Source organism: Pipra filicauda, unplaced genomic scaffold (assembly GCF_003945595.2).
Source record: "Pipra filicauda isolate LSUMZ 115617 unplaced genomic scaffold, ASM394559v2 scaffold209_size2725305_pilon, whole genome shotgun sequence".
In the NCBI taxonomy this organism is placed as follows: domain Eukaryota; kingdom Metazoa; phylum Chordata; class Aves; order Passeriformes; family Pipridae; genus Pipra; species Pipra filicauda.
The window spans coordinates 2,000,344-2,072,432 of NW_024104320.1; the positions used below are offsets into that span (position 1 = coordinate 2,000,344).

General features: G+C 39.1%; 3 long non-coding RNA genes across 3 annotated transcripts; 2 read left to right on the plus strand and 1 right to left on the minus strand.

The window, feature by feature from the left end:
* Positions 1 to 17,094: 17,094 nt before the first annotated feature.
* On the minus strand, positions 17,095 to 26,251 carry LOC114002890. The gene is made up of 3 exons (XR_003546039.2): positions 26,084 to 26,251; positions 21,756 to 21,910; positions 17,095 to 17,437 (listed from the first exon to the last, which is right to left on the minus strand). It is a non-coding gene; the product is annotated as an uncharacterized LOC114002890 (long non-coding RNA).
* On the plus strand, positions 21,314 to 23,690 carry LOC114002891. Its single transcript, XR_005563424.1, has 3 exons — positions 21,314 to 21,440; positions 22,415 to 22,598; positions 23,534 to 23,690. It is a non-coding gene; the product is annotated as an uncharacterized LOC114002891 (long non-coding RNA).
* Positions 26,252 to 29,155: 2,904 nt separating the features above from the next.
* On the plus strand, positions 29,156 to 39,974 carry LOC120323193. The gene is made up of 3 exons (XR_005563428.1): positions 29,156 to 29,468; positions 39,216 to 39,289; positions 39,574 to 39,974. It is a non-coding gene; the product is annotated as an uncharacterized LOC120323193 (long non-coding RNA).
* Positions 39,975 to 72,089: the final 32,115 nt, after the last annotated feature.

A 72,089-nucleotide genomic window follows, 5' to 3' on the forward strand; every position in this document is an offset into this window, starting at 1 on the left:
TTCTTGCTCATACTAACCCCAAGACATGCCAGGGTTTTTTTGGGTAAGTGCTCAGTGAGGGGAGGCACAACCAGGATGCTGGAGGTCAGTCTGAGCTGCAGACTTTGCATGGTCCTCTCTTGGAGGTCCTCTGCAAGTGCCACCAGCTCTGTGGAGAGGTGCATTTGCAATGGGAGAGAGCTGGGCCAAGGGGTGCAGAAATACAATGGAGCTCACCAAGCAAGACAGATCTGTTGATCTGTGATGGACGAGGGCAGGTAATTCCTACTGATTTTGCAGCCAGGCTGGGAACACATTTTTGTAAGAGCTGGAAGGATACAGTGAACTATGGAACACTCAGTAGTCAATTTTTTCTGCTTCTGGTGGAGACCGATTTAGGGTAAAATTCCAAGTTAATTGGATCAGCCTCTTAAAGTCACTAATAAGGGAAGAACAGGGCCCAGCCTCTTATTGGATTATATATTAGGCACAATGAGTGTCATGCAGCAAGTAAATTCCCATTTTTATCATAAAACATTCAGCGAGGACTCCCATTTTTTTCTCTTCGGGGAATTTTTCAATGCCAGCTTTGTAAACTTCATTCAGAGCCAAAGAATAGTTTAAAAATCTAGTAATGGTAAAGAAAGAATTTTCAAAGAGAAATTCCCTTCAAGTTCAGTGCCATTGTTGTGCTACATTTTCTTTTGAAGTGCCAGCAAGAAACAATTAAGGAGCAGCACTTGTAATGTATAATTGATGGTTTGCAGGTATCTAGAAACTTAGAGCAATTAGGCCCAGGGTGCAACATTACTTATTCATCACCATCTGGAACTTATAACTTCATAAGCCCTGCTATAGTTTATGTTTGTCTGGCAGAAATGGCAAGTTTAGCGTTTAAGTGCTGCATTATGCTGCAGAAGGTAAATATTTAATGGTGTCTCGACATAATGCAGCTGAGTGGGATAAGAGGAACATATTGTGTGGTCAGAACATAGCAGCATGTGGATATTGCAAAATATAAGGAAGAGAATGTTCTTTTGAGAGCAAGAGGACAGAGAATACTTCCAAATAAATCCAGAGCATTTCTATCGCATCAATAGAAAGATGTGGCATTGATCCTTGGTCACAGAATACATTAACTAGTAACAGCTGGAATTCAACTTTAGATATGATTCAGATGGTGAAAGAGTCTCACACTTTCTTCTTTGATGTTAGAGTAGAAGTAGACTAAACATGGATAGGAAATTTTGGAGAAAATGTTTTCTTTTTTAAAAAAATGTGATTTCATCAAGTGCCAAACCTGTCCTAGTTACTGTTTTGAAAATTTTCCTGCTGGAAAACAAAACAAAATCAAATCAAGTCAAACCCCAACCAAAAACAGAAACACAAAGAAAAACAAAAGAAAACTAAAAATCCAGAAATATTGTCCTCAAAGTTTTCTAAAGGGTGTAGTTCCTTCTTGGGAAGAGAATTAATTTTTTCTTTGTGTAACCCTCACCAAAGAGCAAAAACTGGGTGAAACCTTCTGCCTGGATCATTTCCAGCATTCTCAAGATCCTGAGTTCAAAGTCACGTTCAAGAGATTGACTTAATTTGTGACCGAAAAAATTTTTACAGCATTGAAATTCCTGTGGTTCTGGAAGATCAATTTCTGCTCTGCTCTGGTCTGGCAACCAACCCCGACTCAGCTGAGATGACTGGCAGTGGATTGATCTGCTTCACCTCCAACCAGCACACAGAGAGGAATCTGCAGTTAACAACTACTTTTTAAAGAAGTTTGGCAAGATTAATTGGTTTCTCTGCGCTGTCACCTGTCTCACAGATCCTGATGAGTACACTCAAACAGCTTAAAGTATTCTGTACATACATGGAAAATGATAATGTTATACCTTAATGGCTGGTCTACATTCATTCAATGTCCAGTGGTGTAAAGCATCTATAGTAGTAAGATAAAGGTCTAGTTTTAACCATTCACATTGAACAGGTCAACGTAGGATATAACTGCAAAGAATGGCATCATGCAGGGGATTTTATTTACTGGATTAATGTTGTCTTATCTAAAATATCAAACTGAATGAAACAAATATTCACTTTCCTATCTTCATTTATTATTCCTGATTGACTTAGTTACCATCTTCTTATTTATCCTTTTCATTGATTTACTTGATTTACATTAATTTACTTGATTTGTTTCAAATTGCATCATCCACTTAGTTTTGCAAACTAACTGGACTTTCCTCTGCAACTAAATTCATACATCAGCACTTTCATTCATTCTAATAGTTCTGACTTTTGAGTCAGTCTACACAGGGATAGAATTATAGAATGGTTTGGGTTGAAAGGGACCTTGAGGATCATTTTTTCCCAATCCCCCTCCATAAGCAGGGATGCCATTTGCCAGATCAGGTTGCTCAAACACTTGTCTTGAACACTTTCAGGGATGGGACATCCACGACCTCTCTGGGCAACCTGTTCCAGGGATTCACCACCCTCTGTGTACAGAATTTCTTTCTAGCAACTAATCTAAACTGCCTTCTTTCGGTTTAAAACTACTGTACCTTGAATAAAACATGATGTTGCCAGCATGAGTTTCAAAATATTGCCTGTCTTGGTTATAGCTTCAGTTCCTGGAATCCAGTGATGACAAAAAAATGCTTCAATTTTCATGGTTACATAAAAAAACTAAAAAATATGACCTATAAATGCTCAAAGACTGGAAGTGAGTGAAAGCAACACTTTTACTTGGATTATTATTGCTATAATCTCCTAATTTATTGGGGAGCTCAGCACATGATGTGTAACTATTTGAAGATAATAATTAGACTCTTGCCTGTTCAACAGTTTATCTAACAATATTACAATCCTAACTGAAACCCTAAGCAAAGAGAAACTTGTCTTTGCTTTCTCATGTGCTGCTGTAGAAGAGATTAAAAGTATGCATTATTAGTATAACAGTGCAGATTGTTATTCTCTCCAAAGTGCCTTAAGCATCTTTTGTTAGCACCACTAAAACGTTTACCAGTATTATTTAAAATTTGAAGGAAAGGAAAATCAGTTTTATTTCAAGTGCAATTTTCACCTGGTAGATTGTCCTGTTAGTGTGCAGTGGCTGAGCACAGAGACATACATCAGGTGAAGCTGGAGAGTAGCAGTGTTTATCACAGCAGGCTCAGGGGTTGATTAAGGTCTCTCCAGCCCTGACACTGCCAAGGTCTCTATTATCCCACATGACCTTTTCTTTTTCTTTTTTTTTTTTTTGGTTTGTTTTTAAAGTCAGTATGCCCAGTGTTTGTGCAGGAGGATTCACTGCCATAAATCAGATGCAGTGCTGCAGTGATGTCCAGACTGAGTCTACTGAGAGAGTCAAACAGCCTGTTCTGGACTGACACCAAAACCATCCCGGAAAAAAAACCACCTTTGTGGAGGAGGAAAAGCACAGAAGACCACTTCACTGCTCAAACACAGTGGCTCCCTCTTCATTTTCAGAGGAGCCAGAGGCTGTGGTCCTTCCCAACCTTACCCATTCTGTGATCTACTTTGGAGGTAACCATCCTTCAGGGAAGAGAAAATAGAGCTTTTCTTCTGTCATTCCAGTTTGAGAAAAGCAGGGTCATGAAGCACAGCAGAGCCCTGTGTCCCCAGCATCCAACACTGTGTCACAGCTGTGCTGCATAGGATACTGTGTGTATGCTTGAATCCAACGGGATCTTTAGTCTTCAGGGTAAGTTTAACACTTTCCAGAGCTTCAGAAATCAAGGGATGAGTATGGACGGACAGATTACCACAGAGGATTCATCCTGCTCCTGCCCTCACTCTGGATTTCTATAGGATCAAGTGCATCTGAGGGGAAGGTACCTATTTCTGATTACCTCCCACCACTCTTAAACAGGGAAATCTCTCTGAGAACTACACAGTCCATTGCTGACCAGCCTAGACATAGCAGAGATGTTCCTGTTTCCCATGTGACTGCATGCCAGCTGGGATGGATCAAACCATTTGACACCAGGAACTGCAGCCTGGGAGGCTGACCATAAAGGAAAGAAATTGTGAGGCAATTGCAGCTGCCAGGATGAGCTGCAACAGAACTTCATTTAGATTTTTTTTCAAGAAAGGACAAAATTATGGACACCAACAACTTTTAATGTAGTCATAGAGTAGGCAGACTGGACACTCTCATGTCTTGGAATAGCCCTTGTCATAGATGGTGGGCAAAACAAAACAAAAGAGGAATCTGTAAACATCTTCCAATCACACATTATTTATGAAGAATAATTAGAATGGAAGCATTCAAACTAAAGGGGTTTTGTCCATGGTGATTATTTGTCTGTGTCACAGACAGATGTAGGAACAGTTTCCAGCCTATTCACGAGCTGAACTTCTTCAGCAGGAATGAAACCCAGGCAAAGTGGTGTCTGCTTACACCAGAGACCTGCACTCCTGAACGGCAGCAACAGCCTCAGTGGACAACAGTAAATGTAGGGAAAGTAGGGTCCTGATTGAGAACTGCAAGCAGAAGTACTCCAAAGGAACCTAACAGGGACATTTGACCTTTGTTAGCAAACAATGACATTTATTGTCAAGAGATGCTGAGGTCATCAGTTGCCCATCTCCTCCATCGGGTGTCCCCTGGCTATTTTTGATTGGATTCTCTTTCATCAGGAACTACAGACCTGTGCTGTCCTCTAAAGATTAGCTATTGCATCACTTTTCCTTGTGCAGCATTTGTTACACAACTTTTTTTTTCCAGCCTAAATTTATTTGTGAAGGTCACAGAGGACTGGCTGTGATAGGAGCCCAGAAGCCTTCACTTTGCTTCTGAATTGTTCTTGTTAATTCAGTGCTGATTGAAGATTGATACAGCCCTGGAGATCAAAGTCTCCTATTCCCCATGACAGCTCAAGCTTCTCCTCAGGGCACTTTTGGCTTGACCCAGAGGTAGTACAGGTTCCAAATCCATTAAGTCCTTCACCCTTTTCAGATGAATCTTGTTGCTGTAAGTTCTGGTAATGGTTTTGTGCTGTAACGTCTGTTCTCCTGAAATTAAACTGTCATCTAACTCCTTCTGGTCAGCTGGCTGAACTCAAATCACAACTGAGAGTGCTCTGGAAGTCAGTTCTATTATTTTTCATAATCATTCAGTTGCTGAACTACCCTTTGAGTCTTCAGGCACAGTCACTGTCAAATTTAACACCTACGAGAAAAGGCATCGCCTTTCAGTTCATCTGTGTGCAAGTAATATCACTGTAAAGCTACTCAGAGCCTGAGATACTTCAAAATCTATATACAGGAATTTAGATGAATAACACCTTTGAAGTAGAAAGACCAGGCCACCTCAGATAAATTGCTTTTTCACATGTACAAATCAAGTAGTTCACAGTAACAGAGCAACAGCACGGCCACAGCAAGTCTTGTTGGGTCAGTCTCTAGTTTATCAAAGAAAGAGAAACATCACTTCCCCCTAAGTACTTCTAATTATGGAAGGGGTTTTTTTGTTATTAGAATGTATTTCTTTTATGTATATACAGATAGACACACAAACACAAAACTTAATAAGACAATATGTATCTGTTATAAAGTTAGGCACGCAGGGAAATCTGTGTGAATTTGAACTCTTCTTCTGCTCACCTGCTTTTGCATAGGTGAGCCCAAGTTGTTCATGCTTTAATTTCAGAAGAATAATGCTAATTATCTGTCCCATATTTATATTTATTTTTAAATATATATATTTATTAACCGAGAAATATGTCATTTTACACTGTGAACTAAATTTCCGCCAGTCTTTTTCTGTTTCTGGTTTTCAATAGTGTTTGGACATTGGAAGAACTTTTCCTTGTTTTTTCTGGAAACCAAGGATTGCAGGGCTGCTTGACACTTTGGAAAGAAGTGCTAAGAAAAATAGGCAGGGGACCATCATCCTAATGTGGTTGTGAGGAGCACAGGCACAGTTCACAGGGTTTGTATTATGCACACCTTTGATGAATTGTCATCTTCATAGAATTATAGAATCACATAATGGTTTGACTTGGAAAGGACCTTAAAGATCACCTGGTTCATACCACCCTGCCATGGGCAGGGACACCTTCCACTAGATCAAGTTGTTCAAAGTTTCATCCAACCTGGCCTTGAACACTTGTAGGAATGGGGCAGCCACAGCTTTTCTGGGCAACCTGTGTGAGGTCCTCACCACGTTCACAGTCAAGAATTTCTTCCTAATATGTAATCTAAACCTACTCTAAATCAGTTTGAAGCCATTCTTCCTTCTCCTGTCAGAATACGCCCTTGTAAATAATCTCTCTCCATCTTTCTTGTAGAGTCCCATCAGGTACTGAAAGGCTGCAATTACGTGACTCCAAAGCCTTCTCTTCTCCAGTCTGAACAATCCCAACTCTCTAAGCTTTTCCCCACAGCAGAGGTGCTCCATCCCTCCAATCAGCTTGGTGGCCTCCTCTGACTCGCTCCAACAGGTCCATGTGCTGGGGACCCCAGAGCTGGGTGCAGTGCTGCAGGTGGGGTCTCACAGGTCTTGGATAACACATGAACAGCACAAATGATTACAAGACACTGAAGGCTTAATCTGAGGGCAGGAATGGGAGCTCACCAGGACCTCGCTAACGATACAACAGAGGAATGGGGCCAGATGAATAACACAAATGCTCCCTCAGGGACTTCCTTCTCTTTTTGATTTACAAGTAGTAGTGATGCAATTATCTGATAAACATCTGATGATTCAGAGTTTTAGTACTTTACTAATTTTTGAACCCAACTTTGTGGCAACTCTTCTGTCCTTCAGTAAAAGCTGATGAATATGCTTATGGCCAGAATGGACACTCTGTCCTCACATTGGTAAAAAAACAAATGTTCCTACCAGTCAGCTCTGATTCTTGAGATCTCAGTTATGGAAATTTACAACAAAGAAAAAAGATGTATTTTATATTCTTACAGTCATAGCAAAAGTACCGATTTTTCTTATTTCCTAAGTTGTCATGAGCCTGCTTACGCAGCTGTGAAGAAAGAGACTATGGCTGTCATTTTTGCTCTTAAATCTTAGAACAGAAATAAGTTAGAAATCACTGGCCTGAGGCTGGGGGTGGTGCAGGAGGCACAGTACCTAATAACTCTCCTTACAGATGACCAAACCCGGGAGCAGAGCAGCCAGAAATAAACCCCAATGCCTATTAAGCCTTCTGTTCTTGCTTTACCTTTGCCATCACTAATGAAGCTTTTCCCTTAACTCTCTGTGATTTTAGCTTCATCTCTGCAACACAAGTTTATAATGAAGGCTGTGAGCATGTCCCAGCAGAACAAAATGCTGCAAGAACACCCCTAATTATAAGAATGTGCTTGTGTCTGTCTCTGTTCAGCTGTGTGAGTTGTCTGCTCATGTTCAGCTGTCTTGCAGCCTTATTAGTGAATATACAGATTTATACTAAGGCTGTCTTTTTTAATGAAGGTGCATGCACCTGGCTTTATGCAATCCTATCCAATCTATTGACTGAGCTTTCTGTGTGATGAGGAGGCCTTCTAGTTATTCCTTACCTGAATTAGCCTTGCTGCAGGTTTCATTAGAAAACGTGGTTTCATCACTGTTCCTTCCAAGTTCATGGATGGTTTTTCCTGATTTCTGTTTTTTTTGATTTATTTTCTGGAATTACAGTATACTTCCCTTCTTTTACTTTTTTTTTTTTTTTAAAAAAAAAAAGAGAGATTTTGGAAAGTGTCCTGGTGTGCTGATGTTTACCTACTGATTATAGAGACATGACTTCTCTTAGAGAAGAATATTATGAATTGGCATTCAAAGTTGAAACACAAAAATATGTGGGAACTGTCCAGCAACAACACTTAGTTTCCTGCCCACACAGTGTTTTCCTCTTTTATCTATCTACAAAGATCCTACAGGAAAAATTCTGTGCTAGGTCTATAGACTGTCATTGTGTTTTTCAGTCCATTTGCACTGGCAGCTAGGAGTGCTGAAAGGTAAATTTTATTTTTTATGGAAAACTGGTGCCTAAGCTGCCTGGCACAGCATAGTGGAAACCGTCTGTTAGAGGTGTGTTTGCATGGTTGTGTACATCTAACTATGAACATTAGCAGTCTGACACTTCCTTTGTTGCAAACCTAATGCTATTTCACACTTAGCAGAATCTGAAAATTGAAATGAGAATAGTTTAAGTAAATAGTTTACTGTTGGGCTCTGCTCAGTGGCAGGTAGACAGCCAGACACGCTGGTGACAGGTCTCCTTATCCTGCCATCAGATGTCCCTCCTTCACCTGGCAGCTTTCTCAGGCGATTAGAAATTGTTCTTTCCCCAGATCACAGCCAATTTCCATCTCTCAAGAAAACATAAGTGGCTCCTGTATCACGAGGCCATAGGTAGGCAGAGATGTCTCACCATATGGTACTAGTTCTGTCTCTTAACCATAGCAAGTATTTCTAAACAGAGGGATGGTAATTCCAAAAACAGGCCTGGAAAAGCATAATGTTCTTTTCTGACTGTTTTTCTCAGTTACCTTTATTGAATATAGGCTGTTGGAACAGATGCAGGCACTCAGATTGACATTTAATTTATCCTCTGAATTAAAATAGGATGATAGAGTTTAGTTCCAGTTAAAAAAAAATGCCATCATTCTGTCACTAAGCCTTACTTCTATCAAAGTCACATTACGATTCAGCTGTTTACAATTAGCTGAGCTTCCCATGCACACTACCTCAATAAATAGTTTAACAGCAATAAAAAGAACATGTAGCAAGAAGGGTCTGCCCTTTTGGGGGAAGAATAATTAATTATGTAGAGAAATTAAGCTGCAAACAGTTTAGTTGAACATTATATTTCTCTTGATTTTAAGTAATGAGCTGTAAAATCTAATCAATATGCCTCCAAAGGAGCAGTACTCTTGGGCTTGAGCTGACACCACTTGATCCATCTACCTGGAAGATTTCTGACTGACACGGCATTGGCTTTGCTGAATTAGAGATGTCATAGTATACATACAGAGTCTACTGAGCATGGAGGTCATATAGTAATAAAGACATGATCATCATAAAAGGAGAAAGAAGAAGACAAGAAATTAAATTGTTTATATTTCACAGATTTCACAATCTGATTCCAGCTTAATATTTTGCTTGATTGAAAAAAACAAAACCTAAAAACCAAACCAAACCAAAACTCAACACCAGAAACTCATGCAAACAACCAATAAGCACATCCCAGAGTTATTAGAAAGTTAGTAAAACTTAGAGGGAAAAAATTTAGTGTTCAGTTAACTGGCATGTGTGTTCTTGATATGTGCATCCCAGCAGGGTATCCCTAGTGCTGATGTGTTTGACACCTTCTGTATTTCCCACTAACTCTTATGGAAACTTCAATTGGAAATGTTATGCTTAGTTTTTTATTAAGGTTTTACAAATGACAATGAGCATGTTATGGGCTGATTCTGCACGATATTTTTCACAGTGCTCATGAGTCCTATCCAGCATTCACTGTATGTGATTTTCTGCCCATGTGCAGTGGCTATGGATTTTCATTAAAAGCTCCGTACTTTTCATCACTGGGAGAATAATACATGATCTGGGCTACTACAAATGGCTATTTGTTGCAATGGTAAAAACATGTTCAATATCTGAAGTTATTGGAACTTTGGAGCCAAAAGTTGTGATTGTACATACTATGAAGAGGATGAAAGTAATTTTCATCAGAATTTCCTCACCATGTAGTGTCAGTCAAAATAGATATCAAAAAAATCACAAAAGGTATGGACATGTGAACTACGATATAACATAGCTGGTCTAATTGCTGTGAACTCCTGGGAATCCACATGATGATAAGGCAAGAAGGACATAAGACATTTTCATATTTTAATCAATAGGAAACTTCCTATTACAGTGATGGTGGTCATATATTCACTAAATAAATTGTCCTTTGACTTCCTAAGGATGTTCTCCCAGGACAGTGCATGATCTATGTTAAACTCTCAAACGCTCAGACTTAAAAAAGGAATGAGACACAGATTTATGTATGTTAGGGATCAAAATATGGCCTAGTCACTGAAATGGAGAATATCTAAATTGAAGTACATGACATTTTCTCTGCATTTTACACCTGTATTTCAAATTGCTGTCATCAGAAAGCTTTTTTATTGGTCAGGAAAATCTCTTTGCCAGGAGCAAGAAGCACAAGTGTGACTGAGAAGACAGAAAAAGAATGTGCCATGAATAACTGGTGCTACACTTCAGTGCTACAGGGAGTTGTAAAAGAGTTAATGGAGGGAAATGAAATGAGGAAGTCCAAGGAAAAAAATCACAAGCTATTGCTCTCTCCATGCATATTAAATATGCGCAATGAAGATGGATTGCTCATAGCAGAGTTCTGTTTCTAGAATATTTCCATATGATGAAAAAATGAAAAAATGTAACAGAGCTGCGATTTCATAATAAAGGTTCTCTTTGCTTATTCTTCCTCCTCCCCAAAGAACATTTTATTTTTTCATATCATCAATATGGAAGACATACAAGAGATCAGGTTTCCAAAAAAACTCTCCTCTCTTTGCAGGCATCCTTAATAAACTGAAAATAATGACATTTATGGCAGTACAAATGCACCAAGAGTAGAGAACATATTAATTAAGGCAAGTTCACAGAGTTGCAGTTTTTGCTGAAGCTGGCCATTTCTGTATGCTTTTATCCCTTATAACTGCCTGTTTTCCCAGGAGACATCTTATCAGGCAAATGTTGTTCTGGCATCCCAGAACATGACAGACTGTCATTAGATAAAGGAGAAGGTTAATAAAATAGAAATCCAGGTTACAAGCAATGTTTTAGCCAGAGGTGTCCCAGGGGTTGTGGGGAAGCAAACAGCAGACTAGTCAAATGCAGCAAATTACAGTCAGCAGAAGAGTGCCAAGTATCCAGCTCTTATTCTGTAATTTGCACATGCCAGCAGAATCTCCAATAATTCTTTTTGTTGAAATATTTGGACCGAGTTTTCTTTGGTGCACAGATTCCCACTTCAATAACCTGGTAGTCAGGGAAGCACAGCGCATTAGGAAAGGCTCCCTCAGAAGTTATTATGGGAGGATAGCATAAGCAGGGATGGCTTTTTTCCCATTTCTTAAACTTCTTTTCTTAAAGCATTTCTAGAAGTGCCTGGTAGGGCTTGTGGATATAAAATGAAATCAGAGCATGGGCCTAGGGTTGAGCAGGATCACCTCTCTGGCTCATCTCTAATTGAAGAGTTTTCTATTTTATTAGGTTGAAAAGTGATGCTGGCAAATGCAAAAATTTCTGCAAAGGAAATATCTCTTCCTGCTAGATACTGTTGAGATATACAGAAGTGACCACGGACCCAGGCTTTTGAGAAAGATGGAAAATAAACATTTCAATGAATTAAGAGGAAAGGACACAGCTAAATTAATGGGTTGGAAGGTAAGATTCACTTTTTTTTTTTTTTTTTAGAGGTGATGGAGGAAGGTTAGGATGGGGGCAGAGAAACAATTCCAGCTGTCATCTGTGTGACTTTGGCAATGCACTGCATTTTCTGGTCTTTGTAGCAGCATCAAGCCTTCATATTATATTTGAAGAATAAAGTAGTAATTGCTTAAGATTTTATAAGACCATTTACCTCTGTTTTGAGAAAGAAAGAGGAGAATTACTGTCGTGAGCATTTACAGTGAACTGGGTTCCAGCCGAAGCTTCCTACAGAGAAAGTATAGAAAGTTTATTGCAGAGGTGCAGGAAGGTACTGGAGTGGATCATAAATGTGCTTAGTGTCAGGGCTGATCTACACTAACTGAGGATTTGGCCTTACATCTCCAACATGGCAGATTTAACTCTTCAGAAGGAGGTTTCATGTTTTTACTTTGCCTGGTGCACCTGTGGGTGGGATTTTCAAAAGAGCTCATACAGCTTAACTTTGTTCCCTTCAAACTCCTGGCAAAACTTGCTTTTCTAAAAGCAGAGTTAGGTTCACGTGGGCTTTTCCTGAACATTCTGTTTTATATCTGAAGTGCACAGGGCAGAAAAAAAGCAAAAAGCAGCCAGAGATGCTGGAAAGAACTACTCTACATACAAGGCATACTTTTATTTCTTAAAATAAGGAGCATAGGTGTGATTCTAGTGCACGATTGGTAAGAGAAGACAGGAGGTGAATGGTTACAAGGACAGGAGAAAATGAAATGACAAGGAGGCTACAAGGTTTTAAAAAATTGCAGTTGTACCTGTCAGGATTTTTTCCAGTCTCCCCAAGATGGCACAGCAACAAAAATCATTCTGCTGTCACTGCTACCTAACTTTGATACCAATGTCCCATCCAGAAAAATGTGTAATACTTCTTTCCAAGGAGACTGATCCTGAAGACTCCAAAATTCATAGTCTGCATCAATGTTTTAATTCATCCTTTCTCATACTTTACGCCTGTATTCATGGTCATAAATTAGTTAAACTTTGAGCACTAGTTGTCCACACTTTTTAAAAGTATGGAGTTTTTCCTCTTGCCTTGCTCTGTAAGTAATTAAATATTTTTAACACCTGCCTTACCTTTTTTTCTTCATTGCTGACCATTTGTCACAACCTTGGGGCTGCTATGTAGCTCACTTTTAAACTGATGATCATCTCTAGAAATCTATTAGTCCATGGCAATACCACTGATCCCATCGAGGTATTTCCATCTTTTTCTGACTGCTATACAAAAGAAACAGGAATCGAAATGGAGGAAATATCTAAAATGGCTTTAAATTGTAAGAGAATAGGTTTGGATTAGATATTAGGAAGAAAATCTCTGCTGTCAGGGTGGTGAGGCCCTGGCACATGTTGCCCAGGGAAGCTGTGGCTGCCTCATCCCTGGAAGTGTTCAAGGTCAGGTTGGATAGGGCTTGGAGCAACCTGGGATAGTTGAAGGTGTCCCTGCCCATGGCAGGGGGTTGGAACTGCATGATCTTTAAGGTTCCTTCCAACCCAAACCATTCTGTGATTCTAAAAGACAGCAAACCAGACACTCCCTCCAAGTCTACCTTTTATAAAACTATCAGGTTTCTCTGCAAATTGAAGTTTTCATGGCAATCTATTCAGCAGAGTGTTCAGATTGGCCTTCTGGGTGTACTTACAGCTCTTGATTAGACCCCTTTATCTCAAAGAAGGAATCAAGTAAAGCTTAAGTGTTTCTCTTAATCAGCACATTCTGGAAGGTCTGTGTAAATACTTTTTTGTCTTGCCATAATTTACCTTGTTCCTTCTATTATTTCCTGGCATTGATTCTTTCCAGAAGAAAGAAAACATCGTCTATATTTAACTACTGTAAAATCATTTTGATCGGATATGCTCGTAGGAACTGGATATAAACATATATATATATAATCTTTCATAAAGGCAGTGAGGATCCATCTATATGGGATTTTCTGCTTTCAGTGGAAGTGCTAATTGACATTTCTTTGTTGCTGCTGCATCATCAGACCTCTGCAAGAGAAGAAGTACCATCATGTGGATTTGCTGCAGAGAAGAACAAGCTGCAGGATGAAGACGTTGCCCAGTCATTTTTGCTTTATTTTTCTTTTATTACTGATTGTGTATTAGACATGGAATAGCTCCCGGACAAGGCAAGTATTTATGCTGTGAAGGGTTCAGTTAAAGCCCAGTGCTCTTATTAGAGACTTGCAGCACTGGACTGTGATGTATGGGCAGATGAACAGGTTACTAGGTGGGGAACCTGTAGTTCAGCACCTACGTCACAGTCACTGGCCTTAAAGAAACCTTTCCTCTCAGCAACCCAGTGTATAGGTGAAGGTGTCAGTCTGCCTGCATACTGCTACACGGTTCCTGTTTTGAAGGTAAAGAAGCCATATAGAGAGCTACAGTAGCTATCACAGTGGAGGTTCATACCACAGCTTTTATTTTTATTTACCTGCGTCTCAGGTCTGATACTTAAATTCAAGCAGTTCTTTCTGAAACAAAACAATAAAAAAAATTTGAATCATATTCATCACAGAATTAAAAACCCATCCATAATAGCTACTGAATGCGACAGATGTGTGAGCTTGGCCTCTCTGGGAGAAACATAAACTTTTCTATTAGCTAAGTTCAGAGGAGTTTAGCAGTGGTTTATTCACCGTCTCTAATACCTACAAATAGAGACTATTTTTCATGGCTTCATTACTTCATTACAATGGAAGAATGTTTAAGAGGATGCAACACCTAGAACTGAAGCTAGACAAGTAGAAATAACAGAATTTACTCATACTAAGTGGAAAAGCACAGAACATTCCTTATGAATGAAAATCTTTCTCAAACCAAAAGCTTTGAAAGACTAAAATATAGGCATTAGTCTCAACTAAATGACAAAGTCGCATCTAATTCCAAAGCCCGTGACAGGGACATCTTCATTAGACCAGGTTGTTCCAATATATTACTTCATGCAGATAATCAGATCCTAAGATCCTGTGTCCAATGTTATATGGGAAGTTAAGAGATTGTAACTGTGATTATTATTTTTGTCTTTCCCTCTCTTTGAGGTATGTGTTAGTGAAATCACTTTGTGGACAAGGTTTAGAAATATTTTACATTCATAGTAACTGTTTCTGCATCGTTCCTCAAATACTGAATGATTTTCATATAGATTTCAAGTCCCTTGACTTAAGGACATGGTTTGCTGAGCAGATGTATTTGCCAGTATGAAACAGATGTCTTGTCCTTTGAAGACACTTTATTTTAGCATGAATGCAATAATTTAAAATCATGAGACCAGCTTTAAGAGTTTAACAGTTTTCTATCTGTCTCTTGCACCAGTGTATTCCCTTTAATTTCCCCCAAATCTTTTTCAACTCCAGTTTATGGAAACACTTTTAATCTTTTGAGATTATCAGGGCGTATTTACTGGTATACACATGATAATTTGACACATGAGAGACTTCTTGAGTTCTGAAATGTCTTCAATCTTTATTTTGGAAAATTAGATCTTAAATATCACCTAGAAAGACACAGAAAAACAAAATGTCCTGGTTGCATTGCTTGCAAAATTAATTTGTGTATTGTCTGGAAAGATGGACACTAGGAGTTATTTGCTCCAACTTAGGTGTTGCTACAAAATGCAGTGTTATGTGGATATATTCAAACTAGCTCTAAGTAAATTAGCTTGTGAAGCAACAAGGACACCTCAGCTAAGTAGGATGTTTTAGCACAGCAGAGAACTGAGCAAAATGTGCTGTTTAATTCCTCTGATAACCAGTCTAGTCCACTGACAGTTTTTAAGACTGTTCAGGAATCACATAATTTGAATAATATATTACCCAGCAAGTGTTCTACAACCTGCTCAGACTCAGATCACTCACTTCTGTTCCACAGTTACAGCTGTCAGAGGTTCAATAACCACAAGTACAGCATAATGTGAAGTTTGGGCCTTATACACAGAGCCAACAAAATCTTGATGGAGACCATCAGTCATTGTATTCCCTTCTGGGGCAAAATGTACTATACTTTGTGTTTCTAAAGAAGAAAACTTGGCAATACAAATTTGTAAACAGTTGAATGAATGAAAACCTTATCAAAGCTGTTATTTTTTTTACGCTGTTTTTCAGTTTTCCATCAGAAGATGTCATTTGAATTAAGCCATTTTTTTGCTGTTTTGTAATTTAAGGAAAGAAAAAAACTCATGAATTTATAAGTATTTGTTCACAAAGATCCCATAAAAATGAGAAATCTTTTTAAAGCAATGCTATTAGAACAAAATAAAAGGGTACTTCAAATTAGATGCTACTCACTTCCAAGATTCTCTTTTATCTGTAAGTGCAGCCTGCAGGCTTAAAATCCTTGCAGAAAAGAATTCATGATGGAATAGCTTTCTGTGTGAATCTTATCATGGGCTACACTACTCCATGCACCTAAACTCTTTGGGCAAGAAGTGTTTTGAAAAGCCTCGCCATTGACACAGCACTGATAAAAATGAATGATTTACAAAATCATATTAACACTCATAAGGAGGAAATTAAGAAAGTTCTTGATTAAAAACCTGGTTTTAATTAAGTAGGGTCTAAATGTCAGCTTAAAGCATGCTGATACATTTGTGAACATTATCAGAGTACTAATGTAGATAAAAGTGACATTTAGGGTGGGAATCAACTTCAGCACTTGCCTAAACAGAAGCATCTCATGTCATACATGATTTCCTGGAATGGCATAGTGTCTCCATATGGACATCCTGAATATTCTAGGACATATCAGGTGGCTCTATGCTTAAACAAATGAGTTACTTTCCTAAAATGCAGTAGCTTGATTCAGCTGACAAAGTCTGGGCATGTAGTATTATTGCCTGACATTCCAATTCTAGCTGATACTCCAAAAGGATATGGTTTTCCTACAAACATCATGGCATGCCACACACTCCTGTGCAGATTCCTTGCATATCCTAATGGTCCCTGGTGGTGATGGATACCTACATGTGGGCATCTGTATCTAGGTGTCTTCAGTGCAGGGATACACCTACAAGCCTGCAGCAGCTGCAGGACAGGTGAAACAGCCCAGGTGTCTCATACATCGTCATAGCTGTGTTCAGGCAGTCAATGTGTGCTGCAAAATACCTCAGTGTAGATGCTGACATGTAGATAATACCTGAGGTAAGCTATGAACTTCTATTGTAGTCAGTGGAGATCTCAGATACAGCTCAGTTCCTCAAATGAAGACATTTAGCAGTATTCAAGAGGACAAAGGTGCACCAGTGGCTGACACAGGGCCTATACAAGACCTATTCCTTCTGAAGAGGGAGCTGGAGATCTGATTTAGTGCCTAAAGTGACATTAGACCTCTAGTTAATGCAGTCTACGCAGCCTAGGTGGCCTTTCAGCTTTCCTTGAATAAAATGCCTTGGGTAAAATTCACCTACATAATGTAGGTGAATTCAAGATATCTCATGCCCCTGAGATGTCTTGAAGTGTCCTACTCACCTTCACAGGCTGCTTCATTGGGGCACAAATTTTTCAGAAGTCCTGTTCGCATCCACTTTTGAAAATGACTGGTATTTAAGGTGTTATTGTGGTTTAACCCCAGTTCACAACTAAGCCCCACACAGCTGCTCACTTGCTTCTCCCCAGTGGGCTGGGGAAGAGAATAGGAAACAAAAAAGTGAGAAAATAAGTGGGTTTAGATAAAGACAGTTTAATAGGTAAAGCAAAGCACAGCACATAAACAAGACAAACAAGGAGTTAATTCACCACTTCCCATGGACAGGCAAATGTTGAGCCATGCACAAGAAAGCAGGGCTCCATCACACTCAGTGGTTCCTTGGGAATTCAAACGCTGTAATTCCAAACATTCTTCTTCCCCAGCTTTATGTACTGGACATGATGACATATGGTCTGGGATGTTCCTTGGGTCATTTGGGGTCAGCTGTCCCATCTGTGTCCCCTTCCCAACTCTTCGTGCACCCCCAGCCTCCTCACTGCTGGGATGAGGAGCAGAGGCGGCCTTGGTGTTGTGTAAGCCCTGATCAGCAACAACAAAAACATCCCTGTGTTATCAAGACTGTTTCCAGCACAAACCCCAAACACAGCCCCACACCAGCTACTCTGAAGAAAAGTAACTGTACCCTGGCCATAAACCAGCAAAGGTGGCCAGACCCCTATGTCTAACTCACTGCTCCAGCCCATGCAGACATCTGTATTTCGGGTCTGCTAATTTCAGATTGACTCAACCCTAAAGGATCAGTTCAGGTGCCTAAAAATTTTGGTGTTGTTTGAGTTACCCTGGGGCATCCACATAACCTCCAAGGGCCAGTCACGAGACCAGAGGCACTGTGTCATATCTGGTCACTAAGTTTCCAAATGGTACCGAGCACCTCTGCTCTAATAACTGATAAGAAGTACAGTGGACTTTATCTGGACATCCAGAAGAACCTGAAAACCAAACATAAAGCACATGGAAAGCCAAAGTAAGGAAAATTTCCAGCCAGAACCTGCGTCTCCTGAGGCTCCTCCAGTCCTGGACGTTTTTATGACCCTAAGACAATTAAGAAGCTACTGCAGATATTGCAGATACACATCTCTAACTTTCATTGCATTTAGTTAAAAACATTTCCTGACTTTTCCCAAAGTCTTGTGGCAAAATGCCAACTCCAGCTGAACAAAAATATGCTCCTAGTGGCAAGGATGCGACTTTCAGAACTTGCAAGTTTGTTTCCTTGGTAAGATTAGTGCCACATTACTGCTCAAAGCAGAAGAAGTTAATGAGCCAGGAGATCCCTGTGGGGATAATGTAATATGAGGTACATCCTTAGCATATCTTTAAAGGTGCATATCTTTAGTCCAGCAGGACTGAGGTCTTGTAACATATTCTGAACACAGATATAACCTGGACTGTACAGGTATATATTATTGCTTACAGCTGATGTTATTAATACAAAATGATTCCATTTAAATGTTACCCTCCTTTAGTCTGTCACATAAAGTCTCTAATTTAGCATCCTCAACATATGCAATTCTGCATGTAAGATATACTTTCTCAGTGCAGGTCTTTCCAGAGGTCTGTGGTTTGCTGTGTTGTACAAACACTGATTCTATTTCCTTAGAAGACTTAAGCAGAAAGTTGTTTCATTTCCTATTCTACAAACAGGTTAAGCATAAACCAAAGGTTCAATGAAATCAAACTAAGCATTCATTTAAATGCTCTATTGAACTGCAACACATTTTAATTTCTCAAGCTCTGTTGATGATGTCTCATGATGCACTGGCCTTTTGATCCATAACAAAGGGTCTTTTATATAGGATATTATATAAAATAAATACACAGTAATGTTTAGGAAAGATTATAGGAATAGACTAAACATGAATATGCTTCCTGAATATATTCCCAGGCTTCAATATTTTCTGAGAATTGCACAATGTCTGCACATTTAGTAACTTCAGCGTAATATTGTTCTGTTCAGTTTTCATTAGAGCATGTGTAAAACTTGTGGCATTCACAACATGCACTGTGATAGTGAAACTCTCCATAGCTAATTGTGTTTGTTGAGAAAAATCACTTTTGCCTTTGATTTGAACCTGCCACACGATAAGTTTAATAGGTGACCCCCAGTTCTTCCTATACTGGAGAAGATAGGAAGCAATAATCTCTTATTCACCCTATCCTTGTCATTCATTAATTTTCATTTTCTTCAGGAGTAACTTTTTCCAGCATGAAAAGTCAAAGATAACTTGGTCCTACATAACTTAGTTGCTTTTAGCAGGCGAGTCAGTCCATACTAGGAATCATCCATTTCAGCCTTCTCTGTGTTTTCCTGGCTTTATCATATCCTTTCTGAGCTACTACACACAAAATGTCTCTCTCTGTTTTGGGACAGTCAGCTACAGACAAAATATAAATAAGACTATTACTTAACAATCAGCATAAAATCCTACTGAAAGATCAGTTTAGGATTTTCTTTTAAAAATCTGGTAGCAGAAAAAGATTTTTATAGTTTTTCATTTGTACAAAGTTGACACCCTTTAGAGTGCTTGCCCATCCTAATATCTGAGACTTATGAAGTTCACCCACTGTTAGCAAACCACATTATGTGTGCTTAACAATATCTGCATTTTGGCTTCGGTTTGAAAGACCTGACTGCTAACATCCATCACAGGAGCCAGTCATTCAGGCACTGACTCTTTTCCCAAGCATAATGCTGGAAGATTTGGTTTATCACAGACATTTGTGTGCATCTCAGAGATACTGCAAATATCCCAGGTGTTACAGAATGCAATGCACAATGCGACATCACAAAAGCACAGGGTAAAATGCTCAGACAACTGACCCTTCAGGATTTGTCTCCTGAAAATGTAGCTGGGAAAGGGAACCACTATGCTAATCCACTCTGCTCTGTTTGTCTCTGGGGTGGAGGGTAATTTAGTTCTCATGATCATTTAGTTACTGCTGAGATTTGTTAAAGATATTAAATTTAGTTAAAAATCAGTTCTGTTTTGTGAACAAATAGTGTTTCACTTTCTCTTCCTGTTTATTTTTTTTATCACTTTGCCAAAATAAAGCAAGAAGAAAAAATCCAAAATCATCCTGGAAACACATTTTCAAGGTCATGAAAAAGCTAGTTGTTAAGGATACTGTTCCATGCTAGATTTCCTCCAGACCACAATATTAACTAGGATTTAATAGAATATTGAATAGCTATCACACCAAGAGAGAAGAAACTGCATACTAGGAAAAGACAAAGACTGGAAAGTATGTAGGGTCATAAGAGATGAGTGATTGAATCTGACCTCCCATTATAGTTATGTGGAAAAACCAATAAGAGTATCTTTTGAAAGTGTTAATGAAGTAAGAACAGAAAGGTGATTTTCACCAGGGTCATGACATTGGTGAGACTAGTAATGGAATATAATATAAAGTAGTAATATAAAATGAGTTTTAAAGTAACACTGAAATCCTGTACAACATGAAGAAGAGCAACCATTTTTTTCCCAGGCTGAAAAATTATATTTTATGGTAAAAGTTGTTTCTCTGATGAACAAAAAATACTGTGATTTCATCTAATTTATCTGCTGGAAAAAGAAAATGCCATGGAGTTGAGATTTTCTAGTAGTCCAGACTTATGGTTTCTATGTTGCTTGGAAGCCAGGATTTTGTTTACAAAGAAGTCAGAGTGCAGGTGACGGGAGGGGAACGACATACGCCTTAGTCTCACTCTGATAAGGAGTTGGGACAGTGCCAGAGTGTCGTATAGACAGAGCTTAAACATTGGCTTCACTGCAGAATATATAAACCTCTGCTGGGAGGAAACACCAGATATAAAATGGGTCTTTAATCTTGCAGACAAATTCCAATTAGGAATGCACTACACACTTTTTACACTAGGCATGATTAATCACTGGAACAAACTACCAGTAGAATTGATGAATTCACCCTTTCTTGACGCCTTTGAGTCAAGACTGGATGCACTCCTAGAATTTATGTGATAGCCAAACACGTTATAGTCAAGTACAATACTTGTTATTGAAGTTAATATCGTGGATAATAGAGTAAATTTTAATGGGTCTTTTTTCATACAGTAGAAGTAAAGTTAGTGGCCTTTTCTGCCTTAGAACTCTTTAGGCTGATAAAGTCTCTTATTATGGACAACACTGCTCTGTTCTACACCTGATCATCCTCCCCAGGTTCTTATCTTGCCCTTTCCCAGTGTTGTCTGTGACACAGTTCCTATTTGAAATTAGAGCTCCTGAAATTTTTTAAAGTTCCTTCATTACCAAATAAATGAATTATTGAATCTAATAGGAAGTTACTAGATTAATAAGATCAGAGATCCTAAATACTTAATTAAACTTGAGTCCAAACACATTCCAACAAGCATTAAACAAGACAAGGTCAGATAAAATACTTAATATTCATCAGTAAGACTCGTTTTATGTAATCTTTGTTTTGTAGTAGCTAGTTCCTTATGAGAGCACAAAACTGGGAAGGAGTTCCTGGGTCACCAAATCCTATTTCTCAATATCTTCAAGAGGTATTTGAATAGCTTCTTTCATAAACTAATCAAACTCCATTTTCAGAAAGCAAACTCCATTGTCCTAATTCTATTTTTTTCACCAGAATCTGATCCATTGTCCTACTTCTAATTTTTTTTATTCCAAAATCTGATGAGTAGATACTCACCTTGCAATTTTCAGTCCTCAAGGCCTGTAAATAACTGATTGTTTCCTACCCACATTTAGCCTACTTAGAACTTGTACCTTTCTGGAGTGGAAATGCCAATACATTTAGGCCAAGTAACCATATAACATCTAGTCTTTGTCCTCCTAAGCCAAACTCTTTTACTTACTGCATTTAAAGACAGGTTCTTCATTCATAACATTGCTGTATTGGCCTTCATTAATCTTTCAGATAGAATTGGTCTTTCTTAATTGTGGATGACAGTGATGCTTTAACTGAGGTCTCAGGAGGGCTGTAAAGGATAGCAGGATCTCTCTACATCTCCTGAAAACAGACAAGCTTTGTGTTAGCCTTTTTCACAGCTATATCACATCAGTGGCTTGCAGCCATCCAGTCACTATGTAAGACATCCAAATCCTTTTACTTTTCATTAATTGTGACTGATAAATTTCTACCTAAAGGTAGAAATACTTTTATTGGTCCCTAAGGGCTCAAGTCTGTACTTTGTGCTATTGAATTTTATTCCTTTTTTGCTACTCCAGCTATCACAGTCAGACACTTCTCTCAATAGTGTATCTGGCTTTTCCGTAGTATAGCCAGTGCTGGATATCTAGTTTGTATTAACAAATTTCAAGACTTTTTTTGTTCTAAACATGCTAATGTTCACTGCTCTGTGTTATTTGTTCTGAATCTTCACTCAGGGGAATGAATAGTGGATGATCAGTGTCAGTATGGAATTACAAGGAATGCACTTGTAATGATATTTACTATATAAGTAATTATTGACAGATAGTGTTTGAACAATACTTATACAAGGATTTCTGCTAGGTGCTTAAAAAGGATAAGAAATGAGAATAAGTGGCTTCACAGGGATTTGCAGACTACCTTGCAGTCTCACCTGAGGGTAGCTCACCATGATCATTGCTTGTCTGACTGGAGGCTTTAGAGGAGTCAGAAGTACAGGTACTACACACAATCCTGTTTTCGGATTAAATTTCCTCTTTATAATCTGGTAATATATGTTTATTTTATGTATAATCTTATCATTTATTTGCATAATTATTAAAGTATTGAGTAAATGCTTCAAACATGGGACAGTACATATAACTTAAAATATAGTTGTGTCTTTACTGGATGTAACTACTGCTATTTAACTGTTCCTGGACAGTTAACATAGAGCATACAAATACTCCCTGAAAAACAAAGGTTGTATGATCCCCATTGTAACATGAAGAGGATGCCCTTACCATGTCTATCTATAGCCAAATTCTGCCTATATTACATATCAGAATATAGATAAGTGCATTTCTCAAGTTCTTTGGAGACTATAGAACTTAAATACAAAAGACACATTACCAGTTTCTTTGGAAGCACTGAAATATTTGATTTCAGTGACTGGATCTTTGCCACAAGGTAAATTATTAATGGTTACTTGGCATCTAATTATTTCCAAATGTTTTTATTGCTATATATTAAATTAGGGGAGACGAGAAAAGAAAGAGTACAGTTTGAATTGACTGCCAAATTTTAAATGAGATTGTTTCTCTTGAGACTGTGGTGATTGGAACTTGCATTAGCAGCTCATTGAAGCACATATATTTCTTCTGACATATGTCATAGTTAGATCTTTTTATTGATGCCAAAATGCTTTTCTGTTTTAAAGTATGACCACACAAGACTCCTCTCTGGAAATTGTTTATATTGTAATTATGCATTTTGCAACACTCCAAGTACAGATATTGTTGCATTAATGGATAGTAATATTGTAGGGGTTTTGTTCTACTGTTATTTGTTTTGCAAAAATAGAACTGCATTATATGTGATTTTCTTTCCACTTACAAAATGTTTCATTATTCAGCAGAATAATGAATAATAATCTCTTTCAATATTTCTGTTGTGATACAAAACTATACTGTTATGGTAATGCTTGCTTTTTGTCCTCCATAGAATAAAGCTGCAAATATTTGACTTTGACCTACAGATTGCAGTGGAATAAATACTAACTACTGCTTGAAGAAAAACTGTAATATATCTAAAAAGACTGAGGTCCAAATCTTCAAAGGCTTTAAAATACCTCTAACATTTTGATTTGTGTTTTCAAGAAAAAAAAATAAAACCAATTCACATAGCTCTGTATATTGTGAAATTCTTATCCTCTAGAGAATTAAAAGTTAGAAAGAGCAAGAGAGGACCTTAGGTTTTAAGAATATAACCTTGAGAAGAACTTCATTCAGTACTTTTGGGTCAAACCTAAGATTGGAGTTTGAACATATTCCTTTGTACTTTTGGTGCATCTAGACAATCTTTGTTTTAGTCTGAAGTGAACTGACAAAGGATTTGGGTGCAAACCAACTTAAACAGCAAGTTGTAGGTGTCTGTTAGCACAGTGCTGTACCCTCCTTCATTGTCAATCAGCAGAGATTATTAGACATTTTTAGTCCTACTATTAATACTACTATTAATAGTCCTACTATTAAAACTGCAATAAAAATGCTCAATTTCTAGTTTGAAGCTGGTTTAGACCAGCCTATCTTGAAGCGAAAGAATAAGCTCCTAACTGCCTTGAAAATTTGTGGCTTTGTGCCTTTAGAAGATAATCTTGATCTATACAGGATGGCTTGAAAATGAGATACAAATCAACATGACTCAAAGTGTGGGATTCATTTCACATAACCCCAGATGCCCATTCTGTACTTATGTGCCTTTGAGGTATTCTTATAGACTCTTGACATAGACAGTGGTAACAAAAGACATTTCTAGGTTGCAAACAATCACATCCAAAAATAGTAATCCAAAATAGGTTAGATGAATTCTAGATTTCACAATTTTTCTTCATTGACTATAAAGGGAAAAAGGAGAACATCCCTCGGAGGAATACTTAATAATGCTCAACATTTGTAGGCACATCCCCAAACTGAGCCCCTCCTAACTATCCAGCTGAATGGTTCTTTAGGCTACACAAACACTATTGACAAGAAGTTTTCTGCTGATAAATGCTTATGCCCTTAGTGTCCATAAACCCACCTAGTTTAGACACTTAAATTTAGGTGTCTTAATCTTGAGCTTAGTTAAATTGTAGGGATTTCACACAGCTGCCTATAAAATAGGCACCTAATACCATTTGAGGTATGCTCGAGTATCCCAAAAATCACAGAATTGTGGAATGTCCTGGAGAGATCCACAAGGATCATAAATGCCAAGCCCTGGCTGTGCACAATGCAGCTAAAAAAATATCACACCATGCATCTGAATCTGCATGGGACTAGCAGGAGAGACAAAAGGCCTGCAGAAGGACCCGTGTCCTTCTGTCCCATCAGGTGTCCTGCTGACAAAATAGCCCACAACATTTCAAATAGCAGTAGATGCCTCAGCTTAAGTCATACCCCGGGTATCAGAGTCTCACCTACCCGTGTCTGGTGAGATCAACCACTCCAGTGAATACTTTTATAAAAAAAGACATGTAAAAAGACAGAAACTTTGCAATAGAAACTTTCTTTGGAAAAGAAAGACTGAAAGACCAAAATCTGGAATACAATAGAATTGCCATTCTGTTGTGGAGTCACCTCAGATGGTTCATTCTGGAGACGAGATCTGGGAGATGTTGGGAGAAGTTTCTGTGGAGGGATGGTTCAATGTTCCAGTTTAAGTATAGCAGTATAACTTAATAACAAAGGACTGGACAAGAAAATGCAGAGTGATAACAGCCTTGACAATTTGCAAGTCATGGTTCAGGTTCCAGCAGTCATAACATTTAAGAAACAACACTATAATAGGCTTGGTCGTGATGTTGCTTGTTTTTAATGTCTTTACTGAGCCCAGGTTGTTATCCTTTATTTCTCGCCTGTAAGATTAGAAGCATGTATCTTGAATGAAACAACATCTAATGGCATACCTCCAGCAAATGGCACTTTGGGAAAAACACACTCAAGAGTTCCCTAAAAAAAATCAAAATATCAAGATTAACTTGTACTTCACAAGTTTAATTTCCACTGCAATTACTTCAGTGGTTGTTCCCCCTTGGTCAAGTCAAGCATAGGCATTAGTCTTTCCTAGATACCACCTCCTGGTTTGCACACATCTGATTTCGTTAAAAAGCTGTGTAGTGTCCAGTGTCAAACCAGGACAGCTTGCACTGCTGTCAGCCGTGCTCCCCCTCAGAACAGGGAATCAATAACTGCTGACTTTTTCCGTGTGGGGATTTCACTGTCCTTATCCTTTCACAGCCTGTGTTAAGTTCTGCTGGGGATGTGCAGCCTGATATAAAACTTTCCATTCAGATGAGCAGATTTGACGGATTTGTCTACTTATTAATAGACTAAGTTCAGCAGAATTTAAGAAGCAAATTTATTCTTGGCCTATTTTCTATTTTTCACTTTCCATCTCTGTTTCCTCCCCTGTGCTTTTTCCCTGGCTGTTTACATTCCCTCATCTCCTTTGTTCCGTACTAATAACATCAAGAATTGTAATCTTTTAATCTCCCATAGCTCACTAGATTACCTTTGCAGTGAGGGAAGGTGACAGTGAGCCTGGGAGCCTGTGACCTTTCCTCCCCACCTTGTCCTTGTGGCACCCCAAAGAGAAGCGCTAGGCATGCTTGCCCTTCAGCAGGTAGGGCAGGCAGAGACCACACTATGACAGGAGAGAGAATAAACTCCTGGCATGGGGCAGGGAAAATAGTGACAAGCCATCTGAACCTTGGTGGTGACTGTAGTGGCAGCCATTTTGCAGTGAGGGCAGGTCACCATGGCAGACATTTTGTGAGGAGCAGTGGCCACGTCAGCAGCCATCTTGTCCATGTTCAGGGGGGAAAATTAATAGTGCTGGAGGTGAAGGGGGTGTCTGTGCTGGCTGCCACAAGACCTTCTGTTCTAGTATGACCAAGTGCTGAAAACAGATCAGTTTTGTCTAGATTCAGTTATCTTTTTAGATACGGCAAGAGAGACAAAAGCCTGAGGGGCACAGGAATGTACTCCTGGTGAGGGGACTGTGAGGGCTGGTAGTGTCCTCAAAGGATATCAAGAGAGAGAATCATTGAATCATAGAATCATTAAGGTTGGAAAAGACCTCCAAGATCACCAAATCCAACTTTTGACCTAATATCACCATGGCCACTAAACTGTATGGCAAAGTGCCATGTCTGCTTCTCTATTTAACACTTCCAGGGATGGGGACTCCACCCTTCCTCTGGAGACCCTGTTCCAATGCTTAACCTCTCTTTCAGTGAGGAAATTTTTCCTCATATCCAACCTGAACCTCCCCTGGTGCAACTTGAGGCCATTCCCCCTTGTCTAGTTGCCTGCGAAAAGAGGTTGATCCGCAGAGGTGCGCCCTGCCAGCATCTCCTGCTCCCTGAAGTCCCATTGCAGGAGTCTGCCAGCTTTTCCATGCCAGGGATCTGATGGGAGCTGCAGGCGCCTGCTGTGTTGGACCCTCTGCTACTGGAGTCCTCCAGATATGGCAGCTGGATCATTGTTTTTCTGTGGCAGGGTGGAGAAGTTGGGGGTCCTTCTCCTACCTCTATCTTGTCAGCCGTGTGAGGAGCAAAACAAGCTGGGCTCTGCCTTCCCCTCCCAGCAGGGCTGGTGCTGCTGAGCCGATCAGGACGTACCTCACAGGTCTGAGTCTGGGCTGGTCTGGTTAATTTTGCTGATGTATGGATCAGAAGGCCATAGGATGTTGTCATGGACATTCAGCCTTACTTACAAAGGGGGGTAGACTGAGGCACTTCCCCCTCTCCTCATTCACTTTTAAATGAAATAGAACATATATAGTTTTAGGAAATAATAAAACACCCAAGCTCAGTTAAAAAACTAATTACTGTTGGGAAGTGATGGGAAACTGCTGATGCTGCAAGGCCTGGACAGGGTACTGGCAAGGAGATGCCAGGAAGCTTGATCCAGTCAAGCATGTGCAGTCTGGTAGCCAGGAGGATTCCCCATCCGCAGTCCTCTGAGTCCAGAAGCAGGATTGAGTCCTGCAGCATGGTCAGGAGGAGGGATTTTGTTTATCACCCTGAAAACTTTTGGAAAATTAAAAGAAGTAATGCTGAAACTGGACTGTAGCCTGAAATGCTATAACAAAATTTCTTCTACGAAAGAGGGGTCTTTGGCATCAATCTATCCTAAAGACTCTTTATGCCTATTTTTTTTTCCTTCCTGTGACTCAGACACCTTCCTTCTGTTGTCAACATGCAGTGTCCCTCTTTATCCCATAAAGGAAATAGGATGTGGTTGAGCAAACAAGTTACCATAATTCAGAATTACAAGGTTTTTCTTTGTTTCTCTTTTTGGTTATTTGAGTGCTGCCACTGATTTTACAAGAACATCTTGACTTAAGTGAGGATTTTTGAGACAAATAAAATTCTTGCTGCAAAATGGTCTCAAAATACCTAGAGACGTTATGTGTTCTCCACTACTATGATATAACATCAGCATTATACAACGCTTCATTGTTTCTGTTTTTGTGAGGGAATTGACAATTTCAGATTTACTTGTATGGTTTCCTGTTTGAGATACAATTTTACATCAGCTTCTACAATTTTTCTGTGAATGTTTTCTGATGCTTCAAGGTGCTCCAGCTGCTTATGTGACACAGACCCAGCCAGGTTCAGTCTGTTATGGGATTTTCCCCCTCCCAGTCATAGGGCTGAAGATCACAACTTAATTAAGTGTAGTTTCCATGGTGGTAGCAGCACTGTGGTATAGAAACCACCACTCTAGAGTACAGCTAAAATAATTTTCAAAATGACTTTCTACATTTTCCAAGCTATTTCCTGCAGACTAATGAAAAACAATGGTTACCCATAAGGAAGAAGACACATATAACCAGTATTTGCTGAAATTCTGCACGTCAGGGTAATTGCCTGCCACTACTCTCAATGTCAGGGTACCTGTTCACTTAGTACAACTGTTGTAATGTCTGAGGGTCACCTAAACTACTCTTCACAGTTGTTTTTTTTTTACCATGCAAAGTTCTTGAAGAATGCAAATGTTTCCCAATAACCAGGGTATTTTAGCTTCAGTATTCTTTCCTGGCCAAATAATGAGGTCAAGCAAACTTTGTCCTTAATGGACAGATTTTTTATGCCTCATTTATGCTTTGAGATGGATCAAACAAAATGGAGAATAAGTATTGGGACTGTCCTTTCTTCCCCTGATTGCAATCACTCTTTAACTCTTTTGAGTGCTTGAGGTATATTTTTCTAGGTTGTTGGAAAGGGATTTAATTGCTCATGCTTTATTTTACACATGCTGGGTCATTCCTACTGTTAAGTAGGAATGTATGTGTATGCTCTCATATAAATAAATAGCACTTTTTAAAATCTCCCAACACTCAATTTTTTAAATCAATCACTGAGGAGCTTTTAAATATTTATTACCTTTGTACATTTCTTTTTGTTCTGTAAAAATGTTACCTTTTTGAAAAATCTCATTGAAAAGAAATGTAACATTCTCTTTCAGTTCTGAAAACCCTCCTTTTACCCATCAAAACTAAGGACTGTTATTTTCTTCTACATGCTAGTCAAAGAGAGGAGACAAAGCAAAAATAAAATGTCTGAGTTCTGAAAATGTCTTAGGTTTTGGAATTTCTTAATGTTCTTTTTCATTTTAAATAAAAATGCTATTTTTTCTCCCTGCAACTTTGCCATTTAAACATGATCACAGACATATTTTTTCAGGCTCCTTTTTTGACACAACCCAAGCTATTGGCGTAAGAAGACAATTCTGCATTTTCTGATTAAGTAGCTGGAAATCCAATATAATTGTCTTTCATTTTAATCTTTTGGTCTGGAGTAACTCACATTTGTTCTTATCCTGAGGAAAATGAAGCATATTTCTGGAATTCAAATCTTGATCTACCAGAGGAAAGAATTTGCCTTAAGGTGAGTGGAAATGTTATGGTGGCTCATAGTTCTTTTTTACTTTATGATTCGTGGTAAAATACAAATCACTCAAAGGAAAAGAAATTTTTTATTCTTTCTGGAGCGTTTTGACTCAAGCAAAGTGGGAACACTTGAAAGATAAATTAAAGTACCACTTACAGACTGACAAAGTCTGTTCCATGCAATAACTAGAGTTCTCCTTCAGAAAGGGGGAAGTCCAGTAACAGAAGGGGAGCCCCTTGTCTCATGGGAACAGACTGATGCCCCTGATCATGGAAGGGAGTTTCCTAAGCTTCTCTGGGATGAGGTATGGGAAGGGGTGAAAGAAAGAGTGAAATTAAGTGTGGCTTTTAGCTACTTTTGGGGACTTTTTTCTCACAGAAATTATTCAAGGGGTAAAGTATTATACCTCCTCAGACTCCATCTCTGACTTATTATTTCTTTTGAGTAAAAATTTTCAATATTTCCAAATGAAATTTGACAATAGATCAGGACAATAAAAACAGTATTCATCTGCTGTAAATAATAATAAAAAATATCACTTAGTTAACTCTGTCTCTTTTTTTTTTTTGAGTGTTTTTTTTCCTCCCTCCTGACAATTTGGAGGAACCTACTTTTCTATCATTCTAAGAAACTTGTTTCCTCAGGTGGAAAACAATGAAGTTTAAAAACTCACCATGGTCCTTAGTCTTGTGAAATAACCTGATTATAAAGTTGTGGTGTCCTCACTATCAGCTGAACTGAACCATGACATGGCAGCTTTGTACACAGACAGACACTGAAAACAGCTTGCTTTTCTGAAAAGAATAGAAAGATTTTGATTCATTTGTCACCTTAACTGAAAAATAATGAAAGCATTGGGACAAGGAATTTGGACTGCTGAGACTAAGAAGGAAAGAAGAAATGGACTTTACAGTGTGCCATAGACTCCAAACCCACAAGGTTCATAATGCCTAACTCAAATATCCTACCTAATACCAATCTGTGAAATGGAACCTGTGAGATGACATTTGCAGGGAAAATAAATTTTTATATGAAGAAACCCCCACAATTCTTGTTCATTAATTGCATGTGCAGAGCAAACACAGGACAAAAATAAATAGATCCTGTCATAGGATCTATTTTCCTGAAATAGGAAAAGGGAGGAGGTGATGGCAGGATAGAAGAGAAAAAGTGATACATAAGACATGACATGAAAGCCAAAGTCAGATAAAGTGAAAGACCAAAATAAGGAAGAACAGTGACACAAAGTCATGGCACAATCTTAACAAGCCAGTGTCAGGATAAAGGATCATGGATGTTTTCAAGCTGTCTGCAATTTCCTTCAATAAATTGGCTTTAAAAATTTTATAGCATTTCCCCCAGGAAGATCTGCAGCCCTATTAAGATGTATGGTATTGGTTAGCCACAGGTTCCAAGTTCCACTACAATGTCCTTTTAAGTTCAGAGGAAAGGATTTCTTCTATTAGAAATTATCGTTAATAACAAGATGCCTGTCAGTTGACCTTTCTCAGCAAAAATATCACTTGTAAAATCTTTCAGAAAAATCTGACATATGTCTCAAATACATCATGTGAATCTTCATTCTGGGGCCAAAACTTCATCTTCAGCTACATGTTCATAATTCTCATTAACATCAGTGGAATATTAGTGCAAATCCAAGGGTAAAATTTGTCCTGTGGTCTTCCAAAGGGTCTGAAGTTGTATGTGAAATTTTAGGTTTCTGTATTCTACATTCTACATCATAGAATCATAGAGATATTCGTTGGATTAACTCTTGGAAGTCCATAGTCCAACTTTTGACTCAGGAAAGGAGTTTTGCTAACAGTGGATCAGATATGTTGGCTTTGTTTAATTAAGTCTTCAAAACTTACAAGTGTAGAGACTGCACAAACTCTTGGGACAAAATTTTCCAGTGTGGCACTGCCCATTGATGAAGAAAACCTCACTCCTTCTCCTTCTCCTTCTCCTTCTCCTTCTCCTTCTCCTTCTCCTTCTCCTTCTCCTTCTCCTTCTCCTTCTCCTTCTCCTTCTCCTTCTCCTTCTCCTTCTCCTTCTCCTTCTCCTTCTCCTTCTCCTTCTCTTCTCCTTCTCCTTCTCCTTCTCCTTCTCCTTCTCCTTCTCCTTCTCCTTCTCCTTCTCCTTCTTTTCCTTCTCCTTCTTGTCTCTTCTTCTCCTGACCCTGAAATTTAACTACTTATTTACATAGCATAGCAGCATAGTTTTCCTTTGCTAGTAAGATAAACAAGGGTTTATTTTGGAAACCACAAGTTTTAACTGAGCTGGGTTGTTGATACTGGGAAAGCCAATGAAAATGTAAGACACAATGCTTTAAGATCTGATCTGTAAAGCATTTAAAAGGCTTGATTTGTAGTGTTAGCTTTGACCTCAAAGGTTTAACTCTCTTTGAGATAAGAGATTTGAATTTGGTTGTCAACATACAATTGTTTATGGGAGCACTAGGAATGGGATTTTACTGCCTGAACATAGATGTTTGTGCCCTTTGTGGTGCCCAAGGTTACCTAGGGCACCAGCACATTACAAATGATATACTGGAGGGAAGCTTTAGAGTGATTCAGTTCAGTCTAAAGCAAAGATCAGGTGTCCATAGGTAAGTGTCTATAGGTACAACATATGTCTTACCTCTTGCTGCAGTCAATGGAACTTTCAGTGATCAATTCTGTTGTAGGCACATAGTTGCCCTGCACATTTGAGGTGCCCAAGAGATGCCTGAGCTCTTTGCATGGGCTTGGAAGGTATGGATACCCATATCCTTCTGATCCGGCAGATGGAAAACAGGTTGAATATCCGAGGGCATCTAATATAAGCAGAAGCCTGCTGATTTTGGCGAAGTGTGGGAAGTGAGGAGGAAGATGTTGGTGTTAGACAGACGTGCTGAAATCCTGTCTCTAGCCAGCTCTGGTCACTGCCTCTATATTGTATAAACAGTCGACAGAACATATTGATAGTTTCCAGTGTAAAAATTGTCTCAGTGTTACTGTTTCCCAACAGTTTAAAGTGTTGTCACCCTAAATGATGGATCTCAGAGAGAAAGAAGAAAAAAAGAGGATGCTGTGAAGGAAGGGGGAAACAGAATGAATAAGGGAATGAGAATTTGTGGGCACAGTCTCTGGTATATGTGGGGATGGAAAGTACTCCGCATAGAATGAACTCTGGATGGTGGAGAACAGAGACAGGATTGTGAAGGTGGCTCTTTGAGCCCGGAGGTTCTGGGGAACAGGATGATATGTAGGTCACAGCAAGATAGATGATATGTAAGGATCTTGAGGAAAATACATACAGGACATGGTGGGGGCAGAGGTTGGAGGGGTGGACTCTGCACTGGCTACACTTCTAATAATAAGGAGCACTAGGGCCTGGTCACTGGCCCCAAAGCCAGCTGGCATCTCTTGGACACAACTTTGTTGTTAAACGCTCTCAGACTCCTAAAAAAAAAAAAATTATAACTGAGATTCCTACTGAGATTACTTCTGGCCTGGGCTAGTGCCTGTGTCCAGGCAGCACTGGAGCAATGTTGACTGGTGACAGCACCAAGAGGAACTATTTTAGTGACAGCCATGTGCCATGGCTGAGATCTCTGTCCTGGCATATTTGATTTCATAAATGATGTTTGTATTATCTGTTCCCAACAGTTTTTCCCAATGACCACTTTGGATATAGCTCTGTTTGGATGCCAAGCGAGTCTTACCTACAGAGGTATGAGCCACTCTGTGCTGATTGCCCTGGAGGCTGCAGAACAATCCTCAGAACACATACAACCTTCCTACTCACTTCCTAGCCAGCTTCAACCGCAGCTTAATTCCTGGCTGAAGCACTGGTCAGTTTTTAGGTCTTTGCAGAGCCCAGAAGGGCCCTGAAGAGAGTGAAAGCCAGAACTGCAGGGTCTAAAAATGGGAACAATAAGCACTGATAGGACCTATCCCAGACACTCCTTCATTGTTTTCCATAAAATTGACCTATTCAGAGTTTAGTGGGGAAATTGTATTTCAAAGACGACTCTAATGATTTAAAATGTATTCTTCTTTTTGATTAAGAACAAAACAAAACCTGATTAAATGGGATGATCTCAGGTCTTTGGACTGAAAAAGATCTGTGGCATTTAGGAGAGTCTGGTTTCTAGGATCTGAGTCAATCTATCAGTAAGTTTACCCGTAATGTTTGGTCTGTGACAGTTCTGGAGAAATGGCTAGGCAGGAAGCCAAGCAAGCTTTCATCAAAACATTTCCAGATTTATGGAGCAACATTGTCTGAGCTAAACAGTCCCTACAAATTGCTTGATTGTGATCAAATGACAAATGAAGTCAGAATATCTGAGTATTTCTGAGCAGTTCTGCTCCTGATTAGTACATCCACTCATGTGTCCTTCTCAGGTGCATCATTTCATTCCTTTCATTTCCTGGACAGAAACAGCAGTGCTGCATTCCCTCCACTTTGTTTTACTTCTCCCTGGGTTCCAAAATCCTTTTTCCTCTGATGATTTTCTGGATTTTTTTAACTTCTTTATCTATCCTCAAATCTACTCTCACCTGAATTTTGCAGTTGTCTGTGAAGAACTCACTTCCTTTAAGAATGTTCAAGGCTATACAAATTTTTAGCATACAGAAACCATCTGTGTGGTTCCAGATAAAGAACAGGATTCTTGGTCCTCTGCTGGATCATTTATTTGTTATCCTTCAAAGCATGAATGGGGACATCAGGAAGTCTTCTATAAGCAAAGTTGTTACTCATACAATACCTCATCAATTAAAAAAAGATCCAAAATATCTCAACAATAAATAGAGTAATTTATATTCTTTTTTCAGTTATGACCAGTGGCACCAATTGCAGATAAAGGCAGCACTGACCAGATATGACATTAACACAGGAGGAGGCGACTGTGAAGCTTCAGGCCAGGGAAGTACATAACCTGATGAAGTCTGGAGGGAATGTGTGGGCATAAAGACCCAGAGAGCTCAGGAAAATATTTGGACACTTTCCTTGTGCAGTGAACCCAACTGGGTCAGATAAGGGATTTACAGCCTCTCAGCTGATTGAACCTTATCTTGCTTTTTCCTGAAGAAGACAGATTCCCTATAAAAGCAACAACCCCGAAAGTGACTGGTACAATTGTAAGGGCATATCACTTCTAAAAGCAAAGACAAATTTTGTCTTCTTGTCTCAAGTGATCAGGGTACATACAATAGGTCCATAGATTGTGTGTGGTCTGACTTCTTCTTAAGGTAGCTTTTTCAGACCTGAAGAAAGGTTTAAGCATCTGAAAGTTTCTCCATTTTACTTCTGTTAATTGAATATAAAACACAGTCTTCCCCTACCATTCTCATCTCTCTTGTTAAAACTGATAAATAATGGTTTAAGAAAAAAAAACCAAAACCCAATGCATTTTGTCTTTTGTCTAGTTCAGAGCTAATGTGCATCCACATAATGTGCCATAGTTCCCTCTGGAGTTGTACTTTAGTACCCTTGTTCTCTCACATGATGAATTTTCTGTTAGATTGCAAACCTACAGTAAAACTAGTTTTTCCAGTCTCAGCCAAAGCTCTGCTTACTGGTTAACACATAAGAACTGTGGTTTTGAGAGACACAATCCAAACAAAGAGCGCTGCCAAAAGGCAAAAAGAGATGGCACCCTGACTACTGCTCCTAAAAACCATGTAATGGGTGAAGGGATTACTAGACTAATGAAGTGGTCCTTGAACTTAGCTCAATAAGCTGAAGAGAAATATTTGAATTTCTGAAGATCCACATGTTTTGAACGAAAACCAGGAACAGTGATTCAGTATCTCATATTTTCCAGAGCCTTCAAGCTGATGGAAATGTCAGTATTCTGAATCAGAATATCAAAGGGAGGGGAGGGGGAAGATTTGGACACAATCAAACTTCCAAATATCTTAACCGGTCTATACTTATGACGCTCTCTTTTCTCTCCTGAAATGTTCCCTTATGTAGATCAATAATAGTTGCCCTTTGGCATTTTTTTTTCCACAAATGATTGCTTTATTTCTGTAGAGAAACTGAAGTGTTGCAAGCATTTCATGTTTGTATGAAAGCTTATTGCTATAGTAAGCACCCTGCAGTTGTACAAACTGTAGCCCAAGCAGTAAATTCTCATTCCATTTTTTTACAATTAAGTTGACCTGTATCCTCAAAATGAGCCCATACACTCCCATTTTGCTACACTGGTTTCAGAGGGCATTCAAGCAGCCTTGGGAAGTTCTAATTTCACTAGTTGCCTTCTTATTTATAACACATTCTTATTCACTTCTTTTTTTAATGCATAAGAACCTTGAAGAATAGCTAAGTAGATCACTAATTCTTGTGAGCTACAAAAATGAATTATTTTCTCCTGTATTTTTTAATTGAGCTCCTTGTTGGCCTACATAAAATCAAGCCTGATTTTTTTATAGTCAAGAAGGTCAGGGATAACTATAGCCAATAAACAAAGAAGCAAACAATAATGCAACAATAATAGTTACAAAGATTAATGTTAGTGCCTGAATGCTCAGTGCTCCTGGCAAAATTAATTTTCCTGAAAACATTAATTATTCCTTTTCCTTGGTCCAGTGCAAGTTGAGTAAATGCTATGCTGATCAACCTTGAAGGTTACAGAGGTTGATGCAGCTCTCTGATAAACTTCTGCATGTCTGAAACTTTGAGAAGGTCACACGCTTTGAAGTCTTCCTCAATAGAGGCTGTTGCTGTTGTGATTCCTGAGATCATAGGATTGTTAATGCTGTAAAAGACCTCTAAGATTGTTTTCACAACCCTTTTTATGCTGATAGTCTCCACTGCTCCCCATGGATTCATTCTTCCCCAAAAGGTGGATTGTTCCCATCTGAAGCTGGTTGAGTACCGGAGAGCTGCCTATACCTGAGATTTAGATTAGATGTTAGGGAGAAATTCTCTACTGTGAGGGTGGTGAGGCCCTGGCACAGGTTACCCAGAGAAGCTCCATTCCTGGAAGTGTTCAAGGCCAGGTTGGATGGAGCTTTGAGCAACCTGAATAGTGGAAGGTGTCCTTGTCCATGGCAGGGGGGTTGGAATGAGATGATCTTTAAGATCCCTTCCAACCCAAACCACTCTCCTTGAATCCTCTCTACAGGCACAAAGAAGTTCTGTTTTCGGAATGCTGCCCATCTGACCTGCTTACTGAGGAGCTGCCTCACCAAGGGCATTGCCCAGATCTCTGACTGCAAAGAGGGGCTGCAGTGGTTGCCTCAGGCACAGATAAATCTGCACTGAGTCACATGAATTTTGACACCCTGCAGGACTGGAAGGGTGAACATCAGAGTTCTCATAGGCTGCACAGAGCCAGGCCATGCTGTCAGCAGAGTAATTCTGCAAAGAGAGCAGAGGTCCAGTCTCTGATACACAGAATTGATCTGGCCAGTCCACATAGTGCTGCATTATATGTGAACTTAGTGGTTCAGAGACCACTTTGAACACCTCTTTGCTCTGCTGCAAGTTGCCTGGTGTCTATTTTGGCCCAATACAGATGCACTTGGAACACTGTCACTACGTGCAAGCACTCTCCTATTTTGACAGTGCTATTGGCTTCTGTGATTTTATGACAAACTTCCTGATATTTACTGGTTTCCTTTTGTTTCCCTGAAGGTCCCATTCTTTAATGTCCTGCTTCGTAAATGACTGAACTTTCATTTTGAGATGAAATGTAGTCTTCTCACATGGGGAAATATTTGAAAATTCAGTTTCACGGAGCATCAATCAAGTTAAAACAAACAAGCAAACAAACCAACCAACCACACAAAAACAACCCCACTGACATTATTTCAAATAATAAATAATAGTGATTCTTATTTCTTAGAGGGAGCTAGATCATGATATTGTTTCTCCCTCAGCAGCCTTGGTTTTTACTAGTGATATGCTGCTCTTTTGATCTTTATTTTTTTCTCTAGGAGTTACAGGAAAAAGAACAAGAAATTACTTTTCCTTCAGTGACTGACCACAAATCCTGATGTAGCATTCCTTTCCAAGGTTAAATTCATCAATTCTTCTCTCTGATTTTCCTTGCACAGAGCCCAGGGCATAGAGTTTCCCAGAGATGAACCTGGCTGGGCTCACTTTCTGCACTCAGCGATTTTCCCTATTTATCCCTCCTGCCCTGCTATATTCTGATGGCCCCAAGAGATGTTTCTGGCAGTTGCAGGAGGTTTGGTGCTCTGCAGTGTCCAGGGACAGGATGAAAACAAAAATGACCATCTGCTTTCTGCAGCTTTGGTCACCTGAGCAATGATAAGCATACATCCCTCCTGGTTCATGGCAAAAGGAAAGCGTGGGAGGGTGGGAGATGCTATTTCTGCCAGTGTTAGGTACAGAATGTGTGATCACCTACCAGGACATATGGTGATTACTTCCTGCGGCTCATAATATCTCACACGGATCTTTTCTCATCTAGAACCACTGATCTTTTGAACCTTTCCATCAAGGGAAATGAAGGAGAAGACCACTTAGCAGCTGCTCTATTCAATCTCTATTCAAATGCTGATTGTAACTAAGTTTGCCTTGTCAAAATGCTTTTGAACATGGAAGAAGCTGCTGCTGCCAATAGTTTTCTGGCAGCATCTGAGCCTCACCCTACCTGTGCTGGGGATTTCAGACTTCTATAGACTGAACAAAGAGAACGGCAGTTGGCAAAAGAACTTCTAAGCTTTTCTTTCTTTCTTTCTTTCTTTCTTTCTTTCTTTCTTTCTTTTCTTTCTCTTTCTTTCTTTTTCTTTCTTCCTTCCTTCCTTCCTTCCTTTCTTTCTTTCTCTCTTTTCTTTCTTTCTTTCTTTCTCTCTTTTCTTTCTTTCTTTCTTTCTTTCCTTCTTTCCTTCCTTTCTTTCTTTCTTTCTTTCCCTCTTTTATTTCTTTCTTTCTTTATTTCCTTCCTTCCTTTCTTTCTTTTTCTTTCTTTTCTTTCTTTCTTTCTTTCTCTCTTTCTTTCTTTCCTTCCTTTCTTTCTTTTTCTTTCTTTCTTTTCTTTCTTTCTTTCCCTCTTTTCTTTCTTTCTTTTCTTTCTTTCTCTCTTTCTTTCTTCTTAAGTTTAGTGATATTATTTTCTCTCTTTTCCTTCCTTCCTTCCTTCCTTCTAGATAAAACTCTGATAAAGCAGAAATCTACCTATTGTTTTATACAAGCAGCCTGCCAGTTCATAATTTCACACAGGTATCATGTCCCTTCCTTCTGTAATGTCTGGAATTTAAAGAACTTTAAAACTGATGGAAAGGGCCAAGGCTTTAACTCCATACGATGCCTTTTGAAATGTTAATTTGAAAGGGACATAACCCTCTCGATTAGAAAGAGTACCATGCCCTTTGTCTATCATCCCCTAATTAAGGTTTGTTGTGATGACATTGTTCTGCATGTTTAGTGATTGGATCTGATGCTGATAGATTTGGGATAGGGTGGAGTTTTTGATGAACAGGGCAGAATTGAAATTATCTCCCTCCTGCATTTGCAATTTAAATATATCTCAGCAGAATTAATTGCTTGTGATACAAATGCTTTGTTTCTAAGTCATAGCTGGATTCATGAAGGCTGATTCTCTTCTCAGCTGCCCACTTTCTCCAGTAAATGATGTCTTTAAAAAATGCATTTGTAAAACTCATGATTTGTATCAATGAAAGGAGCAAAATAGACCTTTTCTCTAATATTTTATTTTAGCTTCCTATCTTTGGAAACTTTCAAACTTTTATTCACACATTTTATTCTTGTCTCACCTGATAGAATCTTACAAGGACCTTGGAGCATTTACATCTGAGCCCTTCTAACTGATGGTTTAACAGAGAAAAAAATGCAAGGTAATGAACCAAATGTCTCATTAGTGACCAGCCAAGGTCAACAGCTTCCATAAACAGTTTAATCTCATTGTTAAAAGAAATAAGGGTGCTGCTTTAATATGAGTAATTGATGGATCCTTTAGTGCACATCAGAGAATGTTCACTGGAAGAACATTAATGGGAAGAGAACCTGGTAGTGAGCATTATAAACCAACTGGAGGCAAAACTAACTGCAAAGAAAAAAAGCTATAGCTTTTTGCAGGAGTGACTGTGCCTCAACAAATTTATTTTTTTTTTTCTGGTAGGTACTGAAGTTTTTTACATATGTTTCCAGTGACTGTAGTCATGGCCCATCTTTCCAGCCTGCTGGGCTCACTCCATGCTGCTGTCAGGCCGAGAGAGGTTGCTTCCTAAATTGCAACTTGGATTCCATTTTAAACATCCATTGGAAGGGAGTCTGTACGTGCCCCTTTAGAGACCTTCTCTGCTGTCCACTCCCTTCTCCACATCTTTCAACTTTCCTGCGTGCCTGTCAGAGGCTGAAATGGTTAACGGCTTAGGTGTTGTTAAGTTCACCAAAAGACTTTTGTCCACTGTGGCAAACTGCAAAGAAATAGCAAGACCATCACTTTGGCAGGACTGCAACCATCACTTCAACCAACAGACATGGAAATTGCAACTACCAAGTCTCATCGTTGGATCCAGTGGGTGGTAACTATATATCTTTCTACTTCTATCCTTTCTTTCTCTTTCTTTTCCCTATACATTTTCTTAAGTGTTATTTTAATGCTTTTATATTGCTATATTACCATAGGCAATAACAACCAAAACAGCTACGTATCTGTTTTCCTTTGCAAAAATAAATCCTACACATATATGTATTTACAAACACCAATCATTCAGTGTCGTTTCACTCCAATCCATCCCAAGGGATCTATTAACAAGAACCTGGGTTACCCTCACCTTTTGGGGCAGATTGTAACAGTACCTCAACACACATCTACAGCTATTAATGTCAGACATCTACAGCTATTAGTGTCAGGAACTTCTCCTCTGAGGCTCCAGTCTTTTGGAACAGCCCTCCTCTGCCTCATTGACTTACACTTGTTCATCAAACATCCAGTGAGAACAAGTATCTGTTTTCCTCGTCTAAATCATTTCATTGTTTCCTTCCTCTCAATGTTGATTTATCTCCATATTTATTTAATTATGTTTGGTTTTTGAGCTACACTTCTTCTAAATGATGCCATATAAAATGAAGCTTTGTAGTAGGTTTACAGGTGGAAAAAGAAGAAGGATGATAAAAGTCTTAATTTATGTTTCTGCAGAATTTCAGCTGCATTTCTGTGGAGCAAGTGCACAATTTTCCATCCTGTAGAAACTGGCAAAGAAGAGAACATAGAATGGAAATGTTTTCCAGGCACTGTACATGTATCATCTCACAGGATGTAGACATCCATACCTATGACAGAAGCTGTCACCCTGGGCTCTTTGTATTAAGTCATTTTTAGAGCATTATCCTTCCCATTCTAACATGTCACATTAACTATTTCATAGAACTTCTTTTTCTTAAATTTGACTATAAGAAAAGACTGTGTTGACTCGCTCCAATTTGCACATCCACCCAGCAGACCTCTAGCTTTAGGTGTCCTACCCATGATGTGTTTTTGCAAACTAAAAATGCACAGTCTACTGTTGTATCTTCCTTTTCAGAAGGGGGGAATAGGAAGAAATACCTGTTCTAAAGAGTTTTTAAAATGAAAGCTGAGTAGCATCTAGGAGACTCGTGAGTTTGACATGCTGAACTAAGTATGAGGGCAGTGACAACTTCACTGTAAGAGCTTTATTTGCGTAGCATATTAAAAGTACTATCTGCCTGAGTCCCACATGGGAGGAACTCTGGACTGTGAATTTTGGCTCCTGGTTTTCATTTCTGAGAGATAATGAGGAAGAGAAGACACAACAAGATTTCATAAAAAGAGACAAGAAACCCATGTGGCCTGATTCATACTTTTAATACAGGGCATGCATGCTATTGTAGAACTCCTGATTAATTACATGTTTTCATCTCACTAGCAACAAAAGCTTCATGCTAGGGTGAAAAACAGGATGAACAATCTCATCAGTAAAGCTGTGGACAAATTTAGTTCATGCAGTTAAAGTCAAATCTGCATTCCATTGAGCTCAGTGAAAGAAAAAATAACAGCCAAAGAGAACGCTCAAAGACTTTAGTAGGCTTTTAGTCTTTTCACCCTCTGCTTAATTATGTTGCCCTCTGCTTAATTATGTCTTGGTAGTGTTATAATCCTTAGAAACGTCATCCTCCAGATGAGTCTGTCCATAATGAATTCTTCTTTTTTATATCTTCCTCCAGTACAATTCTGAATCAGAGCATAAAAAATGCAGCCACAGATTCTCATGAAGGATCTGACAGAACACTGTGAAAGAAAGCTTGATTTTGTCTTTATTGCACCACACATGAGTGCCTCCATCTCGTTAATGTAGGAAATGTGTTATCTGAGGAAGAGGAGCTGGGAACGTCAGTGCTGTGGTTTAGAGTCCCTTTTTTTCTTTCATTTTATCTGTTAGATGGCAAGGCAAATTAAATGTCTCGTCATGATGAAATAACAACTTTTTCAAATGTGTCCATTTGGCAAGAAAACAGTGTGTTTTTGTGAGTGCACTAGCCTCAGTCCCACAAGGGGACCAACTGGCTTCCAAGCCGTAATAAAGGAAATGACAAGCTGGGTTAGTTGTTGCTGGGCTGTTCTTTTTGTGCTGAAAGCATTCTTTGCTTGGTTTTACAGGGGATGAAACTTCTCCATCTAGAAGCCTTTGTTCACAACAGTGTTCGCTGTAGAAGCATCTGCACTGCTTCCTGCCCTTTCTGCAAAACTGCTCTCTGAGTCTGCGCTTTCCTCTCCTTGCGGCCTTATTCTCTTCGTGAACTCCCTCACAGATGAGAATTCTGCCACACCTAATCCATGATTTTATAACACTGCTACTAACTGCTAATGCCCGTGCCAATACTTCAGTGCCTTATAAACTCTTGAATCTGAACACGTGTGAAATCCCAGAGTGAAATTCTAATTCCACATCCCTTTATCTCCTTTCCTCCAATATCAAATTTTTTACTCCTCTGTCTTAGGTTGCCTCTTAAAGCAGGAGCATCAAGCCTGCCAGAGTTCTAGAAGTGTTTGAACAATGTTTTCAGGTGCTTGATGTGATTCTTGGGGCTGTTCTGTGCAGGGCCAGGAGCTGAATTTTGATGATCCTTGCAGGTCCCTTCCAACTCAGGGTATTCTATGTTTCTATGTTTTTTATATTTACAAGGCCCCTTCACTGAAGAAGTAGAATGTGAAACTGCAGGAGGGACCTGCTGTCCTCCGGGGTCTGAAAATAATGACCAAACAGCACGACCAGCCCCTACCCCTCTCCTGACCATGAGGTAAAATCATTACTAAGACTGTCCTGGTGGATAGCCATGTGTGGGGGATTTTGGGAATAGACTGGGCAGATGTGAAAAAAGGTGAAGGAACCATGAGCCCCAGGGCAACCAAATCCAGTCATGCAGTGTGATATGAACACAAATATTTCAGTCTGATATGCAATTTGATGCAGTCCTTGTGTAGCTACTGTGCACCAGAGCCCATCTCTAGTCTAGGGATGACTTTATCAGTACCCTGATAAGCTCTTCTCCCACTTTCTATTTCTGAGGCTTCTAAGCTGATGAATTTAAATAAAAGCCATTAGTTTGTCCTTTGCTCTCTCTTCCCCACTTTAGACATTCAAGTACTTTTTAAGAGCACCCATGTTACAGCTTGGCTGAACAAGACCAACAGCCTGTGCCTAAATGCCTGTGGCCCCTACTGAGCCCCACCTCAATCAGGATCATGCAGCAGCAGTCAGCATAACCAGAGGTTTAACAGGCCTGCTTTCAACTAGCCCCTGTGTCCCACAGGGACTAGTGTATCAAATTGGAACATCTCGCTCTTTATCCCTGAGATAATTAGGGCATGCCTGCCCCGTGGATGTACAGGAACTTGAGCAGCTCTGCAGCTCATTCTGGAGGTGGAAATGCTGAATGCATAGATCTTCAACAGCTTTGACATCTCTGCACCTTGTTCCAAACTGTGGCATAAATCAGCCCTTAATGAGAGGGAAGAAACATATTTAAAGGACTGAAAAGGAATCTTAACAGAGTATTTCAACCCTGCTTCTGCAACCCTTCCCACAGTTTCACCCTGTTTCTCTTTACTGGATCTTCATCAGACCTGTAAGTTCTCAAGAATCAGTATAACACTGTGGCTATCATAAAGACCCAATAGCTCTGACTGGATTCCGGGACAGATGCAGGTTTGTTTTGAAATTCACATAAGTCAAATATACTCATTCTGTAACAACAACACAGGCTTAGATTTCCTCCCACCTCGGGAGAGGAGAGCAGTGCATTCAGGCTCTCTGTGATCAGATCTGTCAAAGGAAGACGGAAATCTCTAATTGGAAAGACAGGAACGGCCTCGAACAAGGCATCACTCAGAAAGGCACCATGAAAGGACTGGAAAGTGAGGTCAAGGTGAGGTCTGAGCTTTGGCAAAGTGTAAAATATTCTAGTGTGCCCCTTTTCTTCCCGAAGTGTACTTCTCTCTCTTGAGTGCATCAGAAGATTATGTGGCAGAAAAACACATCCAAGAATAACTGACATTCTTATCCTTAACACCCTTGTACTATGTCAAATTCATCTGCACACGTTTTTTCTGTCCTATCTACATAAAATATTTAAATATAAAATATTTAAACATAAAATGCTGTCTAAGCTGGGGGTTTTTTTGCCTTTACGAAAAAAGGACCCAGAAAATCTGCATAGAACAATGTTGCATTTTTTTATGTTCTCTTGGGTAGATACATTCCTGGCTTTCCTCACAAATTTCAATACAATCTAACAATTATATTTGAAAATTAATGCAATTTTTATACTTTTCAATTCCAGCATGTCTCATGATAGAGAAGGTAAAAAAGAAATTCAGGTGAGAAGAATGGGTGACAGAGATTGGTTTAAAGTACCATTGAGTGAAAAGTTAGCTGCATCCTGAGGTACTTAGATAGGTAAGGTTTTATCTAGAAGAGGTATATGTACTGACTCCTTAGTGCCTTCTTTTTGCATAGTACAGTGCTGAATTCGATTTTCTGGCTTATGCATTTAGAATAGTATGTTGGATTGATATAATTTAGAGCAGAAGTTGGACTCTCCCTACTCTTTATATGAAACATGCATTGTGTCTCCGTAACGAAACTCAGAGTTGTTAGACCTGTTTTCACTTGGATGAACTTGTCAAAGCAACTTTTGTTGTTCTATATTCCTCAGATAAGATCCAGTTTCATTTTATATGTATCTAATTAATGTCTATAAAGTTAGTTTAGTTCTGTCCTCCAAAACATTTGCTAAGATTTTAATTTAGATTACTTTGGTTCAACAGGACTGATAATTAACAGCTTGTGTGGAAGATGGTACTTCATTTGTCCATAGGCAAGGAGAAAAGGTCCATCTCCTGGAAATAGTTCTAATAGATATGAAAAAAAAACCCCACTTGAAAACATTTATAATATGATATCTCACTAAGAAATATCACTGTTGGGCTATTTAAACCAGGCCATCTTCATTTTCTATTACTCCATTAGATTCTATAATATCTTTATCAGGTCAGTCCTATAATATTTACACAAAATCTCATGTTTTTCAAAAGGAGGCTGTAAAAACATGGTGAGTGGAGTTAAACATTCTAGTTGCTTTCATGAAATGAAATGAAAGTCCTTGCTTTTCTGTCCTCTAAAAGGGTAGTAAAGTGGTTGGGAGCACTGGTGCATGTGAAGTTTTTACTCGTTTATAATACACTTCCTTATTTATTGTGATGCCAACTTTTTAATTTTGGAAGAACTATCATCTTTTATGATGCTATTGACCGTCATTTTTTTCAAAACTCCACCTTATAAATCCTGGTGAAGTTTTTATATAAATCTATTTAGAAATTTTAATGACATATAAAGCTTCAATGATGAAAGAAGCATTCTGTGCATTTAATATTACTGAACACAAGGGTGCAACCATTAATCCATTCTCTTGAGCTGTCTTCTGTAACACTTTTGATAGAAGGGGATTAAACTTATTTCTTTAACAAGATAATATTGACAGCCAGATGAATCACAATTATAATCATGTATGATGACTCCAGAAAGCCTCCTCTTCCTCCCAATGCTTTTGCCTTTCAGCTTACCTTGACTCACAGGCTGTTTGCTATGTTGTCATCTGCATTTCAGGGTTGAATGATGTATACCAACTTAAAAACATTCCCAATCTGCATTATAAAAGTAACAATACTAAAACGTCTTGTGCTAAAATAGTCCAACTAAATGGGTACTTTTTTCTTGAGCATTATTCCAGCAGAGATCATTGTGTGCTCTAATTAATAAGTAAACAGTATGTTCCTCCTATTCCCCCATGAATTATGGTAAAAGAAACGTAGCAGAAGGCATTTTTTCTAGCCTAAAACTTACGTTGCCACATTAACTATGTTTAAGCATTGAAATATTGATCAAAGAGAGTTTTGAGCTAAAGAGCAAGAAGTTTATAACGGTGTGTGAAAGGAAAGGTAGGTCTGATGAGCACATTTCAAGTATGACTTTCTACTGTGAAAATGTTGCAAAGTATTTAAATAATGAAACTGGAGCAAGAATTGCAAGTTTATTTTCTCACTTTCCTCCCATATCCCAAGGCAATACAGATGTCACATCTTTGCTGTTTCTCTGCTCCCTAAAAATTACATCAGCATTAAAAGGCAAATGTCTACTTAATATTTATACAAAGAAAGACTCTGATGGGTAACATTTCATCTGAAATGCTTTCTCGTTAAAAAAATTGCATCAGGAACATAATGCCTTGCAAGTCTATCTAGGCCAGAAGTCTAATCAAATTAACACCACTTCAGTGCTAATGAGGACTTGTAGTCATTCACCTTAATTAGCCATTCTAAATAAATATATTTTTAGCACCATGCCATTTAGGTAGCTCAATTCTACAATCCTGTCCAACTTCTCATGACCTGAGTGATGAAGTCGCAGAGGCAGAGGGAACATCAGCAGAGGAAGAAGTTTTGATGTTCCCCTTACACTCTTAACAAAAACCAGGTCATGTCCTTGGTGAATGTGTTCCCAATATAAAATGGAAATGTTCACAGTAATATGTAGCTATATTTGAAGCATTGAATAGGACTTGCAGATTGGGGGCTGCACAGACCCAGTGGGATCTGTAGCTTCTGGGAGCTGCAAATGTACAACAGCAAGAGAGATGGCCTGTGAGTGTACACAAGGATTGGATTCACCTACTGGTCTCTTATTTATTTTGGATTTTCCTTCTGAAAGGGGAGATTCTCTGTATGTTACAAAGCTGTCAATGCACACTTTCTGTGAAAATAAATGCTCTGTATATGTGTGTGGGTATCTGTTTTACATTAAAAACAGACCATGGTTGCTATGTTTGAAAATTCACCATATTTTATTCTTGGTGACATTTTGCTTTGATATAATCACTTCAATTATGTTTGGATTTTTTTATCATATATTTACAGAATGGTTTGGGATGGAATGGACCTTGAAGATCATCTTGTTCCAATTTGCCAGCCATGGGCAGGGAGCCTTCCACTAGAGCACAAGACATACTACCAATGATCTTAGAATAAAGCACATAACATGTAGGTTCATTCCAATCAATTACAAGAGCATTTCAGTTTACTTAACACCTATGAGCTCCATTTTAGCTGTGGAATTCAGTCTACACAATTAAGATGAAATGAGGTGTTCAGTACTTGCTCAAATTCAAATGTAAATAAATCCGTTTAACTTTACTAAGAACTTGACAGGCATTACATGGAGAAAATAGGCTTAAACTAGATGGGAAACAGTTTGTTTCACTTCCATGGTTTTTCCTTGATCCACTCAGAGTTTTTGAGACAGGAAGAAGACAGACTGGGGATCTTCATGTTTATAGATTCCAGAGGGAAACACTTTGTCATTTAAAGTTGTCATTTAAAGCAAATGCTCTGCCAACTATGGATATTTTTCAGATGGGGGTTTTGCATTATTATGAATTAATATCACAAACACAGTCTCACATTCCTCTTCATTGGGAAAAGTCATTATTTTGGAAGAAAAATCTTTCACCATTTGTAACTCTAACGTTGATTCTATAAACCCTTTAGTCAGTGTACTGTACATATCATTCTGTGCACATGCGGTGACAATCCTTGCTGTATGGGTATCCTCAAATAAATGGGTAAGATTTGCTAAACTAAAAGAAAAATATCATTATTTAATGATTCGAGTTCAGAATAGGAGAAACCTCCTTCATAAATTTTCTCTAGAAGTAAAGCAAATTATGATTTTCCTCACCACAAACAAATCTTCCCAAGGCAGTCTTTGACAGTAATTGCAAGATATATGGATTCAGATTGCAAGTCTAACATGAATTTAGATACTAAAAATAATTCTTAAGGAAAAAGAAATGGCTGAGGAATGGTACAGAGTTGGTAGAGGCACTACCATTTTTGTGCAGACTCTCAGAGTTTTTGACAACAGTATCTTTATTCCCCCTCTCACAGTGATGAAGCAGCAGATCAAATGAAGGAAGCTCGCCTGTCAGACCGGCTTTCAAATTAATGAGAGAAGGAAATCAGTGCTTCATGACAATACACTGGGTGCTGCTAACTGTTCAGGAAATTGTCCTGGTTTGTCCTTACTCTGCTGCTGACTCACTCTTGCTCCTTGAGCCCATCACTGCAGACATCTCAGGATTATTCAATTCCTTTGGACATCTCCATGACTAAAGTTTGATTAAAGTTTGCAGATAACTGATATTCAGAGTTTCTAATTGATGGTCCAGAAAAGAAGTAATTTTAAATAGTCTTGTGCCTCTAAAAATTGTGATCCTGAGTTATCTTTTTATGTTTTGTTTCCACACATTTGGGAACTGTCACACTGAAACCTGTATGGCCTCCACTACGTGTGAGTGCAAAAAGGGAGAAGATTCCAGGTAAAATGCATGACTTTATCCACATGCATTTTCTGTTTCTTTCCTAACACAGTGTAAGATTTCATTTTTTTTACAATTATATGGGATTGAAGAGGAAGCTTAAAATATATTTTTAGTTCCTATAAAGAACACAGAGCTGAGAATCAGTCAATGGTTAGTTGAAAAGATTGTTATACAGTTTTAGTTTATTGGTAAAAGTGAGTCAAAATTTGCAAAGAGAGGAAATACCATTTCTTACTGACATCTGGAAAAATACACAACTATTTATATTCACTGGAACTTTGGTTCTAAAGCAGAACCAGAGAGCCTCAAGCTAAGCAGAGTTTGGAAACTGCTCTGAATATAACTTCATTATGTTAGCTGATTAGACAATTTCAAAGAAACAGGCCGTCGGTATCTGTGCAGAGCAGGGTACTTAATCAGACTAGAAGTAATAACATTTGTAGCCCCTGTGGTTAGTAGAGATAGAAAAGCAGGTAATTATAGCACAAAAGCTACTGACTAGCTGGAATGAGATTTGAGGGAAATTACTGTGTGTCAGATCGCTGTGTCTCTATTGATACAATTATTTTCAACATCCAATGCAGTTATGATTGTGCTCCTAGGCACATTTTTGAAGATCATTTGTGAATCTTTCGTAAACAGGGCTGAGAAATTATATACAGAGAAAATATCTCGAGATAACATGATGTTCCTCACTATATCATTTGCCTTGACCAATTCCATGATGGTATGCAGTGGCAGCTTGGATTCATCCATATTATTTTCATGAGTACCAGTGATGCCATGAATGGGGTATTTCTCATTTGGGGATTCACTGCTTTTTCATCTGAGGTATTCAAAGCATTATTTCATCATTAACAGTTTGCATTGCATTGTGTTTTTACAAACCAGTTCTCTAGGAAATATGTCCATATGCATCTCAAGCAATATCAAAGAACCTTTGATAGATAAATAAGTAGTCCTTTCAGCTGTGAGTTCATAGCACAACTGCTTAAAAATAAATCTTTCATGTTATTTTAATGTGTTCTCGTTATTTCATATATGTCCACGGGTGGACAGCGCATAGTCAGAAATCGACAGAATCTGCATTTTACTAGTTTTCCTGCAACTAGCAAAATGTATACTGCCTAATTTCCTAACATTCTGTGAAATTGTGGTTAGAATTTTGTCTGTTGTCCTAGTTAGAACAGCTGAGACCAGTACATCACTACATGAGTGTAACCCAAAACTGTGTATTCTATAGCCTTCCATACCATTTCCCAGAAATTGGTATCAATGAACCATTTACACCATCTGCCCATAGAGCCTGACTCCTCAGGCTATAAACTAGGTGTTAAGAGGCCTTCGAGATAGGAGTTGCTCTTGTCCTCACACCCATTGTGGAACCCCCGCCCTGGGGGAGGTGTTGAGCATTCCTGCCTGAACTGGAGGATATATAATCTTGGAGTCTTGGGACCTTTTTAACCACTCGTGGGATCCAGAGGAAGACTGCAGACCACCGCTCTCAACCAGACTGCAGACCACCGCTCTCAACCAGATTGCAGATCACCACTCTCAACTGGACCGCAACCACCACTTTTCAAACAGACTGCAACCATCACTCTCGACCAGACTGCAATCATCACTCTTGACCAGACTGCAACAGCACTCTCACCAACAGGTTTTCCCGTCTCCTTTTCCTTTGGACTCAGGGGGCCCAAAGAACACCACTCTGTTCATGCCCCAGGGTGCTGGGTTATATATTTGGGTTTTGTGGGTTAAAACCAATTGTTTGTCTGTATAATCGTACTTATTGTATTATTTTATTAAATTGTTATTCTGACTTATAATCTCTCTTTTGAGTTGAGTTCATTTCCCCTGCTGGTTTACCTTTAAACCAGCACATCTGTTTAGTAAGATTCAAGCATGCCCAGAGTCTTTTCCGTTGTCCAAGTTCTTTGTATCTAAACTGTATGAAAAGTTAAGCTTGTACTGTAATCTTCCCTATGAAGTGTCACTGACAGAGTCTTGCTATTATTGCTATTTTCACGAAAATTCCAGAAGATTGATGTACCCGAGACTTTTGTTCCTCTGTCAATTTGTGTGCAACTGGTCCTGAAGGTCAACTAAGGTTAAAAAGATGGGACAAGGAACCACACATACACTGACAGCATGACTGCCTTTACTTCCTCCCTCTAAGAAAGCAAGCTAACAGTCAAACCACAAGCTTTTATCTCAACTACAGAAAAAATGACCCCAGCTACAGGGGAGAACAGGACATTAGTTACCAGTGCTGGCAACTGAAGGAAGACTTGCTCCAGTTCCCACTGACAGATAGTGAGAGACTGTAAAGCAGTAATGTCAATGACTAAAAACGCTTGCATAGGTTTACTCTAGAACTTACTGAGTGTGGCAGAACTTGGATCTTAATTCAGTGTCCCTTGAGCAGAGGTGTAGAAATGGTTAGGACAGACCAACAATGCCTTCCAAGTTCGTAGGGTAGATGGGTAGTTTGACTTGCACCAGGGAAGGTTTAGGAAAACTTTATTCACCAAAAAGGTTGTCAAGAATTGGAACAGGCTGTCCAGAGAAGTGGTGGAGTCACCATCCCTGGAGGTATTTAAAAGTCACGTAGATGTGGCATGATTTAGCGGTGGTCTTCATGGTGCTAGGTTAATGGTTGGAACTGATGATCTTAGAGGCCTTTTCCAGCCTAAATGATTCTATTCCATAAAAAGACTGGGTCTTAGAAGTGATAAAAGAAACCAAACTCCCAGTAATTCAAAAGCCTGTGTAATTCAGGAAGTGAGAGGCTCATCAGTGCTCCCAGCTGTAAGGTACTGACCTTGAGAGGAAGATACGAAGAAAAAGGATTGTTAGGAGCTCCATGGATAGAGTAACCAACGTCACCTTGGAGACCTGAGATAATATCAGCTTTTCTTACTCAGAGAGCTTGCACATGAAGAAGAAGGTGGGTAATTGGAAAAGATAGAAATAAGACAGCATTGGTCTGCAGGTAGAAACAAAGTCAACAAAAGACATGGGTGGCCAGACATATGAGTTTTATGATGAAGGAAACTCAGATCAAGGAAGCAATGTGAATATTTACAGACAAATCCTCCTGAAAGGGACAGTCACAACCTAGGATGTGAGAAAGCCCAAAGGTGTTTTTTTTAAATGTATGAACAGTTTTGTTTTGCTACCCATCAGAGAACAGTCAGGTGGAATGCGTTAGTTATGGAGATACAAGGCTCTTTGCTGATAACTGAAAAGAATAGCATTACAAGCTCCAGGGAGTTTAAGTGACAGATACGCAGATTTATGTATTTATGTGAATACAAAAATGCAACATGATTTGGAAATTTTACAGAAAAGCAATCATAAAGAACAAGAGAACACCAACAGATGTTGATAGAACACCAAAAAATTCATTGCCTTATGGTGTTAAAATTCTTAGCACTCTGCATGCTACTAAACTTCTCTTTCCTCAAATTGTTCAGGTATTGACATTCTTGAAGTAGAGACAATTCACATTTCATAGGATGAGGTCACTTCTATTAAGATGTTTTCCAAAAAAACTGGGCAATCCATGGACTTGTGCAACATTCTGTAGATTTTTTTCTCACAGCCAAAGCAACTCCCTGATCCTTTAGGATAACAAGTGAACTATACCAAATGCTATAGGAAAAAGAAGTTACTGCAGGAAACACACAGACCATGTTTGAATTTGGCAAACACATTTTATGCAGTTGTTTCCACTCTAACACTTTTGTGAAAAGGCAAAACAGCACATTCTTCAAAGAATTGTACTTGCATGAGTATCATTATCAGAAATCTTTGTGCAACCATCTAGAAAATTCTGGTGAGGGTTATGAATTCTTCCACTGAACAGCAAAGCTATTCTGTGCTGGGATAAGGAACCAATAGCATATTATTTAGAATGAAGGTTTGAAACAGTAGTTGCATTGGCTAATTTTCAAGTGGTTCCTGGAGTTGAAAAATATTGTCACAGGCACTCACTGAGTAACAAAATATGAAAATCAGTCTGCATAACTTACAAAGAAGAGAAGGACCCAGTTCATTAAGTGGTTTAATGGCAATGACCTGCTCACCCCTTCCCCTTCCACAAGCTATTCACTCAATAAATTTGCAGCCCTGCTCTTCTGCAAAGAGGTGGGTATGAAGTGAGGTGGTCATCAGGGGAAGCAGCTTTGTTTTCTCCACATATCCTGTCTTATTTCATCAATCGTAGACACTTGTCTGATGCCAGAGCCCTGAGTGCATCCGTCCTCTCTGGGGGTTTTGGTGCTGGGGCTCAGGGCTATGAGAGCAGAGGTAGAAGTGATGTGAAGATCTCCTTCGGAGAAATTTGTGAGGGGGCACCACAATGGCTCATCCCAGCTGGGAGTCTCTTGTCCTGCTGGCCATGTTACTGGGATTGGCTCCTGATGGAGAGGATGACAGGAAACGGATTTGCCCTGTTTGGCAGCAGCTGAAAACTAATTAGAGGGTACAGCATTTACAAAAGGACGAATGCAGAAGCCATTCCACACAAATCATCTACCTGTAGTTGTGCCTGCAGGCACATCAATTTAAAATCCTCCTGCCTCAGATGCAAGCCCAGCACAGTCTCTGCTTCAGACTAACTTAAGCATTTCTGAAATTGGTTAGCTATAAAATAATTGTATTTCATGGTACAGAGCAAAGTTGTGATTAAACTACTTTTGGGACTGTAGCATTTTAGAAAGCTCACTGGTTATCCTGCAGCATGAGATAGTGGTCTCATTTTGAATTCCCACATAAAGTCTTCTCTGCAAAATCATCTTTGCACATGTAATGGAGTTGGAGGGAATGAATACGGTGTGGATTTCTGACTAGCCTGACAGGTGCATAGTCAGCTGTGACAAGGTGGCTGAAAGGGTAGTTATTGCAACAGATAATGCTAATATTCACTCTGGGAAAAAAATAGAAAAAGAAATCCAAATGGAGAATTTCTGCAGTAGGTAAAATCAAATGATTGAGTACAAATGAAGGATAAGCAACTGAACTTAAATGCAAAAATACCAGTAAACTTACTTGGGGTTTGAGTCTCACAGCTGAAGTAATATCTATCTTTGCATGCTAAGCAATATAAAAGTCACTTGAAAGACAAGATATAAAAAACCACAACCAAAACCAGCAGTTTGATCCTTTGAGGGAAAAAAGAATGTAATTAATTACTTCACCATGAGTCACATAGCCTCTATTTCCTCTCTGGATCCAGGGTCTCCAGCTGCTATTTCAGCCCTGGCAGACATATTTGCAATATGTTCCGAGCAGACCAACACCCACAGTAGTTACAGGTGCAAATGCAGCCCATCACTTATCTCATGGCTGATGTGACATCCAGTGTGTGATCTAATGGGTCATTGTCCTTTTCTCACTTCTTGGGGAAGAGGCTTACTAGGTCTGGAAATGCCTCTTGACACTGTGATGATGCTGGAGCCTCCATGTATACGACTGACCTGGGTGTTATCTGGTGCTTTTAATCAGTAGATGCCACACTAGAGGCAACATGATGCCTATAGTTCATTAAAAAGAAGTGGGGGAAAGAAAACCCAAAAAAACTAATCAGAAGAATCTAAGTATCTGATTGAGGTACCTGAGACATACAGGCCTAACAGTTAAACAAGTGGATTTTACCTATTCCAGTAGTTTGTGCACTGCTGAGGCACAGAATCCACAGTTCATTTGTAGCATGTGATGCTTTAGAATTTTTAGGATTTTTGTAGATTTTGGTGTGACTGGAACTTTCCTTCACTTTAGACTGCTATTTTCTCACAGTTTGTGTGTCAATTCCTGAAGTTTAACTGTCTTTTAACCACCTTTTCAAGGTGATAGATTTTTAGCAAGAACATTCTGTTGGGACGTGCACCTGGACCGGAATAACAAGCGATGTGGTAGACCAAATAAGATAAAAGGCTCAAGGCCCTTGGAGGGGCTCCAGTGGGGCAGTTCTGAGGGTGCTACCAGGGCAAAAGTGGTTTTAGGATTGGATGTGCCCATTAGATATGACAATGAGTAAAGATATAAAAGTGTAAGAATTCTGTATGTGGGTGTGTGCCTTTGTACTCCGTGGCCCAGAAGGCCTTCATTAAAAGAGCTACTCTATATCTTATCTCTACTAATGGTCTGGTGAGTTTTTTCTCCTGATTTTAGGCAACAATTAAATGGTCAAAGCAATCTCTTCCAGAGTTTTGATTCAACAAACCAGAATTATTTAAAACAGTTCCCAGACAATTCCTGGGACTTGGAACAGGGCCCATTTCAGAAAGGCCAGCTGGGTGATGTTTTGGATGCTAAGAAAGTTTAGCTGTATGGATGGGGCCAGGACATATCAGTTGGCCTTATGGCCAGAGAATGTCTCCCAATATTGTTTAGTTTAGAGGTACGCTTTAAGTGGTTTAGGAAACAATGATTTTTCTCCTTCCATGCTGCCAACCTCTCTTGGGTAAGGCAGTATTTTGGCCAAACGTCCCTGCTCTTCATTGCAAAATCTCAGCCTTAATTTGTATGGAGTACTCTTTTTAAAACATGCCAGTAGATTAAATTAGTATATAAACACATCTATCTTAATGCCTATCAATATTCATTTACCTCAGTGATAAGTATCACCTGAGAAAAAGCCAAGGTCATTATTTATCTACTGGTGCAATCATTCTTCATATTCTTGGATGGGAGTGAATCACTGTATCCTGTGTCATCTCAGACATTCACTGCTACAATTACTCAGCTAATCCAACCAGTGACATAGGTTGTTAGTAAAATTTTAATTTTTGAATTAATTCTTGAAAGGAGCAATTATGTTAGTAGCCCCAAGGGTAGTAAGGATGTAAAAACTGAGAACTGAAAGAATTCTCATTCAATGAATTAAAGTTAGGATATGCTTATTTACCTATGTGCTTCTCTGATTAACAGATATCAAAACAACAGTTGTGTTGACCTCCAGGAACAGAAACTCACTGGGTCAAAAGACAGGCTTAATTTTAAGTATAAATTAAGTATAAAGAAAATTTTATCTCTGTGTATGATATTACGTGCTGATTTTATAGTACACTCTAGGGCTTACAAGAATTAATTGGAAGTTGCAGAGAAAGAGTCAAAGAACTTGACTGAAATGGGATGGATTTGAGGTCTACTTCTGGTCTGGCAATATTTATCTCTATATCTTTTCATGAATGTCTTAGTTTTCTCTTTTTTTTCATCTTTGCTCATCATATCTAACTAGTAAGGTAATTTGGGATTCATCTCACCTATCTTGCTGCCTATAATGCTGACATTTATATCTGATCTTACCCCTCAGGCTTCCTCTTTAATCAATGGAAAAAGATGGGTTCTTTTAGTTTGCATTTCATTTGAGCTATTTTAGACATCAGCGAAATCTGATGAGATAAATTCTCTCCTAAATATGCTTATTTCTCTCATTTGAATATGAAGGAATCCTGGGGTAACAGCTGTGGGTGTAAGTGTCCACATTTAATAGAACAAAATTAATACCTTTGGAGACACCATTGCACAGTATCAGCATCTAGCAAAAGAAGATGTGAGGAAAGGCTGAGAGAACTGGGATTGTTCAGCCTGGAAAAGAGATGGCTTAGGAGTGACCCTATCGCAGCCTTCCAGTATAGATGGAGAGAGACCTTTTTGTAGGGGCATGCGGTGACAGGAAAAGGGGTAATGGATCTAAACTGACAGAGGGCAGGTTTAGATAAGATATTAGGAAGAAATTCTTTGCTGTGATGGTAGTGAGACACTGGAACAGGTTGCCCAGAGAAGCCTCCCCATCCCTGGAAGTGTTTGAGGCCAGGTTGGATGGGACTTGGAGCAACCTGGTCTAGTGGTAGGTGTCCCTGCCCATGACAGGGGGTTGGAAGGAGATGATCTTTAAGGTCCCTTCCAACCCAAACCATTCTGTGATTCCATTATTCTGTGAACTCCACTGAGCAACATAAGCTCAGTAACAGACCAAGGCCTAGTCACAGGAAGCATCCTCACCACCTTTGCTGAAATCATCCCAATTTAAGATCTCTTGTAAACCATCACCCTTTGTTCTTGTGTGAGATTATTCATGTTCTCTGGGTTGAGGTGTCATCCTCTATTACGCTTTTACCATAAAACTGTGTTTCTTTGTGTTCTTTATTTTTTTAAGTCAGTCATTGACGTACAAGTGGAGTTGGGCACTATTTGAGAGTGCTCCATTGCTGGTGTGAGAAGCGTAATTGAGGAGGGGCCACCCTAAGCAAGGCATTAGATGTGATGCACACCAGTCATTGACTGGAAGATAAAGAAGAGGATTGCTCTAAGCAAAACCATCTGGAATCTGCTGAAAACCATGTCCCCTTGACAGTGGCTTTGAGCACAGATTCTGTGTTCTGTCATCAGCCTCAGTTCCAGTGGTCTCATTTCTGTGGCAGTGCTTTTAGAGATGCTGTGCATGTATCAAGGCAGTGGCAACTTCTTAAAAAACTGTACACTGCAGCACATGAAAGGAAAGAAAGGAACTAGACCACAAAGTGCTGTAGGCTGTGTAGTTCAGCCTAGGTTTCTACTCTCCTTCCCCAGATCTCTTGCTTCCTCTCAAGTACAATTTAGAGGGTGATAGCACAGCTAGCTGAGGGATTTGGTTCTAGACACATGAAAGGCTTTAGGTGGCTGTGTATGGTGATAGAGTCTGTATCTGCAGGCTGAATGTTCCACCTGTGCTCCACAGGCAGTAAGCAGAACTGGGAGGCACTCGAAATAGTTGAGAATTTGGGAAAGAGGCATGTGCTCTGTCTTCCTGATGTTATTCCTTCTCTTTTCACAAGAAAATTAAATTAATCTACATGTATTAAACATTTTTGCTAATCTAAAATAAAGCAGATTAAAGATTAAAGCTCTCTAAATGCAAGGAGACAGAAAAGTGCTTCTGCACCCCTAGATCTGAGTAAGAAAGCTGGTTAGATCTTGTCTTCCCTTAAGATAGCATCAAATATACTGTCCTTCCATTTATGCCAAAATTTTTATTATAAAGAAGAAATCTGGAGTCACAGGCCTGATAGGAGACACAGCCTGTTCAGATCCCATTCCCTTTTGTACCTGTTCAGCTTGAGAATCTTGGGATTGTCCTGTGCAGGGCCAGGAGTTGGACTCAACAATCCTTTGTGGGTCCCTTCCAACTCAGGATATTCTATGATTCGAGGATATTCCCTACAGACAGGGAAAATTAGGTGGAACCGTAAAGAGTGAAGATGAGAGTGTGGTACCAGGATGGTTAAATCACTTGTCAAGGAGGGTATTATCCAGGTTTGTATATCCTGAACCTTGGAAAATCTCCCCAGTAATTTCAGATATGTTGTACAAATATTTTTGGTTATGAGATTTTATATTCTCTGCGTAGAAGGATACCACAACATAGAATGACACCTAGCAAAACAGGTGTCCTGTGACTCAGACTGGCAAATGTCAATTCATTCATAAACTCAGGATTTTAATGCACTTATTTCCCTGGTCTGATTTTTAACACCGCATGGTTCTGAGAATGGCTTGTCTGCTAACTGGAAAGGCCTTGGAAAAACAATGGGGAGAAATGCTAATGATGGATTCATTTTGGGTATGAAAGAGTTCTATTCACGAGGGGAATTGCACTTACATGATGTTGCTATGAGGGAAACGGAGATGTTTCTATGGTACTGAAGAAGGAAGGGAAGAAGTCTTTTTAAAAATTATGGGGTAAAAATGTCCCATTCCAAATAAGGGAGATGGATGCAATCCATTATAACGTAAGGACTGGGAGCCTCCAAGGGTCTATTAATACTTTTACCATTAGCTGGCAATAAACAGCAACTGCTCTAGTTTTCTCATTTTAAAATTAATATTATGAAACTTTCTGCATGGAGACTGCTTAATTAATTGACATTTGTAGAGCAATTTCAGATCCTTGGAGGAAAAGGCCTGAAGAAGAACTAATCCTTGCGGCAACAAATAGCTTGCAAAACTCAAGATAGTTTCCAAATAACTCTATGGTGATGGGAATAAAAAGACCACAGTGATCATTTCCACATATTCCTCTGCCTTCTTTGCTTGCCCTTTAGTATTTCCTATAGTAAAACAGACAAAAGATGCAAATATGGTGGGGTTATGGATGGGGGAGAGAAATAGAAAGCTCTTTTCCTAAGGTCAGTGGATTAGGTGTAGAAGAAGAAGGAAAAATCAGTTAATAAAGGCAGAAAAGAAAATAAAGAAGTTGTGAACTGAATTCATCATAGCTTTGTGGCGTGCCTGTGCTCTGTACTTCACTAAGAAACCAATGTATGTATATAGGTACAAGGCAAAGTACAGGTTCCTAAGCACAGGGAATAGAACAGGAGGAGGGAAGCTAAAACTGACTCACTCTCTCTCCAGGATCACATGCCTTCACAAAGGGGAAGCTTCTGAAAAGAGAGATAAGAGCAAGTTGAACTGTTTTCCCTGATTTTTACATTGTTGATTCACTCTTTCCACATAACAGGGATGTTTCAGATGTTTTAGGTAACAGCAAGAGGAAGAGGGTAAAGAGGTGAAGGTGAAGAGTGCACCATCTTGCTGGTGTCTTGTTTGCTTGGCTTGATGAGCCAGATGTTCTGTCTTTGACTACACTGCAACAACACAGTTTATTTTTTACCAAATGACTTGTGGTACCAGATGCAGCTGGTCAGCATGACATGAAATTTGCTAAATGACTGACTTGATGGATAATCAAGAAGGCTGCTGAACTGCACTGGAAAGCAGGTGGGAGATGGTTTTTCTGTAGTACAAGAAGTGGGATCAAATGCTGAGAAATTCTCTCACCATTTGTGAGTTGCTAAAAGCACCCATGAACAGTAAAGAGCAGAACTCTGCTGCCCACAGGGCAATAGCAGCTCCCTTTCTTCTGAGGTATTGAGGAGTTCTGCACTGCCTATGGACCAGATGTTTTTCCTGGAGCTTCTGGATCTATATCAGGCAGCACTGTGACATGCAAACATTCGGAAAATTGAGTGTAGACACTCTCCCATCCTCAAAATATGCTCATCTGATGAACTGTTTTCCTTTAAAAGCTTTCTCTAACCTGGCTGTGGGGAAAAATAGGCAGAACTGGACTAGAAGAAAACTTGAAATCTTCTGGGAAGGTGTGACCCGTGGTTTCCTCCTGTCGCAGCAACAACTGTTGTTGCTCAGTGCTGCAGAATAATCCTTTTCCTCCCACTCTCTGGGAAGGCAGGATCAGGAACAGTGAACACGCTTTGCATCTCTGCCAGGGACAAGGAAACAAAGGGGAATAACAATAAATCCCTTCCGCACTGCAGCTTCTTTTCTCTGTTCATCAAGTATGTTGGCTGTGGTATCAGAGGAGATGTTGCTTATCTGCCTTTTGAAGTTAAACAGTCTCAGGGGATGCAGGACACACATTCTTTGCCCCCCCAAGCTTCAGTGGCTCCACTCTTTTAAGGGGTACTAATTACAGCAGCCCTTTCTTGGCTCCATGGTAGTGCAGACTATAGTGATACCCTGCTCATAGCTCCCAACACTCTTCCTCCTCAGTTGTGAAATCCAGAACCCTTTCTCACACTGGCTTTCACTTCAGTCTATCCTGACTCCAGTCTCTCAGAGTTTCTTTGTATTCCTGTATTTCACCTCCTCTCCATTGCCATCTTCCTGCTGGGGTTTTGTTCTCCCTGCAAAATTCCAGCCATTTCTCCTGACTAAACACCCTTTTGTTGATTTGTTTTTGTTGCCATTCTTCCTGTTCTCATCTCTCTGTTTCTTTCTGTATTAATTAGATAAGAAGTTCCTTGCAGCAAGGACTATCTTTTCCTCTATGCAGAGCATGGCAGGGATGTATCCTCTTTCATTTCTTCTCAATTTTGTAATAAAACTCCTTCATTCTTCAGTGAGATGTTTGGGCAAAGAAGTATTGGAGCCTACAGTAGCAAGAACTGTCTTCTTTTATACATGGATACTTTCAAGACCACATTCCAGAGTCAAAGCAAAATTTCTTTTTCTTTGAATTGCCTTCACCTTGTTTAAATGAAGCACATTCACATGACACTCTTCATCCCAGGAGCATTTATAGCACTTCTTTAGAGGCCTGTCTGTTATGCCAGTATATCTCTGAAATTGCCCTACTAATATCAACTGAGTTAAAATTTAACAAAACTAGATCAAGGACTATGTACGAAAATACTTTACAACAACTTTGCAGCTGAATATTTACAGTTCTCTGGAAACCTCATCCTAATACTTGGCAACAGTCTAAAAAGCAAATAAAATATTAGGACGCATTAGAAAAGTAATGAAGAAAGAATCAGAACTGATCATTATGCCACTGTATAAATCTATGCCTTGCCCACATCCTGAATACCAATGAACCCATCTTGAAAAGGAGCTGTTTAGGCCTAGAAACAGTAGAAAGATGGGGCATGAGGATGCCTAGAAATACAAAAAAAATGTTATGTAAGGAGAATGAAAAATAGTGAAAATGCATTAGCTTGAAGAAAAAATGTCTGACAGGAAAATATGATGGAGGAATCTGCAATAATGAGTGCTATGAAAAAATGGAATTCAGAAAAAACCCTCATTATTTTTATTTCAAAAGAATTAAGGAAAAAACCTAATGAAGTAACAGTGAGTGTTTTTTCACATAATGTCTAATAAAACCATGGGCCTTATTTTTGGAGAACAATTGGGATGCCAAAAAACGGCCTTAAAAGGGTTAAAAATTATTGGGTCAGGAAACAAATGTAGCAAGGAGAGAGGGCAACTAAAAACTATTAAATGTTATAACAGGAGGGCTCTTATGAACTCAGAAAATCCCTAAAAAAAATCAGACACCTGATTCCTAGGAGTGCAGAAATAACTACTCTGCCTCTGCTATTTTACATGTTCACTATACATCTGTAATTGATCTCTGTGAGAAACACCAGGTTGTTCTAGATGCAGTTTGGTCTTGCCTTGCTGTGTTTGTGTTCTTATGGCCTTATTTTTGCATCTATGAAGAGAAACTTATATTCCAAGAAGCAAAAATAGAGATTGACAGTTCCCCCACTACAATAAAGGCAAACTTAATTAATTTCAGCTGAGAAATAGGTCTCAAGTCTTTCACTTTAATACTTAAAATTTAAAGCTACAACCAAGTAACTGTGTTTGTGGGGGAATATGGTTAAGATATACACTATTTCATTAGTAATACATAATTTTTCATGCAAGAGGAAAGAAGCCCAGAATACTTCTGTAATTATTAATAACTAATAGATGTCTCTTACATATACATCTTTCTATACATCCATGCATAGATAGATTTATCTTCTGCCTTCCTCCTCCTTTCTCCAGCCCACATCATACAGTCTGAAAGGATCCATTTGAGAGGACTCAATCAGATGTTACCCTAAAACCCCTCTTTATCAAAAGAAAGAGAAAATCTCCTTCAGCTGGGAGGCAGAGAAAGACTAAATTACTCCATGGATGAATGCAACAAGAGAAGACTGGATTGCAGTGGAATATATTTTGTTTCAATACTAAAGCTCTTTCAGAGCAGCTGTTCAGTCCCTGTCCAACCCTAACACAGACCAACATCTGCCTCGAGAGGTTTGTTCCCTCATTCATCCCCCATCAGGTTTCTTCTGTGTGTGTCATGTTATGTTTTATTTGGAGGAAATTGGCTTGGAGCTTTCCATAGGTGTATATGATTTTTTTTAGGTGATGTCACATGGTATCTGAGATGTCATATGTAACCAGAGGGGTAATGAACAATCCAGACCATCCACTCATCAGTGCTGTCAGAGCCAAGAACCTGCATCAAATTGATAAAGATCTTTTGGACCATTTCAAGGCCTTCCTTCATCCCTCCTTTGATTCTATCCAGGAATCCAGTACATATTTAGGAGTAATAGTTGACAAAGCAATGCAAATGTACATGCAAACCATCCGAATCAAACAGGTAAACTAGATGCCACATCCTGTCCCTGGCACAGAGATGAACTTAAAGTGTTCAGTTTAGGTCCTGTATCTGACTTCAGGCTTAAGGCTTTGTGCTGCTGCTCATTTCTAGACATTTCACATCTTTAAAATGTAATATGCAGGTGATAATGGGAAAATCCCTTGCTTCTGACTTTAATCAGGAAATGGAAAAGCTTGGAGCCAAGGGGAAGGGAGATGAGTGGGAGTTCTGACATAGATGTAGTAAAGGGAGTGGGTGATGTTTGATTTTCTCTTGTGAGTTTTTATTTTTGAAATAAGACAGTAGCTAAGATGCCAAAATTAAATTCTGAGGGGGACTCTGAGTTTCAGGATCTTCATTACTGCCTTGCTTTGGATCTAAAACAGGCTGTGGGTGTGGGTGTTTCTTTCCTATTTTAAGTTAGCAAATTCCTCAGGGCCTTCCCTGTTCTGCTTTAAAAACCAGCTGACTATTTCTTAGCTGCACAAAACCCACTGGAATTTACTAACTTCAGAGCCCTTCAGACCCCCAGGAAGTTTTGGCTCTTGTCTTTACTCTGGGGCCACTGTGTGTTAAAGGGCTTGTTTGTGACATTGTCATTTGGAACATATTCAACCTGTTGGTAGCAGTTGTCAGTAGGAGACTTATGATTTCTTCTGCCCACTGACAGCAGAGTCGGAAAGGGTCTGGTAACTGATCAGCAAGTGTCTGAACCACTGTCTTAAACTACAGCACCCTAATACACTGACAAACACAGGTTTGTTAATGCTACGTGGTTTGTGAATGGACCTAGCAAGGGTCAGGTCAACATAAGTAGGAGCCTTTGTGATTACTTTTGGCATCTAGGCTGGTACTTAGATGGGAAAATGAGCATTAGTCCATAACTATGCTTTTTCTGTCGTGCTAGACAGCTCATGCTTTCATGATAGGAAAGATGGTCTGTCTCTGGAGGGGAAGGCTGATGATGCTGCCTGCTTTCCATGGAGCATCTGCCTCTGTACTACGTGAGTAGCCAGATGCAGAGTGCATGAGACAAGAGATTATGTTTATGCATGCTGGGTTGTGAAGAGGAAAGGAGACTGATCAGCCTGCTTGGTTTCACTGATGAAAATAAGTACTGGAGTCTCTTCTTTGAGATAAAAAACATGGTACTATGACAATGGCCGTACTTCTGTTCCCATTCTTTGAGGAGGTGCCTCATCACTAAAACATGGTTGAAAAATTATCATTACAGTAGCATATGGAAGTCAGTGCACAGATGATCAGATTCCTTCTGATTTCCCTTTTCTGAAGAGGATGCCTTTTATTATTGAGCCAGTAAAGCACAGAGAAGGCCGTTGCTGGAATCCTGCACAGTTTATGGATTGATAGCAGGACCATCTATTGTGTTGACAGAGCTGCTGTTCATGCACATTAAGTTTATATACTGAGCACCTTCATGAATGAATAGGGGCAGTTACCATGCTGTGGTCTGTTTACAGGAATAAATAACTTGATTAGATTGCCTCTTTTATTATCATGATCAAAAGCAACAACACGCAGGGCAGAATAATGGCCTTAAACCTTTCAGCTTGAAAACGTATCAACATTTGAATAATAGAAGTGAAAAAAAGTCCTTTTTTTTAGACTTAGTTTTGTATTTAGTGACTGAAAAATTAAACAAAACCTTACACACCTGCAGTTGAACTGGGTGCCTTGTGATTTTAGTCTAGCATTTGGGAGGATGGATGCACCACAGGATCTGCTCCTTCTGGCATTAGCCCTTGGACTGTCTTGCGAAGGACAACTTGAGCACTTTTTCAGGTGCTCTGGTACCTGAATGCTGCAGGAAGCATGTGCACCCTAAGCCATTTTTGCTTCTGGTTTTGCAATCCCAGCCTGCCACCTGATTTCAGTGTAGTTATTTACTGCATAACCAGTCAGAAAACACTTTGTTACTGAATCAATTACCATATGAATGTAAACAAAACCTTAGTTGTGTTTCAGCAATCCATAGCTATAGGGTGTGCAGACCTACAGTGCACAAACCCCTCCCTCTTTAAAGGAGGAACACTACTCTCCTCCCATATATTTGGTCTTTTTCCAGCTGTTACTATGAATTCCTGTTCTTTTGATAACACTACTGTCAGCAAAGTGATGACATGACCACTGTCTGCACTGTAGACTATTTGCCCTTCCTTGGTACTCTGTGGTGAGAGGAGGGTTGCCTTTTCTCCCACTGCCCTTGCCATCCTCATGGGTAAAAGGTAGGGATAAAAAAGCTGCTACATGGACGCCTTCACTGTGTTACTCTTTCCTTTCCCTTTTTTTTTTAATGTCCTGACCCTGACCGATTTTCAGGATGGGTAGTAGCTATCTTTGTTTGAGAAAACCTCTCAAGACTGACATGCTTTTAGAGCAGAGCCCTTCTAATTACATTCCTCACAGGATAACCATCCTGAAGGAGTTGCATAATCCTCCCTTGCTGTCCTGCTGATGAGCTGCAAATTGACACTATGTAAAAATAGTCCAAGCTTGGCCTCCTTTCTTCTTTTGAGACAGTTTTAGAGAGCTTCTCCTCTCTTCAGAGCATCACTTACAGATTTGGTTATTTGCTGTGGTGTGACTTCCTTTAAACTCTGCTCTATTCATCTCTCTTTTTTTCCTTTGCATGCCTGTAGTGTTATCTCTGGGCTTAACTGCTTTTTAATGTATAGAAAAGCCCGTGTGGCTGCAGGGAAAGGAGTCTTCATTTTTGTATGATTCCTTAATTCAAAATCAGCTCTCCAATTTCTGCTTTTTATATTATTAGTAAAAAACTAAGATCTTTGTAAAGGACCAGGTCAGGGAAGGAAGATTTGGCTTAATCACAGCCTTAGACATACCTTAAATCCTGCTCCAGATTGTGATGGGGTCACTGTTTTCCTTCCTTGGATTTTAACCTAAATGAGTCCATGATGCTCAGTGGACTAAAGAGAAAGAAAATTTAAACAGCAGGGGCAAAATTTTGAGAAAGAGTTGAAGGAACAGAGAGAGTATTTGACTGGTACTTAGCGTGATGAAAACCTTTTCTCTGGACCAGACTTCTTGGAGTGAGTGTTCAGAATGAATGCTGAAAATACTCTGCAAACTGATGAGTTTCTGGCAGGAAATCTGTCTGGTTATGACTGATAATAATGAAAATGTGAATCACTTTATAATTTTATATCACAGATTTCATTCCTGCATTCTGAGTAAGCTGATTTTTTTTTTTCATTTCTTTTGTATTCTCACAGCTCTCAGAATAACAAAGACCGTAGAAATGTCTGGATAGGTAGACACTCAGCTAATTAAATCTATGAGTGAGATCAGAAATGCATTTGTGAAAAATTCAGTATAAGTTCACAGAATGTCTTTGCCCTGACATGAAATCAACCTCCAGTTAAATGGATAAGATAAAGCAATGATTGGAGAAAAGGTAAATTGCAGCTTTCACTTCATACAAGTTACGAATTAGAAGATTTATCTGATTGACTCAGATAAACAGTTGAGTCACAGTAGTCTAACAAATTCCCTTGCATCTGCTGAGTCTCAGTAATTTATTCTTCTGCTCATTAAAGGAGATACTAAGTAGGCTCATTTGCCTTTGTTTAGCCATATGCATGGAGTCACTTAATGCACCTCAGCAAATTGTCTGCTGATACCACCTGAGAACAATGTTGGGATGTCTGGTGATCATCATCAAAAGTAAATGAACAAAAACTGATCAGCTGAAACTAGTAAAGAAAAGAATGAGAACATCCATCTTTATTCCTGGAGGACTTGTGACATTGAGACCAGGTGAATGAAATACAAATGGAAAGACCCTTTTTCTTTACTTTCAGAGAGACCAGTATGGTCTATGTTACCGTCAGACCTGTGTTATTCTGGGAGATATTCTCCCTTGATGGAATGAAGGAGAATGATCTGTTTTCTGTCACGTCTCCCAAACCCAAGACAGACCAATATCCTTGCTTACAGTGTGAAACTTCTGTTTGTGTTTCTTCTTTTTCTTGTTCCTTCTTATTTACCTTTCCCTTTCTTCCCTTTCTTCCTTATCTTCTTTTTCTCACCAGTTACTAACTGTGTTTTGTAGGAAACCATGTCCCAAAAGCAAACAATCTGCAGTGACATACAAAATCGAGTACAGATTTGATGCTTCTCAAAGAGAATCAGATCTAACATGTTGGTTAATGTTGAACTGAAATAATCACTAAAATATGAGATTGTGTTTATGCTATTGAGGATACTGTGGTATGGTTGTTCTCTGCAGTGTAGTAAGATGGAGACAAAATATTGCATCCTCTTTTTACTACTTCTTCCCTGTGACTGTTTCATATTTTGCTTTCAGGAAACTAAGACGACTGACCTCAAGTAAACATGAAGGTTCCAGCCTGCCTTGACTATCTTTTGCCTTATTTTTCCCTAATGAGCAGTTTGAATACTGTTGGGTCAGAGGGGAGAAGTGGTACTGCTTTAAGAACTATGCTTAATGATTTACATTTCAACTATCTCTCTCTGCTTCTGTTTTTTAGTAAAAGATGAGAGATTTTTAATGATAATTATTTATTGATGGATTCAAAAAGCTTCTATGATCAGAATTCCAAGCCATTTATCTAATCAACTTAATGTAGCAAAGATGAAAACTAATATTTTGGAGAGATGTTTTAATTGTGAAGATATTCAGATTCCTTTGACTTCATCTTTTTGCTTCTGTTGAGTATATCAGAATACAAAAATACAGATGTATTTGGGTTAACAGTTGCATGAGTAGTAATCTATGTTTCATCTACTGCTGAAGTATTGTATATGTGGATAAGGGTATGCTGTCCGTGCAGAAATAACAGTCATGTCTACTGGTGTTTGTCTTTAACCTTCCTGAAGGTTGCATTTAATTTTCACGAATCTTTTATGAATCGTTCAGAGGGAGGTATTTCTTCCCTAATCAACCATATGATCCTTCAAGTTGTCTCTTCAGTGTTAAGAATAGAAAATGAGGGATTTATTTCTGTACTAAAGGAGAATTTTGAGTGCTATGTTTTTATGTTCCTTAAATCAGAAGCCATAGGCACGCTAACAAGACATGTATGTCTTCTGTCTTTTGTGTTGATCTGAAGAAGAGGGGAGATTTATGGATGGGAAAACAGCTTGGAGGAAGAGATAGGAAGAAAATTGATCAGATATGAATGGTGCTACAGGAGTTTTAGCAAAGGAGCAGGAACAGAAATAATACAGAAATGAAAGAGAGAGTGAACTTCTTAAAGATCGTATTTTGCAGTTCTTTATAGCTGGCTGTTCCTTGTTCTATATGTATTGGGGAAGGAAATATAGAAAAATTGCAAGTACAGCGATAAATACTTCTCTGTGGTGCAAATGACTTCATAAAAACTCAACTTGCACTAGTGTTTTATCGTCCTTTCACCAGGCATCCATGGTGTGCTATTTATAGCTGTGTAATTCACAGTAGCCTGTCAATTGTCCTATAGGGCATTTCCTGACTGTTGGTTGGAGGGCAATGGAATATCCCAGCTGAATGGCAGCATTTGCTGTAACATTATGACACACTAGCAAATGTGATTTCATTACAGGCTGCCTACGGCTGGAATGGAAATGTTAAGATAAGAGGGCACCAACAGCTTTTTGCCTTCCTCCCTGGTGCCAAAACACAGCTATAATGAATGGAGGAAAAAAATCTCAACTCTCTCTTAAACAACATTTGCTTCAGTCACATTTTTGCTGTTCTTTTTTGCTGAGAATACAAAATGTGAGACATAGCCAAGGTATAATATTGAGGATATATGAAGTTTTTCACCTTCTGGAGAATTACTAGCTCTGGTCTGGCCAGTTCAGAACATAAATAGATGAAGGCAAGTTTTCTTGTGCCCTTCTCAATGTATATATGACAGTTTTAATTAAGATCATGGAATCACAGAATGACTTGGGTTGGAAGGTATTTTAAAGATCATCCCATTTCACCTTCCCTGCCATGGGCAGGGAAACCATCCGGTTGCTCAAATCTGCGTCCAACCTGACCTTGAACACTTTCAGTGATTGGGTACCCACAACTTCTATGGGCAACCTGCTCCAGTACTTCACCACCCTTGCAGTAAAGAATTTCTTCCTAGTAACTAACCTAAACCTGTCCTCTTTCAGTTTAAAGCCATTCCCACTTGTCCTATCGCTCCATACCCTTCTCAAAAGTCTCTTTCCAGCTCTCTTGTAGCTCCTTTAGGTACTGGAAGGTTCTCCAAGGTTTTCCCAGGCTGAACAATCCCAGTTCTCTCGGCCTGCCTCCATAGAACAGGTGCTTCAGCCCTCTGAGCATCTTTGTGGCCTCCTCTGGACCTGTTCTAAGAGAACCACATTCACCAGGTCTGAGGACCTCAGACCTGGACAGTACTCCAGGAGGAGTCTCATCAGAGCGGAGTAGAAGAATAGAATTCCCTCCTTTGACCTGCTGCCCAAGCTTCTTTAGAGACAGCCCAGGACACAATTGGCTTTCTGGGCTGCAGGTGCACATTGATGGGTCATGCTGAGCTTCTCGTCAACCAACACCCCAAGTCCTTCTCCTCAGGGCTGCTCTCAATCCATTCTCCACACAGCCTGTACTTGTGTTTGGGATTGCCCTGAGAAAGATGTATCTTTTTAAAATCTGCCAGCATAAGGATTAGCAACCTTTCCATGACATTCATGTAACATAGATTTAGAGATGAAAAGTGGAGATCTCTTCTTTACCTGTCTTAATGTCTCTAGTGGACCAATGACTTCTACTAAGTTTTGCCTGTGTTGAGCTCCAAATCTTAGTTTTATTTTACTTTTTACTACACAGAACCTTGAAGGAAGACATCTTTTCTTCGTGTGGAGAAACAGAGTCTGGGATTCCACCATCAGCTAAGAGCACAGTCTCTGGCTATGTGCTCATTGCTAGATGTTCACAGATGATTTTCTACTTTTTCCTTTCGTTTCATATCAGCTAACTTACTCCTTTTTTTGGAAGCATGTACCCACAGTACAGTGATTTCCATCAACCTATTCATCTGCATTTCCCTATTCCTTATGAAACATAAAAATCAAAACTATGCAGTCTCATTCTGGTCTTGGTTTTGCCAATGACAATTAACTTTTCCTTCCCAGACATCCTTTTTGCTCCATGATCACCCATTTACAACATCTAAATGCTTGTGAGGCTCCACCAGCCCTAGTCTGTATATCTGCACTGCAGCCCTTGCTCTTTGAGACACACTGTGAGAGTTCAAAATAAAAGTTTAAAAAACTAGTAATCAAGATCCCTCCTTTTGCCTGCTCTGCAATGGCGATTTACAAATTTGCCAATTCTTATTGAATTTACTAGAAGATATTTTTACTGGCTCAATGAATGTGTCATCCCAATCTCATAAAAAAGGACAACTAATCTCTTATTTTAATGATTTCACATTAACAGCTACTTTTTGAGATTGGGTTGTTGTCTAATCTATTTAAACTTGAATTTATTAATATTGCAATGTTCTAATATTTTCATCAGATTGTTCTGAGCTAAGTCAAATGTCTTGTAGAAATCTAAGCACACTATATCTCTACTGACTCCTTTATCAGCTGAACTTGTAGTGTTCTGAAGGCTGTAATCAGGCTTATGTGGCATGATTTATTTTTCAAGAGATACTGTTGAGAGGCAGTACTTATATCCCTGTTCTTTCTCTCTAACATAAATGAATGCTCAGTCAGGTTTTCCATTAATTTGTTGGGGGTTATAGAAGGGGCTTTTGTTACTTGAGTTATCCCTACTCACTTTCTGAAGCATAGTGTGTTTTTGATCATTGCAGACTATGCCAGTACCAGGTATACTGAAAATAAACAGCAGCTACCCAAAATTCCCTGAGCTAACTTTTTTTACCTTCTGGTGCAAGATATTTGGGTTTGTTAAATAATTTTCCTTCTTATGGTTATGGTATGATACCCTGCTGAGTTACTTATGGACTGAAAAATACTTTGTCATCCTAGAGTGATAAGTATAGATCACTCTGCTTCTTTCAAAATATAGAACAGAATAAGTTTTTGAACACATCTGGCTGCTCTGCATCACTGCCTATTTGACTGCTTCCTTACTTTTGTTAGTGTTTGTTTTCTTCCTAATACATTTGAGTATTTTTAGCCCTGCAAACCATTCTTTTTACCCAAAGATATCTTCTTTTCAATTTTCTGCATTTGGGAAGCAACACACATTAAGTATTACTTCTTCCTTTATACATGTACATGTCAAACAGATAGATAGAAAACTTGTAACACCAGTACTTCTATTTCTGGTGAAATGAAAATAGAAATTTCATCTAACTGACTCGTAGTAATAAATCCAAATGTTCCCTTTACTGTGCATCTAAAATCAGCATTGGCCAAAGGTTTTTTTCAGAATTGTGGTAGCAATACTTTTTTGATACCAGAAAACTTATTTTAAGTGTTTTTCTCCTGGCTTTCTTTCACATTTTCTTTCTGAACATATACATTCCAGCTGAAAGGCAGTTTACAGGCTAGGGTAACAGTATTCCTTATTTTTTAGTCATGTGGTTTGAGAAAGGCTCATGGTTGTGTTACTGATTTCTTGATGGCTTTTGTCCATCTGAAATGCTGATTTTTCATGCCTCTGGTCTACTGCAACATGAGGGAAAATGAATTTGCATCAACTCCTACCAAATATGATGCTCCTGCTCAGACCTAGAATCCTAACACTGGGAAGTATACTGCTGAAATATTTCCTTAACAGCCTGTGATGCTTTTTTTTTCAATTCACTTCTGGATGGGGTCTGACTGTTTAAAATCTTTTGCTTTAAAGGGATGCTGCCTCCCTGTCTGCTCCAGCCAATTGTCAGCCAACCATGAGCCCTTCCTGCTCTGACATTCAGTTGGTTTTAGTTCCCCTTCTCACTTTTGCAGCATATGATCCTGTATTTCACAGAAATAATGCCTTGTCATGTATTAAAGTTCAGTGCTTTGCCTGCAGTATTTCTAGCTGTCATTAGTTTCAAAAAAATTGAAAGCTCCAAAGCTATCATCTGAATTTTCCCTGTTCTTTGACAAGGTCCCAGAAGTCTTCTGTAACCCTGGAGTTCCTCAAGATACCATGACCCCATCTTACATCAATTCCTGCTTTTCCTCTCCACTTTAGAATTTAATGCCTCAGTTAAGTCAAACAAAAGTTTACCCAGAATATTTTAGATATTACATATTATATAATTTATACATTAAATTATATAATTTAGATGTTATTATCAGACACTTGGGACTGTCTTCTTCCCACCTTTACAATAATTGGCTGTAAATCTCAAAGGACTATATTCACTGTTGGCTGCTGTGAGACTTTGCTACTCCAAAGCTAAATGTGTAAAAAGTAACTAGAAGTAATTGCAGGTAGCTATAACTAGTAATCCAAAAATATCCTTAAAAAATAAAAAAGAAACAACTAAAATAAAAAAGTAGGAAATTCACTTCAAATAGGACAAAGTAGCAGTAACAAAGATACGTCCAGGACACAGCAGAAATGTGACAATTGGTCTATTCAGTAACTTCATTTTTAAAGCTGTGTTTGTAAATAAATTATCCACTTTCAATTTTTTCCCTGTTTCTGCCCGTTTTCATTTTTTATTTGTTTCTATCTCTTTAAAACTTTTTTTTTTTCCTGCAAAAATTTACCTTAATAAAGTTCTTCCATTTCCAGAACAGGTAAGCTTTACTACTTCTCTATGTTCTCTATTTGGGCTTGTTATAGTGGCACCCTAAATTCTCCATCTTTTTGG